General features: G+C 30.8%; 4 protein-coding genes and 1 pseudogene across 5 annotated transcripts in view; 2 read left to right on the top strand and 3 right to left on the bottom strand.

Annotated features, from left to right (window-relative positions):
* LOC129285796 (protein STICHEL-like 3) overlaps nt 1-6,818 on the bottom strand; it is an 8,443-nt gene extending 1,625 nt beyond the window's left edge. Inside the window, exons 1-6 of one of the 2 annotated variants that reach the window (XM_054921690.1) lie at nt 6,592-6,818; nt 6,402-6,487; nt 3,899-6,311; nt 2,383-2,602; nt 1,475-2,023; nt 475-940 (exon numbers count right to left, since the gene is read on the bottom strand). In XM_054921690.1, the coding sequence (XP_054777665.1) occupies nt 475-940; nt 1,475-2,023; nt 2,383-2,602; nt 3,899-5,944 (3,281 nt within the window). In that variant the 5' untranslated portion in view covers nt 5,945-6,311; nt 6,402-6,487; nt 6,592-6,818. Of the gene's footprint in view, nt 1-474; nt 941-1,474; nt 2,024-2,382; nt 2,603-3,898; nt 6,312-6,401; nt 6,488-6,560 lie in introns of both variants that reach the window. The other variant, XM_054921691.1, reaches the window with a different exon arrangement.
* A 14,012-nt stretch (nt 6,819-20,830) lies between these two features.
* Nucleotides 20,831-27,271, bottom strand: LOC129286206 (nucleolar complex-associated protein 2-like; annotated as a pseudogene).
* Nucleotides 27,272-35,927: 8,656 nt separating this feature from the next.
* Nucleotides 35,928-42,941, top strand: LOC129285416 (ER lumen protein-retaining receptor A). Its single transcript, XM_054921113.1, has 6 exons — nt 35,928-36,197; nt 36,643-36,908; nt 41,734-41,849; nt 42,262-42,335; nt 42,417-42,480; nt 42,571-42,941. Exons 1-6 carry the CDS (start codon nt 36,107-36,109, stop codon nt 42,605-42,607), a joined length of 648 nt encoding a protein of 215 aa, XP_054777088.1. The 5' UTR covers nt 35,928-36,106; the 3' UTR covers nt 42,608-42,941.
* A 9,798-nt stretch (nt 42,942-52,739) lies between these two features.
* On the top strand, nt 52,740-54,494 carry LOC129286943 (protein GRAVITROPIC IN THE LIGHT 1-like). Its single transcript, XM_054923050.1, has one exon. The coding sequence runs from the start codon at nt 52,867-52,869 to the stop codon at nt 54,274-54,276; it is 1,410 nt and encodes a 469-aa protein (XP_054779025.1). The 5' UTR covers nt 52,740-52,866; the 3' UTR covers nt 54,277-54,494.
* A 9,749-nt stretch (nt 54,495-64,243) lies between these two features.
* On the bottom strand, nt 64,244-69,053 carry LOC129285813 (FACT complex subunit SPT16-like). Its single transcript, XM_054921729.1, has 2 exons — nt 68,677-69,053; nt 64,244-67,729 (listed from the first exon to the last, which is right to left on the bottom strand). The coding sequence occupies exon 2, from the start codon at nt 67,702-67,704 to the stop codon at nt 64,504-64,506; it is 3,201 nt and encodes a 1,066-aa protein (XP_054777704.1). The 5' UTR covers nt 67,705-67,729; nt 68,677-69,053; the 3' UTR covers nt 64,244-64,503.
* Between the last annotated feature and the right edge of the window lie 3,036 nt (nt 69,054-72,089).

A 72,089-nucleotide genomic window follows, 5' to 3' on the forward strand; every position in this document is an offset into this window, starting at 1 on the left:
TTGTGTAATAATGGAGAAAGAATAACCATGATCTAACTTAATTATATGATAGCGCATGCTAACAACTCTCAGCTTGTATCCTTCTGCATTGATTCATTCCTTTTTTTAATTCACTCTTCCTTAATTGGATTCAAAATTTATCACCTCCAGAAACTCCGATTCATCCGCATGTGTGAGATGTTTTATTTTGGGTTTTATGGTCAAGATATCCTCACTTCCTCAGACCTTTTGCTACTAAAGCCAACTCCCAATGCAATGGGGGAAAAAAAAAAACCTTTTTCTCCAGCAGCATAATACTCCTTACTAATGACCCATGTCCAGGTAAAATCTGGAGACATGATAGGCATTTTGAGACCTCCAATTCTATCCTCCTATTATCCTAAAATCTCTATCTACGAACACTCTTTTATTCTACAACTAGCTATAAGATACAGTACCAGTTATAAGAGAAAAGGATAGAAAGACAATACGTACAGATTCTCTTGTTCAAGCTTTTCAGCAATGGAAACTGCTTTACGTTTTGACCACCCACTTCGCTGTGTATGTCCCTCTGCCTGCTGGATTACATGAGCAAGAGATACCTTACTTTTCACAATGCTTCGGCTCTGACCTTGTTCCCTAAGCTTCCTTCTTTCTAAATGTGAGGTCACAACTGGTTTTTTGTTCAGATCAGCTTTCTGCTCATTATTCTTGTGGTCCTTCGGAGAAACTGCTTCTTCTACAATCTCACTCATTTTCTTTTCCACAGAACCATCTTTAGTGGAAGGCAGTACAAGAGGGAGTTGAGACCCTGATCCTGCATCTCTATGTGATTCGCATCTAATTTCTAACGTTATGGAAGATCCAAGGACAGATTCAAGTGCCTGTAAAATATGCCCCCGGAACTTCTCGGTAGTAGATTTGGTCTGTTGGGAACTAGTCATTAGCCGCACAGTTGGAGCTGTAAAATAAAGCAACGCTCTGAATTAGATAAAACCGTAAACTTCATGACGGAAACAAAAATTTTACAACAACAATCAACAAATTAGAAAAGAAATTAGTAATGCCTTTTACTAATTACTCAGGATACAGAAGTTGGTATAGCACATTTCACACAACAACGCAGTCAAAACTCCACTTGTAATAGCAAATGAAAAGTTAAGCATTAAAGAGGAGTAATAACGAACTACAACTTTATGTTGAACACTGAAGCCCGAAGATAAAGCTAAGGTTGTGCGTGACCTTCTTCCTACTAGAAGTGAAATTCCAATGCAGAAAAATAAAAGGCCCCTTTTCATCAATACTGCTACATTTAGTTTGAATTTGCAGATTAGCTGTCCTCCAAATTTCCTCAATCTGATAGGCTTATTTGAAACATTTACACATTCTTTTAACATTGATAACAAAATTTTTGGTTGGGGGAGGAAGGTTTATATTACAGTGATGAATAACTTATTGCAGTGGTAGACAGGAAAGATATAGATTGAGCAGTTACCTGCACCAAAACTAACAGAGACCAGCTTCCCTTCTCTATATAAAAACTCTTTTAGACCATTAACCTGAATTCTGTCAAGCACCTCTAACCATATCTCTTCAATTCCTTTCCGGTTTTTACCCAGAGTCTGTCTGTCATTCATTCTAATCATATCAGTAACATGTGAAGACGTCTGTTGAGCAACAAAACCAGCCACAGCAAGTCTTTTATTATCTGAACTAAGACCCTTTGCCGCACCATCAGCTGAAGTACCAGCATGTATATTCTCTGTTCTAGAATCCATTGATAAACGCCTCTCTTTGCGAGGAATTTCAACACTAGTACTTGTTCTCCGGGCTGCTTCTCTCCCATCTGCATTATGTAGGGGCAAGGGACTATGATGGAAACTATTATCAGATGATGTAGGCAGCATATATTGCTGGTCAGGAGCAAGTTGAAGCAACGCAGCTGTTAGCCAGGTTAGTTTGTCATTGGACATCCTCAACTGCTTCTCAGCCTCAGATAAAGTTTTCAAAGCTTGGCGTAGCTTTTCCATGTCTTCTTTCAATACTGAGACAGAAATTAGCATCACTAAATTGTGAAGAATAATGATAGCAAAGACAAATTCAACACTGCGAAACCAAACAAGACACTCAAAGCCCTACAAGTGTAAAGTTTCAAGTAAGGCATGCTAAGAGAATTACTCCCATTTGAGATCCAACAATACTTAGATCCAAAAATATGTAGTTGTTACCCAAAAAAGTATCAAGGCTAGGCATTTTTCAGGAGGATCGCCAATGACACAGAAAGAAGGATGGAAAATGACAATAATAAGGCACTGAAAAATTAACTTGCCCATTCTGAGAAGCAACGTGATATCTATCACAGTTTACAATAAATTGAAAACTTAGAAAATTATGTTTACTTACATGGATGTCTACGGAAAAACTTCCTTCTCCTCCTTTCCCTTGTGAAATCATAAGTCCCAGCAAGTATGTCAGTAATTACAGTAGCAAGCTGTGACATTAAGGCTAACGGCTCAACACCAGTTTCCATTATCACCCTCAAATTCTTCACAGTGTTAACTGTGTCTGCGGATAGTGCCAAATCAAGCAGATCAACCAATTTCTCATCAGATATAAGCCCAACCTGAAGAATGGATTTAACTTTAGATCAAATTATACATAAGAATAATCACAACAGTTAACAATATAATCACTGACAGAATGGTACAATCAGAGTAGATCAAAACATACATAACAATTAGTACAACAGTTTAAAATATAACCAGTGACAGAATACACTGGATAAAAGTAGTCAATGACAAAGAAAGAAGGATGGAAGTACAAGGGCGTGTTAAAAGTAACATTTTGTGCCTTGACAAACCAGCCTAGTCCAGGTGCCATACAATAAATTACCATTCAAATTCTTAATTGTCTCAAAGGTTAATTTGAGATTGCAAAAGATCCAAAAGCCAGACAGAGGAAAAGTTCCCAAGAATACATGAATCTTAGAGCATGTCACTGAGCCAAAGTAAACAAAATAGGAAGTCTCTTAATTACTTGGTTACAAAGTTTGATATATTATACGTACAAGTGAATTTAAAACTCCTAACAGCAAAGTTTATACATTATTCTCGTCATTATTTTGCCCCATCATCAAACACCTAACAATTTTATCAAATGAGTAATTATCAAAAGACACCCATGTCAAATGTCAAAAGAGATGAGATTGAATCTATGAAGAAAGATCTCCATAAAGTGAATTGAATAAAATGCCTGGAGCTAGCACTCAGATCAGAGCCTACAATTTTATCTTATATATCAAGATGAAGATAAGCAAAATCCAACAACTCTGGAGAATGCTGGACATTAAAACAAGACCACAGACGTAGGTATCAACATAAAAGAGGATTAATAATAATAGATAAAAAAAACAGGCATTTTAGGCTTGAAAATGTGCTGGAATTGAGTCTGATTGAATATTGTAAAGGTTCTAGTCAGGCCCATCATGAATTTGCTAGTCAAGTCTTATATTTAATGCATTTCTTCTAATTAAAAATAAAGGTCTAGTCATGGTGGTACAAGCATATTGCAGTCAAAAAGTGATGTGAATGCCCAAAAATAGATAAATAAAATTTCCCATGTGAAACACCTATTCGGCTCTTGAAAATGCATGGCTTGAAATGGTTAGCAAGTCCTAAACTCGTAAGTACCACTTAAACTAACAATGTAAACAAATCAGGGTATTTTAGTTGCAAATTAAGGCAAACCTACAGCTTACCACAATGCAATTTAAGTTCCACAAGCCTGAGGAGTACCAATTTGACATAGATATGCAGTACCAAGAAAAAATTATCTTGAATGTGTACAAAAAATAAGCAAAGGCATGTAAGAGGCTTTAAGAACAGAAAGGCAAAAATACTCTGCTGGTAAAAAAACTTACTAATTCCTGGACAAGAGGAACTGATATTTTCCGCCCAAGCAAGCTAAGTTGTTCGAGGGTCATCTCAGCATCTCTTAATGATCCATCTGATCTTGATACAATAAGTTTCAAGGCATCCCTATCAATTTCTAGACCCTCTTTGGTTGCAATCCTCTGTAATGTATACATAATGTCTGAATCCTTCAGCTTTGGGAAGAAAAATTTCTGACACCTGGACATGATTATGTGAGGCAATCCATCAAGAGTCGAACTAACAAGTATAAAAACCACACGTCTAGGAGCTCGATCAATGACCTTTGATATGGCACTCCAGCATTCAGTTGACAGAGTATCACAATCATCAAAAATGAATACTCTGTATTGTGAAGCAAGCTGGGAAACAATCATGTTGTCAAGTAGATCCATGATACTCTCAAAGTCAAAATTACTGACTGGGCCAACTTCCCTTATATTTCTGCTCTTGCCCATATCATGTGCTGTGCAAGAATTGCAGAAGCCACATGGTTTCGGGTGTTCAGAAGAATGACAATTTAAAGCTCTGGCAAATATCCGAGCACAGGAAGTTTTTCCAGTGCCATGGGGTCCATAAAACACATACAGAAATCCAATTTTTCTTCTCATGACTGCATTTGAAAGAGCTTGTGCCACCAAATTCTGCCCAACCAAATCTCTGAAGGTTCGCGGCAGATATTTTTGTGTTAAGCTCTGATGCCTGCCATGGCGATTCCCTCTCATCTTATGCTGATCCCCAGATCTAGCTTCAGAAGCAAGGTCAGAATCAATGTCACGCTTCAATAAATTATCAGCAAAAATACCAAGCTCCCCAGAATAGTCATGCCCCCAACAACCATTCTCAGTACTTCCCTGAGATCCTGATGCCTCAACTAGTAGCGGTAGTGCCTCTCCATCAGACCTGGTAAATGAGCTTGATTGGTCAGATGCTATGGGCATGTCAGAAATATTTCTTCCATCAGCATCCAATGCCCCTTTCTTTAATCTTGAGTCAGATAAACCGCAAGATAAACTTCTTCCAGCCATGTCAAGGATTGTTTTACCCCTGTGATGAATTCTAGACCAATTCCAAGGAATACCACACCCATTTTTGGGTGCCCTGGTGACATTATCTTCTGCATACTCATCTTCCTCTTCCAAGTGATATTTATGGAGGGCTGAACCATGGGCAAATGAGTTAGAAGCAACAGACAGTTCATTCTCAGCTCCAGCATCTTTAGATGCCACAGAAGCCCGAGCTCTTCTTGCACTTCGAAATTTACGCCTTTTACCCCTATTCACTCCGTTTCCATGACCACGTGTGCTGGTTTCTGGTGCCTCAATAATTTTCTGCTGCCTAGGAAACCTTCCATGAACATTATTGTTTGAATATGCCAAATCATCACTTTCCTGTGGAACATCATTCAGTTGCTCAGAAAGGGTCTTAACCTGAACATCTCGAACATGCTTCCCCCTTTGTTTGCTCTTTCTCTCTTTAGATTCAGAATGCCTTGAAACAACATCTTCAACCAAATCTTTGCCAAGTCGACTGTGAAGTTGCTCTTCACTAAGACCCATATAATCAGGCCTGTCACTCTTCCGACCAGACTCTTCTCTTCCAACTTTCCGCCCATCCCCAATTCCACTCCTGCTACTGCGGTCTCTACTTGCTGACCCTCCATCATTGCCCCGGCTCTCCTCACCTGGGGCAACTTTTGACAGACCTAAACTTACCACAGGTGGTGAGGTTCCAGACAATTGCCTTCCTTCTTTCCGACGTTCAATTCCTACAGACCTTCTTCCCTCTTTGGAAAGAACCTCAATTATGGAAGGAGAATGCCATGAAGGAGGACTTGCTGAAGGGTCTCTCAGAGAGCGTGACCTCTGCAGCACAACAAGGTCCCTCATAAGCGACCTATCAGCAAGAATGGGGCTGTTCTTGTGCATATGGTTCTTCAAGTGAATGCAATTTGTTAAATGGATGTGGTTGCGTAGATGATCACTGATATCACCATTCGCATCCTTGAGTATCCTACTGCGCACAGCCCTTGTCATGATCAGCACATTAACAAGTCTGACGACAGAATATTTTCTAAATCAAGTAAACTAATCAGAAAATATCGCATTTTTTGCCTCTAATTTGTACCGAATTTTCGCAATTATGACAGTACAAAAAACTCATCCAATTAATAACCCCGGAACGCCATAATAATGCCAAAAAATCAACGCGTATGATGGTCCTCCACAAAAATGGAAAACAGCGACCCTCATAGTCAATTATCGCCAGTTTTCCCAATCGCAAAATACATTTCAAAACGAACCACCAATCTCCCAAACTTCCCGCCAGCTACTGCACATACGAAAGTAGAATCCCGGTATTTCAAAGACCCCATCGAATTAAGAAAGCAACATTTAAGCTCAACTGCACAAAAACACAGAAGCAGAAAAGCCAACGTGAGCTCGTGAGACTAATCATGCAAGCAGAGCAAAACAGAAGCAAAGAAGCCATTACCTTGAAGCTCTATCAAAAAGAATCACATGGTTAAGCAAATGGGAGCGAATCAATGAGGCAGAGGCAAAAAGAGCATGATGTAACATCTGGAAAAGGGTGAGAAGAGAGAGACAGAAAGAGAGAGGATGGGTAAAAGTAGAAGAGTAACACCAGAATCACCTGAATCAGAAAAAAAGGAAGCGAGGCGAACCGTTTCGATCATTAAATTCCAGATCTCTCAGCGAGCTTCACATGCACTTCACGAGGGTTTCTTTCGAAAGAAAACGATATTCCAACCCGTAGCTTGAAGAGAGAGAAAAAATGGAGCTTAGCTTAGCAACAAAGAGGCAGAGCAGAGCAGAGAGCATACAGTGTGGAAGAGAGAGAAAGAGAGAGAAGTGGGGTTGAATGGTATGGTATGTATGGGTGGTAAGATCCGTTGTAGACAGACTCAGACACAATTCTGGGAACACAGGACAGTAACACACAGCCAATAAAGCGGTGTGTCCGTTTCTAAGAGCATGCAAATATTGAAATAATTTATATTAGCGTTTTATAACCTTTTCTTTGAGGGAAAAAAATTGAATTTTTTTACTGTGGACTGAGAAAAGATTTGAAATTTTTGATAATTTGAATTGAAATAGTCCGATGGTACCTTTCCGTTGAAATTTACAGGGTTGTGTTTGTTAAAGATTGGGACATTTTTTCCTAATGCTTCGTGTTGGAGTAGACTTTTTGAGTTTTTTCCCATTTGGACTTTAGGAATTTGATTGTATTTAACAATTGTCCTTAGAATTTGAAACCTAATAGTAAAGCTGGTTGCAAAATTAGGTAGCCAAAACATGAAATATATCTTTTCAATCAACAAATATGTTGTGTCATGCTGGATATTGCTGACTAATTTAAATTTTAATATATTATAATGCTCGAAACAGGAAAATCTGAAATCTCATTTTTTTTATTAAAAAATATAAAGTATTTTTATTTAAATATCACTTTTTAATAAAAGTAATTACTTATTTTTAAATAAACATTATTTTTTTATATTTATCTTTATTTAACATGATGTTTACCCTAAAATAAATATAAAATAATTTATTTAATAAAATTATTTTTTAAACAAAGATAATGATTATATTTTAAAAGATTAAAAATATTTTTAAACATTTAATCTCTCAAAAATATCTCATATCTTTAAATGAAGAAAGTATATCTTTTTGAAAAGTTATCAAAGAGAAGCTAAGATAATAAAGATGAGGGAGGTGTGAGTGGATGTTAAAATTTTAAATTCTTTTTTAATAAAAGAAAAAAAGAAATCTATGAAAAAAAAAAACTCAATAAAAAATGGAGAGATAAGCAAGAATACAAGAATATTCACGTTTCATGTTGGAGTTGAGGTTTATAGTTCTCCTACATGTCACGTGTTGAAATAGATATTAAGAGGAAAAATTGAAGTAAATTGAATTAACAAGAGTTGTGTTTAGCAAAAGAATTAATCCCTCATAATATGACACACCGATATTCAAAAATATGTTGGGAGAAGCAACTTTTAATGGGAGAACACACATGGGAAAATAAAAAAAATTGAAGTCACCTTTGATCATGTATTTAAATAAGCAAACAAATACGTTAATATATTCAGATGCTAAATTATTCATGACAATTCCAATATCATTATTTATAATGAATCACCTATAGATTGCAGGATCATCTTAAATTTTAGTATGACTTGACTTCTACAACCCTCACATGGTTTTTACTGTAGATTTGTATCCAAAAAAATAAAATAAAAAAATTGAAGGAAACTAAAGATAAAAGATAAAACTAATAAACTATTAAAATGCGGACATAAATGGAATTAAAAATGTGGACATACATTTTTTTTCAAATAAATTGATTCAAAATGTAGGGATTTAGTACTTTCATAGTTATTTTTAAAAAATTATTCATATATTAATTAATGTGAGTACAAGAAATATAGTCTAATTAAATATTTTTTCTCACTCTTCATAACAAAAGAATTAAAAGCAAAAAAGAAAAAGATGTGTCATCCTTTATAAAAATAAAAATAACTATTTTATTAGCATATTAAATATAATTAAAAGTATCTTATAAATTAAATCAGATTGAGTGTGCACATTGTTTTGTGATCATGGGATAGAACCAGTGCTTTTAGCTAACTCTATAAAATCATCATTCACTATCTGAAAGAGTTGGCTATGGCTATCAAATTCAAATAGAGATATGAAATTTAAAACAAAGATATTGGCTCTTAAAAGTCAGGCCTATGTGTAATGGTTACCTGTAATCTCCAAATTGGCCAATCCCTTCACATGAATTTATTTGGTAGCTGCTCAACTTTGCTGACCTGCATTGATGGCCATTCAACCCCTGGCACTTCATCATTTGTCCCAAATTATTACATGATGTCATTCATATTTTTTCAAATTAAAATAACATAAATGAATAAATTAATATACTCCCTCACTTGCCACGTATAAAAGAAAATAATACATTCAAAGAAAATTAATTAAATATAATAATTATGTTTAAAATTAAAAAAATTAAATTAAAGTATCCATGTAATTAATAAAACAAATCTTTTTGGTGAAAACAATCATAGACTGTGGTAAGCTTGAGAAAAATGTGATAAATACTTTTGAAAATTTATAATTTTACTTATAAATGATACTAAAGAGATACACAATAGTTTTTCTTATATTCAAAAATGGAGGGAGTACATCCTTGTATCTAGGCATATTAACAATATATTGAATACTTCATCCATCTTTAAATATAAATCTTAATTTTTGTTTACTTTAATATTTAAATATAAATTAAGATACATATATTGTTGAAATAATTAATACTTGTTTTCAGCCAGTTGAAGTTTAGAATATTGTGACATTAAATAAAATTAACAATGAAAAAAAAAACTAATTTTTACATAATACATGAATTTTGATAGATCCATAAGTTGTGTTTTTCAATATTGAAATTTATATTTAGGGACAAGGAAATTACTATATTATAAAAGTACATTCCCAACACTTCACAAAAAATATGGGCACCTAATTGTAAATTTTCCCAGCACTCGTCGTGTTGTGCATAGGATGCTTTCTCTGCACATGTCACTTCTCACGTCCCGTTTAACCTTCATTATAAATTATATTTATTTATTTATTTTAATGTTCTTGCTTGAGTGAGAGACAGATGCGTGGAATGACTTAATATTTAATTTAACCTGCACACACGATTGAATCCAATGACAATATTTTGAATGCACTGAGCAGTAACCGTTATCATTAATAGCAATGAGTTTTTAACTTTATTTATATAAACCCCTTCTAAAAACAAAATATTCTAATATTTAATAATTTTTTTTAGTATTAATAGGGCAAAAGACTAAAAATAAATGCATAAATTATAGATATATCTTATAAACAGAACATAAATTCAAAAAAGTAAGATTAAAGGAATACTCGCCAAGCCAAGTCACAACTAATGCAAGGACCGACGTTAAAGAAAGAAACTACGTTAAAAATAGGTTGATATTTTTAAAACAATATAAAAATCTAACTTCATTTTACCCAATATTACAAGAAATCCTTTGTTACTATTGCTATTTTTAATAATGGTGTGATCCTATATTGGCCGCAAAATATGAAAAAAAAAAATAAAAAGCATGCTTCTTAATTAATGTGCTCGAGATCACGTGCCTGCCTCCAAGTCAATGCACCAAAATTTGCATTTTCCTCATTAATTAATTAATTGATCGATTATATTGAGGTTCAGGTCATAAAATATCTTAATTAAACCCTTCATATATAATAGCCGTCACGTTGCTTGATGACACTTAAACGACAACAATTTGCATTCTAGTTTGGTGGGTGTTTCAAATTCTACCATCCACTAATATATATATATATATATATATATATTATAAAGATGGTTGATTTAACGGAATGCTTGTGGAGCATGATGGCACAAGATATAAAAAATACAACATCACTATTTTACATTTGTTATATTGCATATCATATTCACATAACTGTAGAAAAATAATTTAAATGTATCATCATAAAACTATTCTTTTATCTCACTATTTCATTTATTTATAATTAAGTATGAATTTTTTAAGTAATTGATAAAATTTTTCATTTATAATGTGAATAGCTACATGGTCAAAAGATTTGGGACTTGCAGAATCTAGATCCTAAAAATTGTGTTATTCATACAAATAATGTGTATTTGGATTGAAAGACCACTCATTTTCACTTAATGAATATTTTAATTATAATTATTGAATTTTATCAACATTTAAAAATTATAAAAATATATTTTTTTTTTACAATTCAAAACAACTATCATAACCAAAACACTTTTCATATACGCTGTTGTTTTAGATATTATATGACAAAATTTTTAACAATTGTTCAATTAAATGAAATTATTTTTATTGTGTCACTTGGAATAGTGGTTGAATGAATAAATTTGTGCCACTCACTAGATCTAGATCTAACCTTACATGAATTCAAATAAATTTGTCAAAATGAACTGAATTTATAACAAGAGCACATGTTATCAAACAGAAGTAATTAAACTACAAAAATCGAATTACATAAATTAAAAATAATATGAAATATAGAATTGACAACCGATATAATAATGTATCGTACTGAAGTCCCAATAGCACGACTCATTATTCGTAAGGAGCGATATAATTAATGTTGTTAAATAGTAAATATGCTAAATAAATGTGGTATGCCTTTTTAAAAGAATTAAAAAAAAAAACTTGTCATAGATTTTATGCTGTTATGTATGTATATGTATGTCGGCATCGTTGAGTTGTGTATTTGAAACGCATCGCAGAGGAGCTGACCTGATGACGGATGAGGAGAGGGATGGGAGTGAAGTGAAGTTGCAGAAGCCGACAAACATGATTCTGATTCTCTTTTTGACTAACTTCCACAGACTTGTCCACCCATTACAATTTAAAATATAGTACTATTTATTTTATGGATTTTTAGTGTTAAATCATGAATGTTTGAACAAATATTCATGTATTTTCATAATCTGAGTGTTAAATACTTACACTTTGTCTTTAGAAATAAATAGTTTATGAATTTGGTCCCTGAATAATTTTTCCCAAAATATATCTCATGATGACATAGTTGTTGAGATTATGTTTCAAAATTTTTATAATTATTTTTATTAAAAATTATAGAGAAATTAGATGAAAATAATAAAAGATCAATGGAGAAATTTCTAATATGGGAGACAAAAAATCATGTGCAACAAGTAAAAAAAATATCATTGTAGAAATTAGGGGTTGTAATAATTGTCTCATCTCTATAAGGATAAAGGGACTAAATATGTATTCAGTTTTTTATCAGTTAAAAATATTAAATTTACTAATAAATAATATCTCATAAAATCTCAATTATAAATATAATAAAGAGGCATGATAGATTTTATGTTAAGATAATATATGAAAATAATTACAAATAATTATATTTGAATCATAATCTCAACAAAATTTTCTTTAATTTGACTCAAAATTTAGTAATACTCCCCATTGCCAAATAGCCTTAATGACAATTAAGCGTTACGAATATGTGCCAACTAAGCTCAATCAGTGCTTGAATTTAATTTTAGGGAGATGTTTGGTGAGCATATCTATGACATTTTAAGATGTGTGAATTTTCTTTACAATAATTTCACTAATCACAACATATTTCAGACATATCTGGTTTTCAAAACATAATTAATATGTTTTTCTTAAAAAAATTTCAATCAAGGGTATAAATAATAAAATTTTTTAAATTGAAACAAACTATTAAATAATGATTAACATATTAAAAATACGTAATTTAAAATATTATTAACTAACTTATTAGAAGTGCAAATAAATTAAAAGTGATTTTTATAATTGCAAAAAAAGTGAGTGATTATTTTGTGGGAAGCTAAACTGTTCAAAATTTAGAAACTGACACGTGGAACCTCTTTTGCCCACTGTTTTGTTGGGGACCATCAGAATTCTGAACTTGAAAATAAAAAAAGAGTGGACCCTTTGATTCACAAGTCACAACCACAAGGTTGAGTCTCAGTCTGACTTCCTCTCCTATTCAGTGTATGGCATTGATCCTATATATTAATATTAATTGAAACTCTAGTAAACGTACAGTAATGTTTTTATAAATAAGTTATACATTATAAGGAATTTGCCTTAATTGTATTGGAAAAAAGAAGTAAGATGATTATTGTATATGAATTTGGCAGTATTATCTGTAATTAAAAAAGAATGTGTTATGTGCTTTGATAATACCTTTGACAAGAACCAAAAAAATGTGCTGTGGGGTTGAGAGAGAGAGAGAGAGAGAGAGGCAGAATGGAAATAAAGGGAAAGAAGGCAGAGACATTCCATGGCACTGAGAAGGTACAAAATTAAATGATGGAAGAACTAAGAAGGAAGCCTTCACGTTTCAAAGTTCAAAGTTTTAAAGCAAGACTCAAACAAGAGGCCACAAAGTACCCTCCCCAAGTACTGGGTTTAGAGTTTGTATTTAAACACATGCTCTTATATATGTGTCACGTTTTGACTTCAACTTTGACCTTTTGTACTAATTCATGTTTGCACCTCCGTCATGGATCATGTATGTTAAAAATGAGGAACAACTGCTAAGAAAAAATGGATAATAAAGAGTAGAAGATATCATATCTTAATTCAATTACAATCTCAACTCTTTAAAACCCGAGTTTATGTAATCTTTTATTTTAGGAAAAATTAATTTGTAATTTTTTTAGTTTTCTTCAATTTTTAATTAAGTCATTGTAATTTATTTTAATTTAATTAAGCCTGTATAGTTTAATTAATTAAATATATTAGTCCTTACAGATTAAAATTATTAATGAATGATTAATTTTTTTCAAAACAAAAACACTTTTAAAATTTATAGAAAAATTGATTTAATATATTTTTTACACTTTTATTGATTTTTTAATAAAAATTCTATATATATGAAAGTTATTTAGAAAACATAAGTTAATTATATAAATTTTGAATTATAAAAATTATATGATTAATTCTAAAGTTATATACTCTTTTAATAAAAATATAAAAGTTCTTGATTTCATTTTTTGAAAGAAAAAATGCAAGGATTTTAATCCTTAGAGATTAACATATTTAATTGATTAAATTATAAAAGCTTAATTAAAACAAAATAAACTATAATGACTTAATTTAAAATTGAGAAAAATTAAAAGGACCTACATATTAATATTTTCTTTATTTTATGATATATTAATTAATTACGAAACTTAACTTGATTTAACATGAGACTTTCCATTTCAATTCAAATCTAGAATGTTTGAACAACCTAACATTGTATGCTACACATAAGTTGAAATATTAGTCGTAATTTGTTATAAATTTAATATTTTATATTATATTAATGTCTTTATACAGCAGTTGATTTGCTGGTCTCAATCATATTAATAGTGACGTGTTAAATAATAACTTACTTTTACAATTAAATCTATTGATTGTACACATTAACTTATCCATCCTTTAAATGAAGCAATTTACTATTTGTTTCGTACAATTATATACCTAGGACCTAATCTTAACATGTCAATTTTGAGAATTGTTGAGCTAATTCAGATTAACTCTTTTAATGTGATTCTTTTTTCCTTTTGAATTGACATGCTTTTTCTTTCAAAATTACAGTTTGGCAGAAGGTAGTAAGAAAAGATGGCACTTATGTCTCAAAAGATCAATTTATTGATCCAAGTCTTTAAAAAAATTATTAAAAGGAATTGCAAATATTGAGTCATATATAGTTGTAAATCTGGCATTTAGTTCTATCATCCTCAGGAATTTACAATTGAGCATATTATATTTTCAACTATTTAAATTAATATATCCTGCTTTTTTTTATAATTTTTTTTAGATGTGACTGCTGTTAAATTACACTTTTCTGAACCTAATTATCATTTCCTCAAATAACAAGTGTGATATTTTTGTTATAAAATAGTTTATATTAAACTTGCAAGTTTAAATAAATTCGTGATGAGAATGTAAAGTTGGGTTATAAATTCATAAAAGTTTACTTTTATTAATAAATAGCCATTAAAATTTAAAACTATATAATTAAATAATTAAAATATAAAATATGATTATAATTTAATTTAAATATGCTTTAAATATAAATCAATGAAATTAAATCAGTCTACAGTTCTAGAAAATCATACTCAATATAAAAATTTCAAAATATGATAACCAAGTTTTGATATTTCTTATTTTCTTTTGTATTAATATTAATTTTTTCTTTTTGAGTTTTATTTTTCTTTAAATCAAGAATTGCAGTTTTATTTTTTCTTTTTCAGTTTAAATTAATATATCTAACTTGCTTAATTTAGTAAAAAATCGATGGATTTAATAAGTTTAATAAAGTTTATATAGTCATCATTTATAAGTAAATTGATCTGATTTTACAAATTAAAAATATAAAAATGATAAACTAAAAGAATTAACTTGCTGATTTAATTGAGTTTAAATTTAATCTGAATTTATGAATAAATTAACATAATTTTATAAATTAAAAATGTAAAAATAATATATTTTAAAAGTTAACTCGACATGTTAACTTTTGTCAAAGAAAATAGTTTAAAAGTCAATCCAACCAGCTTTGGTCAAAGCAAAAAAGAAAATGATTTTGCTTGTTGGGTGTATTTAAATGGTTTAGTGTTTGTTTGGCAGAAATTCCTCGACAGTGATTTTCATCATAAATAATTCACAAAGATGTGAACTTTGCTAAGGTGGAATTTTAATTTATCATTCATATCACACAAAATATGCACCACTAGCTCGTACTATTTTAAATATAATAGCTAAGCATATAAAGTCAATTAATTGTGGTTGGGCACGTGTAATTACGAAAGGACTGAACAAAACGACATATCATAATCGCCTACTGCGAACTTCTTTATCATTTATGTCACCTGCCTCCCTGTGTACAGTATAATAAATTAAAAAAATTACATATAAGGACCCTAGAATGAAAAAAATTATAGATATAAACCTTATAATTATAGTAATTATTTTCAAAAGTATTAAAATTATTATAAATTTTCTCGGACTTGCTAATAAAGATTAATAACTTAACCAATGGCATTTAGTTCAACTGGTCGGTAGAACTAGATTAATTTATTTTAAAATCTCGAGCATAAGTTCCAAAATATAAAGTTATGTTAAATAAAAATATCTAAAATATTGTTAAAATATTCATAATAGCATGGTTGTTAATAACGATTCCCGTAATGGGAAACAAGATTCACAATCCAAGGGAGATATGCTCATGTAGGCAAATAATTTAAGAAAATATGAATTAATATGCGTGGAATTTACATAATTTCGAGCTCATTATATTTTTTTATCTAATGTTATATTCATTTATTAATTTCGCTAAATAAACAATCAAATGATTTTTTTTTTGCTTTTAAATATCAAATCACCGCATATATATAGATATTATATTGAACCTTGAATGGAGTCGAGAAAGAAAACAAGAATGATAAAGCTCTCCCAACCATTATTTACATGTCCAAAGCTTATTTAAACCATATGTTAATATTATATATATATATATATATATATTTATTTATTTATTTATTTATTTATTTATTTATTTGTTATGATAATTAAGTAATGCGGGGTTCAAAGGTGAGTGGGGCTAAGAATGATTTCCTTAAAAGTTGTGTAGTTGAAAGCGGTGGTATGTTATGTAAGTTATGACTGACATATCACAAAACAGTTTAAACAAGGCGTGAAAAGGGCTCTAGGTTGTTTTTCGGGGAAAATACTAAAAATAAAAACAACCTTGTTAGGATATATGTCGCTTAATACTTTTTCATGTAGGATATATGCTCTTTTTAATTTACATATTCACCCTTGTTAGGTTATGCTCTTTTCTTTTTTTTTTTCCTTGCCTGAATACCTTGGTAATGATGGATTGAAGCTCCATGAAGATGTGACTTGTCTTGCTCTGATGTCCAATGATCCATTACCCAAACAGTGTTACATTCTAGAGCTTGTGGATGTCGTCAATAGATGAGAAGGAGGTCAGAGTTCATGCTGATGACCCAATCAATTAGAGTTAGAAATGTGAATCGGTTTAGTCTATATTCTCAATTCTACAATCAATACATAGGTTAAGGATGTCATAATGTTATACTATTTTAAAAAAAAAGTCGGAATGACATTATGCCAATACTAAATGTTCCTGCATGAAACTTTTGAGGATAAATTTGTACATTAATCTTATTGATTATAATAAACAAATGATTTTGGACCTTTGTCTTAAATGCAATATTTTATAAGAAAATATTTTTTTTTTTTTGTATTTGGTCATATTTTAAAATCACTTGAAAATGCTATATATTCCTTCATTCTCATGAAATTCTATTTTCATTATCATGGGAAGAGTTAGAAATGTTAGATTAACATATTGTGGTAACCCTAAATAGATTCAATTTCTTTTAATAAGCTATTCGTTGTTTACAAGACATGTTAATTTACATTTTATATTAATATATTGATAATTATAAAAATATAATAGGCATATTAGTAGGAATATCAATATTATTGCACATGATATATGGAATTTATATATCACATGATTTATAAACAATGAATAGTATCATGAACTTTACATAATCATTATTTATTTTTTTTTCCATAAAGTTCATGCTTTTGATTGCATTTTTATTCTTTTAATATTTTCTCACATATTTAAACATGATCATTTGAATTTTAAAAATATAAATATTTTTTAAAGAAATAATTACAATCTCTTTTGACCGAATTTATCAAAGGACCCTAAATCTTATAGAAGAAGATGGAATCATTGCTCATCATGCCAACATATCTTTGATTACAGTTCTATGTTACACAAACTATATATTTATATATATAAAACCTCCAAAAGCCACTTTAGAGAAGTTCATGAAATGAAGTGAAAGTGTGATTGATTAAAAATTGAAATCTATATTATATATAAATATAAACTACTTTTTCCTCTGGTAGATGCGACAAAAGATAATGAACATCCTTTTCTCTTCATTCAGTTTGGAATCATCATGCTTCACCATACCCTCCCCGAAGAGAATGAGATTTATTGTTGGCGAAAACATAAAAATAAAAAAGAAAATGAGAAATACTATTTGCGTTTATTTATTGTACTATATAAAAGAATTATTTGTTTTAACACCTATTTTGCATTTGACCATATTAAGTAATATAAATTCAAATCTCCAATTATCTCTATACTAAATTTAAATTATTAGATTCTTCTATTGCATCTTAGAATTTTATTATTTTTCAGAGAATTTTATAGTTTAGATTTATATTATCTTAATGTCTACATATTATGCGTGTCCTTGAAATATTATTGTATTATGAACTATCATTTTTTTGGTCGTGCATAGGCATATTCTTAAATAGGAGATAATATTATTTAAAATATGGTCGAACACTAAATCTATAAGCCCTTATAATTTTACATGATTTTAATTACTTTATTTTATTTTAATCAAATCCTTATAATTTATTCAATTAAATACATTAGTCCTTATTGTTAAAATTATTTAATCTTTTCTTCTTAAGAATTAAAATTAAATTACTTCTATATGTTTATTAAAAGATTATATAATTTTAGAATTAATTTCAAAATTTTTATATTTCAAAATTTATATAAGGGTAAAAATATATTTTTGCTTTTAAAGTTTTTTTAAGGAGTACCCAACACCCTCAATTATTTTTTAGAGTAATTTTGACCTTAAAATAAAGTATTTTTACTATTGTCATCAAATTTTTAACTTTAATCATTAAAAATATTAACTGACACTTTAACGTTGACTGTTAGAGAATTTAATGAAAAGGGCAAAAATGTTCACTTTAACTAATAGTTTAACATAATGGTTACTCTTTGAAGAATATTTGAGGGGTAAAAATATACTTTTATCCTTTATATAATTAGGTTATATTTTTTAAATAATTTTTTATATGTAAATTTTTTATAAAAAATTAATAAAAATGTAAGCATTATATTAAATCAATTTTTTAGCTAAAGGTATTAAATCAAATTTTCTATAAACTTTTAAAATTTTTTATTTTAAAGAAGTCAATATATTAATAATTTTAAATTTTATGAACTTAATTTTAAATTAAAAAATTATACCCATGAATTAATTTTCCCTTCTATTTAATTAGGACGGAAAATATAACCTATACTCTGACCAATTTATTTTTCTTGAATAGAAACTGAATACCATTGACCAATTTATCAATGCCAAAAAAAAAAGGCTAAACGATTATGATTAAAACAACAAGGATTTAATCACACACACACACACAGACACACATTTAAATAGTATAATAAAAATATGCAATATAAAACAAAACAAATTATATCAATAAATAAAATATCAAATTCATAACCAAGTTATATTATTCACAAATAAATCTAATTAACATCACTTATTGGCTTACTCTTTACAATATGCAAGAGTCTCCTAGTTATAGTAACCAGAATCTTTTTTCCCGAAGCAATAACCAAAATTAAACGAAATTCCAGAAAACGATAATTGAAATCTGTTCATCAAGTGATACCTACGGAATCATTATCTGCATATAGCTAGTAAACATAAACAAACATACAAATTAAGAAATAGACAAACTAAAGCATATAGCTAGGTAGGTAGTTACAGAAAGTGGACTAGAATTGTTGTTAGCTATAATTACATATAGATTAGGCCAACGTAGGTGACTAATGAACATGTATAGTTGGAAGATTCTCAAACTCTGTTTCTAGGGTTTATATATTATATGAACTAGAGGTGGTGGTGGTGGAGGGAATCATGTAGAGGCACTGGAAAAGAGTGAGAGTGTCTAGTTCTGGAGAGACATGGACTTAGTTATGAGTTCCAAACTGAATAATCTATAATTAAACTCTCTATAATTATTCATTAATAATAATATTATTATCATTGATCACTAGTCTTGAGAAAGGTAATTCAAGTTCCTATGAAAACTTGGTGATCGAGCTTTTTCTTAGGTTTTGATGGTTTAGATTGTGTCACGAGAGGTAGCTAATTATTATGGGGTCAACATATCTACATGCACGCATTATGCAGATGCTTCCTCCACCTTTGCGGCGGCGGCGGCGGCGACCGCCGCTAGGCACTAGTGGGGCCTGAAACTCTTAGTTTGGTATGAAGTAGATGTGAGATTTAGTCATTTAGATTCTATATAATCATAGCCCATATCAATTGTAATATTTATATTCTTTGAACTTAATTCTGAGAAAGATACATATATATTTTAAATTTTGAATATAATTTTTTAAGGGACTTGTTTTTTTTTTAGCCAGTTTTAAACTGACGTGGTTCATAATTCAATTCAATCTAAATTAGTTAAAAGTTCAATTAATATACTTAACTTTTGATTATCGGCTGGTATATTTAAATACAACAATGAGACAATATTATAATAACTTGATAAGGTTTTATTTCCTCTGATTTCTATTAGAAAGTATCTTTAACTACCTCTCACTGGATTTAAGAAAGAGTAGTTATATCATTAATTTTGTTTTTTTTACCAAAATATCAATAATTTTGTTCAAAAAATAGAATAAACTTTTAGTTTTACCATTATTTAAAAAAATTCAAATTTACATTATATTTCCTCTCAATAGTTAACAAGTTTGAATGGAAATAATATTAAAAAATATAATTAATACTTCATCAAGTACCTTTTATTTAGGACCAAAGAATCTTTATTAGATTGTATTTAATACTTGATCATATCTCAAATTGGATTGTATCCAATAAGATGACACCTACAAAGAATCAAAAAGTTTTATCTATAAAGTCATTTTTTTAATTAAAATATCTTCTCAATTTAAAGGATTTAAGTTGTGGAAATGTATGTTTTATAATTATAGATGCTCTAATTAACATGTGAGAGAGAGAGAGAGAGAGAGAGATTTCATTGGAAGAATTACATCCAACTCCCTCTTAAGAGAATTAAACACAAATAAGGGTCAACAATAAATCCTGTTTGAAAAAAAATAAGTCATATTATCCAACTCCCTCTTAAGAGAATTAAACACAAATAAGGGTCAACAATAAATCCTGTTTGAAAAAAAAGAAGTCATATTCTCAATTTAAACCTATTCCACATTAGTCCTTATTTGTAATTAATTCTCTTGAGAAGGGGTTGGATGTGATTTTTTCTTTTTTATTTGTTAGAGAGAGCTGGAAAGTAGGGGGACGGATTAAAAATATACTACTATTTATTTAAGTGTGGTATTCCATTTTTTTAATATTTTATTCAATTAATTTTGAGATTAAACCAAGAATAATTTATAGAAAATCAAGACAAAAAGAACTTAAACTTACTGCAAATTCCTCTTATATGCTCTCTAGTAAACATAATGAACAACAGTCACACAAACTATGATATGATCAACGTGAATGAATTGAAGCGCATGATGAAATTTCTAAATTCTATGGGAAAACCTGTTTTATAGGAAGAAGTAAAAGCGATAGGTCCAAATGGCGTTAGGTCGCACTTTAATCCAAAAGAGAGCCTTTAAAAGTTGGGCCAAGCTTCTCCATTTTACTTTGGACATACTATAACAACCCAAATGTCAAGAGTCGAGACATTTATTTGCGTTAAAGGCTGCAAAAAAAAAATTGTTAAAGAATGTTATGGCAAAATAAAAAAGGTCTAAGACTGTTAAAATGGTTCGCCAAAAAAAAAAAACCGTTGACACTAAAAAGCTACATATATTTTCAAAATTAAAGTAACTGTGAGAAATTATAGTGAAATTGATCCATATTTTAGAAAATTTCATTCGTATTAAGTAATATTTAATATTATATATTTAGCTCTTTTATTGAAATAGATTGAATCTAATTGAACAGTGGCAATTTGACAAGTCACCACATTTTCTAACAAGCTGGTTCTTCCAGTTCCAGGGATATCAGAATGCTTCAAGTTAATTAATATAATTTACTTAAATTTTATTTTTCTTCATATACAGGTGAGATCCGTGATCCGAGAGGAGCATGAGGCTAATCACCAATGGTATAGTAAACAAGTTGAGATTTGCATTGAAGAGTTTCTTTCATTGCCTGTGAGAGTAATGAAAATCAAAATTTGTGAATGCAAGAAAATAGAAATCTAAAAGTGCATAGCTATTTGAAGGATGATTCCAATGCTAATTGGAAGACACGAATAACTAAGAATTTGAGTACAGGGATTGTTCTACACATTAAATTGTTAGACCGAAGTACAAGGTATCCAAAAATTCTTGAATTGTGTAAATGCTTGTGAATGCACGCCATGTTTATTAGTTAGAGAGTTGAGGCAAAAAATGGAGTCGTACTTGGAGCATTTTCCAGGTAAGCAGGACGAGCTGAAGACAGAAGCACCTTCCTCCTTCTTTCTTGCACCATCATCTTCATCACTTTCTGATATTTTACTCCAAAAAACAGAGGACTCTTCCCCAACAAGAACACTGGAAATTCTTATTATGTTAGGAAGCTCTTATAAACACAGTTACATGCTGAGTGACTGAACAGGACTGTAAACCTGGAATCTATCAATGAAGCATTCTTTTGCTGTGCTCTCCGTTGGAGAGTTACAACGTACTTTGATAGAGGGCTAACTGCAGCCTCCTTCTCATCCTAAGAGAATTTAAATTTTTTAATGCTTCAACACAGATTGCATTAAATTACCCGAAAAGTTGTATTACTTCAAGTACACTAAAATTGAGCGTTCAAAGAAAATGGTATGTAGGGTAATGACTGAGGCAGATGAGAATTTGCTAGATTTAAAAAGAGATCCATTTCATTTAGTTCATGCAATTTCAAGAGAACAGAATATAGAACACTGAACAATCACCAAGTGAACAACATTTATAAAGTAAATAAATTGATGAACTAAAGAGGTAAGAAAACACCCCTGAAGAAAACAAATGAAACTCAAGGGCCGCAAAAGCAAAGAAATGCAAATCTGAAGAAAGGATGCTGCTGCAGGGTCATTAGGTAAAAAGGAAACTGACATGCGCCTTCCATTCACAAAGTCAGAATTGGCCTCAATCTGGCTGTAGAGAAACGAAAAATTAGAGACACGTTACTCAGGCTTAGATGAATGCAGATTCATACATGTAAGCACATCTGTAAATTATCGTTGCATTTTATGACAAATTTCACATAGGTACCACATAGGTACCTGGCGAATAAGCAACCTCATTTCTTTCCAAAACCTCTCAACTTTTGTCAATTTGCAAAAACTACGATACCTCACAAGTGGAATAAAGGACAATTCCATGAATGCAGTGTTGTATGTGTGTCAAAGTGTGTGTGTGCCAAAGTCCTACATTGACTAAAAGAAAGACTCTCCTAGTGTATATATACTAAAGAATGAAGTAGATTAATAAAATGAGTTTGGAAAAGAAGTGGTCTCATGTATATGAAGTAGATTAACTCAAGACAATTGTAAATTGAAATTAATTAATTTTGGATTTAATTATTTTTGCCCTACCGGAGAAACTCAATTTTTGGTTGTCTGAAGTTTGAAATCAAACCAAGAACGTTTTTTGATCATTAATCAAATTAATTTTTTAAACGTTTTGTCTTCCCAACGTTTTAAATGCATTTTATGTTTGTGTAACCTCAATGTTTCCAGACAAGCTTTTAAATGATTTTTATGACAGTGTAATTGAGCCTTTAATTCGGTGGTAACCCCCCAACGTTCATGTCCAAGTCTCTTGAGTTCTCTCCTCCCTCTGTCACTTTGTCTGTGCTTACATTTAGTCTCTGGTGTTCTGTTCCCTCGTTCTACCGAGAAGGTGCTTGTTTAATCCTGAGGAATTGCCGGTTGTCTAAGGGCGTGCCGGAATAGTTCTTAAGGGCAGTGTCCTTCCGGGCACGACTCAAGCAATTCGTGCCTCGCCGTTTGAGTTTCTGCCGGTGCCGCCAACATGCAGCAGAATAACTCCACTGTGCTAAGTGTTCAGCAAGCTCTTCAACCACAGAAGAAACACATGCCTCTTGAAATGCTCCAGTCTTCAGGCTTGGCTTGCTAACCTGATACATGTAGAGATCTCGAAAGTTAGGTGAAGATGACAAGGATCAGACCCAGGGGGGAAATTGCTAAAGGAAAAAATAGTGCTTGTCAGTACCTTCAGCATACTTCGCAAGTCAACAGCTTTGCCAACACCTCCTGTCGGGGGTCTATTTAATTCTTTCATCTCCGGCATGTCCAAAAGAAGCATGGACACTGGGATAAAAGAATTTGTCGAAGCTGTAATGAGGTTTAGCATTCTGATTCATCTCAATCTAAGGGGAAAATGTCCGGCTGTGGGAACAAGAGGAGCTACTCCAGGTATTATTTGGGTCAGTGGATAAGCGAGTTGCTTTATTCAGACTCTGAGTTGTAGCCACAAATAGCACCAGTCCAGAGTTCAAGACAGTTCATAAATTTCCACTCATACACCTTGCGGAATGCTTCCTAAAGAATAAATTCAGGTGACATGCAAAATGAGCACTGCTAACATATCAAGGTAAAACATGTACTAGCATTTTGTTTACAAATTACTTATCAGAGTCAGTTACTCAACAAAAATTTGTGTGTTTTGATATTGAGAAATAGCAGAAGATTGCAGCCTTGACCCAAATTTCATTCAAGATTCAAGAACTAGAAGGTGCTGAAAGGAGTACTGCAGGCAATGTATGAAAAATGATACCGAGAAAGAGATCAGATGTCATTACTCAAAATCAAAAACTGACTACTTGGAAAAAATTCCAGAAATGAAGTATCATGAGACTCATCATACAGTGCCAAAGAAAAATAACTTGAAATAGGCTAATAAACGTTTACAGTACCTTAGTCTTTGTATTTAGGGCGTCTCTTAAAATTATAGCCAACTGCCGGATAAAAACAAAGGCAAGTTGATAAGCAGTTGCAAGGTCCACACCTAAAAGTTCAATGACACCGAGGAAAATGGACATGCTGAAATTTCAGTGCACTTACAAATTGGCAGTTCAAAACATAGGCTTTGTATATTCCTCTGAAGTAATCATCTATGCAATCAGATCCAATGCGGCTGCATAAATCCCTCAAGAATAGAAATGAAACAATTGGAAGGGCACTGGGGCCCCCAGCCCCCCAGAAATGAAGGGCTACCTGGTTGATCATCAGGAAAACAAGTCATTAAATTAATAATGGGTGAGAAATATTACATCAAATGCCCATGGCAAATAGTGTCACATTGTCAACACATGCACCTTAAGAGAATCATATATTTACAAGGAAAAGGGAATATATGTAACAGTGTATTCATGATTATAATATTATATTTTATCCTGTTTATGTAAAGAAACAATGTGCCATAAAATCCAAGGCAAATAACCCCCAAGCAAACTCATTGAAAATTACATGTGTAATCAAAAGGAAGGACTTTCTCTATTCAAATAATTAGGATCGGTTTAAGGTGTTGATTGCATGCATATGATGTATCTAATATAAGAGAATATTAATCATTTGGTAACAAAAATTCACTTTCTTCTCAGCATGGTCCTCCGAAGATAAAGCCAAATAGTCAAAAAAATTTCACCTCAATCAAAATGGTCCCTCTTTTGGAGCACATGTTGTCTTCAATTATTGACATGGACTTGCCCTAGTGTCTAGTGGCATTTCCCCCGAAGATGATTTCATTTAAGCAAATACTACAAAGTCAAACAGTCAAAAATGTGCCATTTTGGGAAGCAATTTTGCACAAACATTGCCATTTTAAGAGAAAATACCACTTCCAGAAGTCTAGCTCATGAGATAATAACTTGGGCTACTGTACATTAAGTGATTGCTTCATGAAGGGACCATTTTGATCAGGAGTAAATCCTTTGAGGACCAAATTGGAAGTAATCTTTGAGGGACACATGAGTAATTTACTTGACTCTATGATAATATCACTTACTTTGGAGCACCTAAGGGTACCACAATCAATTTGCATGTGCAAAACTTACACAATTTGACTTCACAGAACCATTGCAATAATATTGAATGGTTATTTGAAGAAAACAATAACAAACTGAATAAACAAGCAATGCTCAGTTCATACCTTAATGTATTTCCTTAAAATGATAGGGAAAGCAGCCGAAAACAAAGAAGAATATTTGAGCCGATGTAAAGTAAATGATATCATTTCTGTGTCAGTCATCTGGTTCAAAATATGGAGGGCATTTCCAAGGCAGGTCTTCACTAAATGGCTCTGGTTCTTCCATAGCTTTGTTGCCATTAGATCTTTTACAGTTTCTTTCTTTCCACCGGAAGAAGGAAGCTTCAACAAATTTCTGAGTATTCTATCCATTTCATTAAGTACTAGTAGCATCTTTTTGTTGAACACACTACTGGACATGATGCCAAATTTTGTTGCTGACTCTCCCCCTCCACCATCACCATAGTGGCATGCAGTATTAAAAGCTTTCATCAGAAATCGAACTGCACTTAAGCATCCATTGTCTTGGACCAATTTGCACCATGTATCAACCTCAGTGGTGGTTAAGGCTTTCTTCAAAAGTCCTTGCTCCTTTCCTGGAAAACCAAGATTGTTGGCTTTCTCATCTAGCTGTAGGTCCCATCTTCCAGGTCAGTATCAAATTCTTCCTGAAAAAATAAGGAAAATCTTGGTATAATTCCAACATTAAAACCACAGAAGAAATTAATATACAGCTGAAAATCATGTGATTAACAGCATTGGCAAATCGATCATGCCATTGTAGGCTTTTTTTTTTTTTTTTTTTATAATTTTAATGGTTTTTTATTTCTTGTATTTTCGGGCTTAGGTCTTTTAATAGAGCTCAGCTGTCCCAATTTCAAATGGTGAAGTTCCACTCCATATCATCAATTGGAATTATCTACCTAATTAATATGTATATTAAATTTCATGAGAGATTGACAAAGTTTTACGTTGGCGGTAAATGTGTATTAAATGGGCGTTTTAAAAATTAGTCATTCGCAGTAGGAATTACTCTCATTTGAATATTTATGCTGATGTGCAGTAACCAAATATGGTGCAATTCAACCAGTCACAATTTTTTTCAGGATGATCAGCTATTAATTTCTATAATTCAAATTTCATTACTGTTTGTTGCTTTAGTTGATATTTTTTTAAATTAATTAGTTGAATAAAGGAAAAAAATTAACTTTTAATATGAATAAGCATGCATTGAAATGCCATTTTTTACTCTGTTCTTGTCTAACTTTGAATTGTATTTTGAGTCAATATCTTCAATAGGTGTTCGCAGAGGTCCCTCCCTCTGTTCTTGGAAATCGCACTTTATGCATTCTGTTCTAATAGATTGTCAAGGTCCTCCTAGAACTATTATGGATTACTTTCAAGGTGGAAAATCCAAAGGGGAGAAAAAAAAACTAGAAAACATTAAACCTCAAGCATATAAAAAACACTTTTTTGGCCCAACATATAAAAAACATTACCACTCAGGTGTAGTAATAAACTAATAATTTTAAATTATAAAATATGTAACAGGCCCATATGCATTACAATTCATCATCAAATAGTAGAAGTTTCTTGCCATGCTCTTTCAAGAACTCATAAAATTCTGAGTGCTGTCATGAAAGCCTGGAGGCACCACATCAGCAGCAATAAGACGAAGAAACAGAAATTTCTAAACCCGTCAAATGTCCCAGTCTCAGTTCTACAACATAGACAATTTACAAAAATGAAAAGAAGTTAATTATGAATAAAATAGACAGGATCACACTCATATCCATACACAATGATTCTTTTCTTCTGATCCATTATATTTGTTTAGGCACGCTGCCTTTTATCTGATTTTATGCACATTTCTAAAGATTTATGTACGAGAGATTCGGGAACCCAAAAGAAAGATATATAACTATAAGAGATGTGTATATATTTTAAATCATTACAAAATAAAAAAAAATTAAAATTGAAGCAGAGGTGGGCTGTAATGCATAAATACTAATACGTATATCAAATATGATACGTATCCAATACTTGAATACTTTCATTTTTAAAAATATAGAATACGATATATTTTCAATACGTGTATATATATTTATAAAAGTTAATAAAAACATTAAAAAGATAATTTTAATTTAAAAAATATTCAAAATAGCATACATATATAATCCTGTAAAATAATATTATGCAAAATACAATTGTTATGTGTACTTTTATTCTATCTATATCCAATTGCCTATCGCTTAGTATATGCTAATAGTTCCCCACTTAGGATTTAAATGTGAAAAGATTATGCTCCTATGTTTTTATAATTAAAAAAGTATAATTTTTGTCTTTTTATTATATCTAAAACTTATTTTTTAAGAAAAATCTAATCTTTAATCTTGAAAGCAAATCATAAAAATATAATAAGAATTAAAAATATTAATATCAAAATATTTAAAAAAATTTAATTTCTTAAAAAATAGTCTTGAAGTATTTGCTTTAAAATACTAACTTATACTCTATAAGTATTGAATGTATTTAAAAAAAATATTAAAATTAAAAAAAAAGTGTTTCACATAGATACATATCAAAAAAAATTTTGATGAGTATTTAATATCCAACATAATATGTGAGATAATTTGAAATACAGGCGCTGGGCATAATTTAGTCATCATATTTTGAAATATTAGCAAAGATGAATAATTTGAATATATCATGTTTCTCGCTCAGTTGAGGGGACATGTACTTATAACATTTTTTGGGATGGGTGACAACAAAGGCACCAGTGGTCCGATGCGGAAGATGGTATTCGCATTGAGCGAATGGGACCAGGGTTCGATTCCCGACTGGCGTCCAAAGTTGGAGCCTTGGAGGGCAGTGATGTTATCCACAGCACAACGTGAGGCTGAGTGTGATGTGATTGATCCTCCCCTATGGGAGCGAACTCATTTCACACTCAGTCTCATCCTGATCCCACTCGGGTTCTTGTGTGATCTTTGGGCCAAGATCCCACTCTGAATCCGGTTGGATTCGAAGATCCACCGCTAAATAATCTGACTGAGCTCTCCTCTGTTATTCTTTTTGCCGGCTTTTCTTCCCTATGCTTGCTTCCATTGAAAGAACGTAAATTTAGATTTAATAAGGGAGGGACAGTTAACTTCCAACATAACTTAAGAACATGTCAATCAGAAAATGTAATCCATTTCGTAGCACTAACCAAAATATAAGACAAGTTAGAGTGAGACTGAGAAGTAAGCACAAACCTGTCTTGCATTTCTTAACGCTGCCATTGTCACTGGAGGCAGCTTCAGGCCGTCCTCTCTTGCAAAAAAGTGCGACAGTAACTGTAGATTGAGAAAGAGGAGGTCGGAGATTGGAGAGATGCTGGAGGAAGAAGAAGCCGCACCAGTTTGTTCTTTGCGAGGAAGCTCTTAAGAGGAAGTGATAATATCAGTTTTAATTTTTTCCCCCCCCAATGATTGTGACTTGTTGGATTGGTGGGTTCAATTTTTTTATTAATTTAATGTTCAAAGTTCTAAATTTGTCATAGTTGTTAATTTGATACTTTTGATATAAAAAGAGCTAACATTGTTAAACAATTATTTATGTTAGAAAAAATAAATTCGAAAATTAAAAAAAATAAAAATAAAATACGGCATTAGAGATTATATCAACAAAAATTAAACTAATTTTAAGACTAATTTGTTGTCATGATTGCATTTTACATATCAGTCATTAATCTATTAAATATTATATATTAATTTAAGAGTCAATTTATATTTTAAAATTTAAAGGAATAACATGATAATTAAAAAAAGTAAAACACTAAAATTAATAAAAATTAAGTTTAAAGAACTAAATCAATGACATGACGAATTATAGAACTAAAAGTACCATTATCAAGCTATGGAAAAAAATGGTATATGGATATTTTTTTAAGCTTTTATTTTTCTCATAAAAATTACTTAAGTTTTGAAAAAAAAATTCATAAGATTTATAATGTTTATTTAAATTTTTAAAATAATATAATCTAAAAAATATATTTTTATTATTTTGAGAAGCTATTTTATAAAAATAATCAAATACGTGAATGGGAGAAAATGCTAAAAATATGAAAAAATAGATGAAGATATCATAAAAAAGATTTATATAGATATCATAAAATTTTAAAATAACTAAATATATATAAAAAATTTTATGTCAATTATAAATAATTGCTTGATTATTTGGCTTTTTTCTCAATTAAACTAGGGGGAAAAGCTAAAGGTTAAAATGCATTACTAGTTACTTAGAGTATGTTTGATTTAAAAGTTACAAAATCATAGTCAGAATAAAATGAAGTTTACAAACTGAAGTTAGGATAAATATTTGTTATCGCAATATATTTATGTCTAGATGTATATTTTTTAAAAAAAATTAGTTTCACAAACAATAACTTATTTAAATGATGTAATTCAAGAGCTAGTTTAGATGTATACTGACAAAAAATGTATATACATTTTATAATATATATTTGTGTGATTAATTTGATTTTTTTAAAAAAATATATTAAAAGGTAGGCTGAACTTAAGGCCAGCCTAATTTTTATCTATTAGCACATGGGAGAACCAATTGTTCTTGCTTTAGTTTAAATGAGCTTTTATCCTCAGATCTCTTTGAAGAAATTTTTGAAACAATAAAACTTTTAATTCCTCAAATATATTTTAATTATTGATTTGGTTTTTCAAATTAATTTTTTACTGATTTGGCCCTCTACATTTTATTAAATGATTATATTAATTCTTTAAGTTTTAAACTATAAATTGACTCTCAAACCAATCTAAAATGTAAAATATATTGATGAATTAGCATGTGCGCGCGCACACACATATATATATAGTTAAATAACAATAAATTAATTTTCAAATTAATTTAATTTTTATTAATTTAATTCCTTACGCTGCATTTCATTCTTTTGTTTTGTTTTGTTTTTTAAATTCTTGTGTCTATTCTTTTCATACATAAATAATCATTCTTCTTTTAATTAATTTATGTGACTAGATATTCTATTATCTATGATAATAATTAAAGTAAATTTAAAAAATTAAATAAATAAAAATTAAACTTGAAGAACTTAATTAATTATTGAGGCAAATTTAATAAACTAAAAAATTTATTGTCCCAACATTTTTTATCCAGAAAAGATTTCTTTTGATCTTCCAATAAGTTTTTCACACCTCACCCAAATCTAAGTTGGGGTGCAAACAAAACACATCCTTACTAATTTTAAATTTGGATTAAAATATAAATTTACCCTCCAAGTTTCCAATCAAATGCACATCATATTCTAAAATATTTTTTAATACAATTTTATCCTAATGTTTTTCACTTTGATACAATGTTGCCTTAGGTTAACATTTTTAGACTTTGATCATTACTCTGACCTTCACTTCTTGTGCTAGCAACCACATGGCAATTGACACGTTGACATCTAAATTTTTTTAGGGAGAATTTCAATTAGGGTTATGAATGAGACTTAATTTTTAGTGGATTCCAAAAAAATTAAAATTTCAATTTAATTTAAGAGGATTGAAAAGAAAATAATTTTAACGATGAAAAAATCAAAGTAGCTTCACTTGTTATATAGAATTATTAGTTACTAATTTTTTTCTTCACTTATTAATTTGTCAATATAAGTTGTAAATTATATTCATTTGTTAGACAAACAACAATATCAATTGTTAATTTGATAAATTTATTTGTTAATTTATTAACATAAATTTTAATTTACAATAAATAATTATACATAACAAATTAAAGGTATTTTGGTACTTTTATCATTGAAATTATTTTCATTTTAATTATCCTAAATTGAACTAAAGTTTTAAACTTTTTAAGACCTATTAGTAATTTAAGTTCTATCTGTGATCCTTGATTGAAATTCTCTCTATTTTTTTTTAATCGTTGCCACATTTGATCTTTTTTTTTCTTCCTTCTACATAAACTATCTCTCTCTGCCATCTTCACTCTCAGAAGAAGAATCAATTACAAACCCCAACAAAATTATAAAAAAAACAAATCAAAACTCAAGAAGAACCCCCACCCCCGAATAAAAAAACCTATATTTAAGACAAATCATATTCAACAGTCTCATATCTACAATCAATACAGGCCATAAATAATCCACAACCCAAATAAAATTGAAACAAACACAAAGCGAATCACCAAGTAGATTAAGAAAGTTCAACACATCGATTTCAAAGGGAATGGAAGTGAGAAACAAGTCGTGTTGAAAAATCCCATATCAGAAATAATCGTCGTTTGGAAGTGAAAAATCCTGGACGAGATTTAGATCATAATAAACACTCCTAAGCTCACATGTGCCTTCACATTTAGTCCCAAAAAAGCTAATCTATTAAGGCATGCTATATAATTCGAATCCTCCTCAAATCCTTTTGATATGGGACTTAACAACTCTCCCGAATAATTTATAATGCCCTCGTCACGGGTGGTCCATCAGAAGGGACTATCAATTGGCCAAACTTGAATTTAACTTTGATACTACTTTATCATAAAATTATTACTCTCTTCTCAAAAAATTAACTCATTAAGACATACATACAGTACATCTACTTATATAGTTAAGACCCTTCTCAAATTCGTCCGAACCTAACACTAAGTGTGTGTTTGGATTAAAAAATTTACAACTGAAGTTAGGATTCAACTGAGATTAGCAAACTGAGGTTAGAAAAAAAGTTAGTTAATGTAATGCAGTTTATGTTTGGATACCTTTTTTTTCAAAAGTTAGTTAAATAAATTAAAATTTATTTGGATAATTTGATTTAAAAGTCAGTTGAGATGTTTAATGGCAAAAATAAGTATGAATTTTTTATTTTAAATATTAAATTTTAAATAAGCATGTTTATATTTTTTGACTAACTAATAAGTAAAAAATATTAAACTTAAAATCACAACTAATAAGTAAAATATCTTAAATATTCAATCATGAAAACCTAAAATAAATTAATATTCAATTGATATGATTTACAAATTGATATTTAATTATATCACGAATACACTGCATTTGTCTTGACGATTTGGGTAGATTTGACAAGAATGCCTCACCAATATTGGTATCTTCCTTATGGACATCTACACTTTTATCTTCAGATTGCATGAATTGCTCATTAGTAATTGAATTTCTCCTAATAAAGTTATGTATTTCCATTGTTACACAAACAATTTGAACTTGTATTTTATATCTAAATTTAGGCATTTTTCATATAATTGCAAACCGATTCTTCCACACTCCAAAATTTTTTTTTATAATGCATTTTAAACTTGAATGATAATACTTCCACACTCCAAAAATAAATGTAATGGCTAGGAAATTTAGGAATTTTAAAAAATGTGATAAATAATTTTTTTAGCAAAAAAAATTAAAATAAATGATCGATTGTTCTTGTTGGTATTTTGACTTAAATGTTAGTGAAATTCATAATATATTATATATGGACATGCAATGTTTAGAAAATAATTATGATATTAAAATTATTAATAACATGTTTTGATGATATTTTTATAACTTTATAATTTTAAAATAGATGCAACAAGAAGTTATTGGCTCGATGGAGTCTGTACTTGTCGCCTACATATTGTTGAGTCTCCGCAGTGGTAAGGGAGAAATTTTATTATGCTCTAAACACTACAAAATTACCAAAATACTCTTTTTAGAAAAAAATCAGATTTTCTCCCCTATTTCCCATTTCATTCGTGTTCTGCATATAAAAAAAACAGGGAGTAGGAGACAGCTTCCAAAAAACCCTTGGGAGTGATTTTCCAACCATTCTTCCTCCTCCATCATCCTCTATCTCCTTTGTTCTTCTTGTTCGTTTTGTCGACGAGTGCGTGCGCAGAGGAGTTTAGTTTGTAAGTTCATGGATTCTTCTTCTTTCTCCGTCATATTCTGTAGCTGATTCCTCCTAGCTTTTTTTTAAAACTAGTCGACGCTGCTATGTGTGTGGGTGTGTGCACAAAGTTTCCATTATTCTTCGTTCGCATCGCAAATCATCCACCGTAGCTGGTCTCTGTCTGGTTGGTATTTTTTTTTCCTATTCTCTCATCCTAGATATGCTAAAGGCAGAGCTCGAGTAGATAAAAGATAAGAGAGAGAAAGCATAAAAATTTAGAACGCATTTAATGCTTCCAACAGGCAGCAACGCTAACGCTGAGAACCAAAAGCCAGGTTAGTGAGCTTCTTGAATAACGCTCGTTTGCATGCTAATTGAGGTTGAAAATTTATGATGATCCAAACAAGATTTTTTTAACATTTTGCATTCTAACGTCAGTTTAACCCACTATTAGAGTGACAATCCAAACATGCTCTAAGTTGTTTCTCTTCAAAATCATGTTGAATCCCTGAGCGTTAAATCGCATTGAATCCCTGTGCTTGTGCTGTGTTTGCGACTTGCGCCGTCTTCGCATTGAATCCCCACCCTCAGATATCAGCCTAATCTCACCTGCACCGTGTTCACGAGCCATAGCTCAGCCTAAGCTCACCTATGTCTCTTTCTTTGCGACCCAGAACACGAAAATTGAGATTTGGGTTTCAGTTCCTTTGAGATTTTCGTTTGAATGGAAGAAGAGGGAAAAAGATATGGGTGGGGAAGAGGAAGGAGGAAGGGAGGGAGGGAGAAGGGAGGAAGCGAGAGAAGGGATGAAGATGGCCGAGAGAGAGAGAGAGAGAGAGAGAGAGAGAGATGCCTCAGGATGAAGAAAAAGAAGATCAAATGTGGCAATGCCCACGTGGCTCTGGACGTTGGAACAAAGCAAGGAAGACAATAAATTAAAAAAAATGACAAGGACTTACACGTGGCAGCTAATAAGTATTTAACGGTCAACTTAATGGTTAAAGTTTGAATATGAGCATTCAAAATCGATCCAAATAAAAATTACATGCCTAAGCCGAAAGAGACCAACTAAAATTGAATAGCAATCAAATCTACTTTGGTTTAAGTTTTGATTTTGAGTATTAAAAATCTAACCAAACTGAATCAAATCTAATTAAAAAATATTATTTATTTATTTATTTATAAAATATATAATTATTTATTTATAAAAAATATTTTTTATCAAAATCTATAAGAAGCATTTTGTTTTAAATTTTTTATAATAATAAATAAACATTTTTAAAAGATTTGAACGGAAATGCATAATATTAAATAATTATAATAATCATACTATGACTATCATTTAATTATTTACAACTTGAAAGCCTCACCCTCACTTATTCAATTTATCTATAAGAAGTATTTTATTTTAAATTTTATATAATAAGTTTTTTATTATTTATTAAAATATAGATACATAAATAAATATTTTTAAAATATTTGAATGAAAATGTATAATATTAAATAATTTTAATCTTAGAAACTTATATCAATTTTTATGATTAATTATTATCAGCACATTAAAATTTTATTATATTTTTATACCTTTATTTATGAAAAAAATCAAAAAAAATAGATTTAATTTTAATGCATAACACTATTATGAAAATGAAAAAGAAAAAAAATCAAATAAATGCATTAAAGCCTGATCTAGTCCTCAACCAAACCAAACTAAATTAAAAATAAAATCAAATTAAACTAAACTTTATAAAAATTGATCAGGTCTCAATTCTGAATAAACCAAAATGATTTAGTTTGATTTGATTTTTGTCCAAAATCAAACTAAATTGAGTCTTTGAACACCTTTACTCAAGACAATATTGTATCAAATTAGCAAACCTTAAGGGTGAAATTGCACTATAAAATACTTTTAGACTCTGAGGTGCATTTGACTGAAAATTTCAAAGTTGGATTAGCACCATAACCCTTTAAATTTTAGTACAATTCAAACCTCGAAGGTGTTGCGGAGTATAAGAAACACTTTGTAATTGCCAGGTCAGCACCCTCCATCCACGCTTTAACAAAATGAAAATTAAGCAAAATTGACAAAAAGAGAAAACAAAGGAAAATATTAAACTACTTGAAAATTAAAAATTTACTTTCGCTCATATTAAGATAGGTGGATGTTTCTTTTGGTTAAAAAATACGCGTATGTTTTATCTAGAACACTATATCTTTTAATCAATTGTTATTGTTATTATTGATTTAAAATTTAAAATCCACTTATCCTAATTTTTTTTTGGGTTTTTTTATCGGAAACTTATCCTAATTCTATTTACGCTTATGTTTCATCTATAGTCCCTTTTTTTTATTAGAAATTTATCCTAATTCTATTTACGCGTATGTTTCATCTATAACACTATATCTTTTATTCAATTGTTATGGTTATTGTTATTTATTAATTTAAAATCCACTTATCTTTTTTTTTTTCCTTGTTTTTTATCAGAAACTTATTCTAATTATATTCTTTTATCCTATTTCCATTAGGAAAAAAAAAAAAAACGGTCTATATAAGTTAACGTAATTACTTCAGTTCTCCCACGTTACGAAAAATCGAACTTTCTTCTCAAGTTTTCCTTTTCAGGTTCCGCAACAATTCGCTCACCACGACACACCACCGATTCCTACCTCGGGTTATTTTGGCTGCTCCTTCTACCTCCCGCACTCTCTCTCTTTCTGTCTCTCGGTGGTTTCGCTCTAATCGACGTCATAGCCTTCAGCATTTGGAGTCGAAGCCATGAATATCTTCAGGCTTGCCGGGGACATGACCCATCTGCTCAGCATTTTGGTGCTGTTGCTCAAAATCTACGCAACTAAATCATGCGCAGGTAACTCTCCCCCCCTCCCAAGTCCTACACTTTGATCTACCCCTTGGTTTTTACCTCCACGGTAATCGTCTCAAGAATTGAAGTAACTGAGCCTATATCGAGAACTTCGTATACAACTTTTTGCCGCTCTCTTGATTGTTGTACCGGCAAATTAAGTGTGGAAGCAACGGTTTTTAATGTCAATACATACTATTTCTTAGTAGTTTTTGACCTTTTTGCAGTTTAGTGACTTTCTGTCGGAAATTTTGGATGCATAGTTCTAGTAGATTTTTGAGTCGTGGGCAAATAGGGGTAAACAAAAGAGCGAAAATTGGGGGTTTAATTCTTTCCACCTTATAGCGGCTGAGTTTGAAAACAAAGAACCAGAAATAATAATGCATTAATTGGGTTTTGAACAAGTTTGCTGATTTAGGGAAATTTTTTTGTTGTGTACTTTTAACTGCAGGGATTTCTCTTAAAACCCAGGAGCTCTATGCAGTTGTATTTCTGGCTCGTTACTTGGATCTGTTCACAGATTTCATCTCAGTTTATAACACTATCATGAAGATTGTCTTTATCGCAAGCTCTTTAGCGATCGTGTGGTGCATGCGAATGCACCCAGTGGTTAAGAGAAGTTATGATAAAGAACTCGACACTTTCCGCCATTATTTTCTTATTCTGGCGAGCTTTGTCTTGGCGCTTGTGTTGCATGAGAAGTTCACATTCCAAGAGGTATCTGATTGTTGACTTCCCTCTATTTTATTCAATACGTTTTATAGCCTTTATGCTGTATCCTAATAATTGTTGATATGTATGTTTCTCAAATTTCTGCTACGTGATAGAGAGTTTGATGCTAAATATAATTTCTTTGCATGCTTTGGCATTTTGATTATGCTTTGTGTCTGTAGTACTGAAAGATGAATGCTTTGACATTTCGATAAAATGGTTCTTTAATTATTTACTTCTTATTGTATTTCTGTTTTTCTTACTACTCATTTTATATTTCTGCAAACATCTTACTTCCATGATGATTAATGCTACTTTTCAACATGTCTCCAAACATCTTATTTTGTTCCGGTGGCTGCAGTTGCAACAAACATTTTTGCTGTTCCATTGTGACCACTAGGAATTTGGAAATCTAGTATTCCTCCTAAACCAATTTGTGACAATTTGTTGTCACATGCACTTTCGTTTTGGTGCCATAGATACTTATTTTCTCAAAATTCCTTTTTCCTACTGGGTATTAAAATGCTATTAATCCTTTTCCTTTTACCCTTTCCCTTTGCCCTTGTTGATAATTTTCTGTGTCATGGTGCCTGATTATTTTGATCCTTTACTGCATGGTTAAAGCTTCAACTTTTTTGCTTTGACCTCAAAACTTGGACGGAAGAATTTGAAAATTTGGATCATTGTAGTGCTTTTTCCCTGTAAATCTTATTCTCAGTTTCTCACTCTCTTGAAGCAGTGATAAATTCTTTCCTAAGAAATTTATTTGCAAACTCAGAACCCCTTCAAGGCCACGTTTTACCTGACAATACTACTCAATAATATTAGTATTATTGATATGCTGATTCATACATAATAACACTTAATCTCCTTAAAGGGGTTGGATATGTTGCTTTAATTCATAAGCATCTGTTACTTACAGCAGTAAGTTATATTTGCTTTTGGCATGTTACAGTGTTTGGTGAAATTTGAATATCTCATATTTGTATAGCATTTTCCAATAATTAAGTTCGAAGGCTTTGGCACAAGAGGTCAAAGTTTTATAATAGTGGGTTTCATGTATGTTGTTTTTTAGTGTCCTTGATTGGAATTAAGTGCTCAGGTTTTTGAAGGAAAATCTATTTCACTAGTCATGTTTTGGTTTTAGTCTGCTTATCTTTTTTATTATCTTTGGTTCTCTGTGGTGTTCTGTAACTGGTCATTTCAGAGCATCCTTGGTCGATTTATAAAGGAATTGTAGAGCTCATAGTACTAAAACTTTCTTGGCAGTGGTTATGCTTTGTTTCTTTTGGTTGCTGGCTTTCATATTTGTTTTGTTAGAAGAGCAATAATCTTAAAAGTTAAAACTGGATCAACGTGACCAGTCAGTTTAACGCTGTTGTGATGTGAAACGGGGTGGGGAAAAAGGGAAGAGAGAGAATGAGAAAGGAGGGGGAAGGCCAAACTCCTTGGAGACTCTATTCAATAATAATCAAAAGTTGAATATAACTGAAGAACCTTAGGGGCTATTCATAGAGTCTTATAAATATGAAAATAATAAAAATCAAATCTTAATCTAATCCTAAAAGATAACAAGGATAATCTAGATTTATATATCTAGGTATCCTATTTTATTGAAAATAAATAAAATCTAAAATAATTCTAAGAAAGATACTGATAAGAAAATCCTAAATAATCTGTAGATTTTCTAAATATTCTTATTTAAATGATCCTAATAAAATAATCCTAAATATCTAAAATAAACTAATTACATCTATATTCTATCATGGTATTAATTCACATCGGTCTAAACTAGAAGCCAGTGAACCCACTGTTCTGTCCAAACTAGTTAATTGAGGTGGTTTGCAGGGTTGACTGGGTTTCTATTTGATGATGTGGCAGTTTCTCAAGCTGCCGCATCATTAGCTTCACATGAAACTTGCACAAAATGCCTTAGGGAAGATTCAAACCCAGACCTCCATAGTTTATAGGAGGAGAGGTGCTCCCATTGGTCTAGAGCTCCTCTTCTAAATAATCTTTTATAATTTGTTTATGATACCTCTGCATTCCTTTTTATTTACTTTAACCTTTAAGATTTTAAGATTGCCAACACTTGTTTCAAGAAGAGAGATGAGCATCTCATCACCTACAAAAGTGGAACCTCAAGGTCGCAGATTGATTTTCTTTTGGTTAGGAACACAGATAGAAAACTTTGTAAAAATTGTAAGGTGATCCCTGGAGATGCTGTAACGACACAACATAGGGTCCTAGTCCTTGATGTGTGTATTATGAGTAAAATCCAAAAACGTCGACAAGTAGTAACACCAAGGATTAGGTGGTGGCAATTAAAAGGTGAGAAGCAAGATATTTTCAAGCGAAATCTTTTGGATAAAGGAATTTGGGATTCTCAGGGAAGTGCTAACATCATATGGGAGGATATGGCTAAAAAGATACGGGAGGTTGCAAAAGTAGTTTTGGGAGAATCGAAAGGTCCTGGTCCGAGAGATAAGGAGTCTTGGTGGTGGAATAATAGTGTACAGGACAAAATCAAGTATAAGAAGAACTGTTTTAAAGCCATACATTTGTGTAACAATGAGGAAAATTGGGAGAGGTACCGTATGGCTAAGAAGGAAACTAAGAGAGCTGTGGGTGAAGCTCGTTCTAAAGCTTTTGAAGAATTTTATAAGAACCTTGAGACGAAGGAAGGAGAGCAAAATATTTATAAGATTGCCAAGAGTAGGGAAAGAAAATCAAGAGATCTAGAACAGGTAAGGTGTATTAAGGATGAAGAGGGAAGAATTTTAGTTACAGATGATGAAATTAAAAATAGATGGGAGACTTATTTTTCTAAACTTTTCAATGATGGAGAGGATTCATCTAGTAACTTGGAGGATTTAGTAACTGGTGAAGGAGAACAAAATTTGTCATTCTATCGAAAAATACGTGATAAGGAGGTAAAGGAAGCTCTTAAGAAAATGGCAAATGGTAGAGCTAACGGACCTGATTGTATATCTATCGAAGCGTGGAAATGTTTAGGTGAAGAAGGGGTGAGATGGTTAACTAAGTTATTTAATGTGATTTTACGGTCCAAGAAAATGCCTGATGAGTGGAGGAGAAGTACATTAATTCCTATTTATAAAAATAAAGGAGATATTCAGAATTGTACTAACTATAGAGGGATTAAACTCATGAGCCACACAATGAAATTGTGGGAGAAAGTAATTGAGCACAGGTTGAGATTGGAGACAAGTATTTCTGAGAATCAATTTGGTTTTATGCCAGGTAGATCAACTACAGAGGCGATTTATCTACTAAGGGGATTAATGGAAAAGTATCGTTGTAAAGATAAAGATCTACACATGGTTTTTATTGATTTGGAAAAAGCTTATGACCGTATACCAAGAGAAGTGCTTTGGAAAGCGTTGGAAAAAAAGGGAGTACGGATTGCTTATATTAAAGCCATACAAGATATGTATGAGGGGGTAAAAACTAGTATAAGAACGCCTAGTGGTCAAACAAAGGATTTTCCTATAAAGATTGGGCTACATCAGGGATCATCTCTGAGTCCTTATTTGTTCAACTTGATTTTAAATGTTTTGACGGAACATATTCAAGAGGAAATCCCGAAATGTATGCTCTTCGCGGATGATATAGTTCTTATAGCAGAGACAAGAGAAGAAGTTAATTGCAAACTTGAGTTATGGAGGAGGACATTGGAGTCGAAAGGTTTTCGTCTGAGTAGAAGTAAGACGGAATATTTATATTGTAAATTTGATAAAGGACTATTCGAAAATAATTTGGAAGTGAAATTGGGAGATCAAATTATACCTCAAGTGGAAAAGTTTAGATATTTGGGAGCCATTATCCAAAATGATGGCGAAATCAGTGGAGATATTTCACATAGAATTCAAGCTGGGTGGTTTAATTGGAGAAAAGCTAAAGGAGTTATTTGTGACCGTAAGGTGCCTAATAAACTTAAAGGAAAGTTTTATCGTACTGCTATCAGACCGGCAATGTTATATAGTAGTGAATGCTGGGCTCTAACGGGACAGCAAGAGCATAAAGTTGGAGTAGCAGAGATGAGAATGTTACGATGGATGTGCGGACATACACGTAAAGATAAAATTCGAAATGAGCACATACGTGAAAAAGTGAGGGTGGCACCTATTGAGGAAAAAATGGTAGAAAATCGGTTGAGATGGTTTGGGCATGTACAAAGAAGACCAAGGGAGGCACCAGTGAGAAGAGTGGAACATATAACTTTGAGTCCGATTAAGAGAGGTAGAGGAAGGCCTAAGAGAACACTCTTGGAAGTTGTTGAACGTGATCTCTTAATTAATAATATTTCTAAAAGCTTAATAAATGATAGAGCACAATGGCGTCTTGCAATCCATGTAGCCGACCCCACCTAGTGGGATAAAGGCTTGTTGTTGTTGTTGTTGTAATGTTTTTGGTCCTGAGGATGGCTGTATGTTGCATGATTCTACATTTCGAAAATTTTTGCGGAACTTTTCTGATAGTATGATAAGAATTGATATATGAGTAGCTGACTAGCTGTGAAAGGCAGAAAGCCATAAACTAATGAGAGGTCGGCCATTATAATCATAGTATCTGATAACAGCACTGGGAATACAATAGTTACTTCATTAAAGAATCTTCTGCGTAATTGCTCTCTATTATTTGTCCAGTTTGGTATTGAAAACTTGCTTGATTCCATGAGTCCTTTTAGTCTATAAACACAATGCTTGTCCTTTTTTTATTTATTCTTGACATGAACGGTTTAGTTTGTATTTCCTGGAAGCTTTGTAAAATCATGAATATGCATATTAACTTTGATGTAAATCTACTGCAGATTTTGTGGGCATTTTCAATATACTTGGAGGCAGTTGCAATACTACCCCAGTTGGTTTTGTTGCAACGAAGTGGCAATGTGGACAATTTGACTGGCCAATATGTATTCTTTCTTGGGTATGTGCTTTCTTTTGTTGATATTATTTTCTCATCTAAGATCCTTCAAACAATATTAAACTTTCTTTGGTCTGCTGATCATTAGTTGATAATGTTTTGACCTGTTGGGAAATCTTTTAAAGGTGACAGTGCATCAAAACAAAATTGTACTTGCTAGATATGTAATGGAATATACCTCTACTAAAATTGACAACGATTCACCTACACTGTCACAGATTTTCCAGCTTTACCAAATTCTTACTTCTTTTTTATTGGGCTGGTTTAAAAGTTTCTGCGCATGTATTTTCTATCTTGACTCTAGTTTTTGATATGATATCTCAATACTTGCATGATTACGGCCAGTATCAGTAGATTTATGGAGATTTGTCAAACTAAAGATCTCATATTATAATTGCTGATTATGAAACTGCAGGGCATATCGGGCATTTTACATTATGAATTGGATATACCGATATCTGACTGAGCCGCGCTTTAGTCGATGGATTGGTAAGAAATGCTTTGGAATTTAAATAAGAATTTCTTTTACACTCTAGTAAAGACTCTTTAACTTATTTCCTGTTGTTTCAGCTTGCTTCTCCGGTATTGTTCAGACGGCCCTATATGCAGATTTCTTCTATTACTACTTCATCAGGTAAAGAAAATTTTTCTGTTAAATGCTTTGCAATTAAAATTTTCCTTATTGATGTATCAGATGAGTTACATCAGTTTTGTTTTTTTCCAGCTGGAAGAACAATTCAAAACTAAAGCTTCCTGCTTGAGCAAACCCATAATTGTTTTGGAATGAAAGTCGCTACTGGATTCTAATGGCGCGGGATATGGTTTGATGTTAGTGACTTGCAGAGAGGAACACGAGTGGCACCCCAATTCATCAGTAGGGATAATTGGGTTTTAACTTTAAAAGAATATTCCATTATCATTGGTAATTTAGGATGAGGTTGAGACAAATGTTTATATATTGAAGATAGTTTTTTTTTCGGAGTTTCATGTCTTCATTGCACATCAGTGTAGTTAGTGGGGCAAAGTTGCTATATTGGTTATATTATAAAGTTTTTTCTTTGGAAAATGAAAATATTCGGTCAGATTTCTCTCTTTCGTTCTTAACCCCTTTTGAGTTAATTAGTTTTATTTGTACCTTTCATCAAGAAAAATTGACTATTTAATAATCTGCAGTTCCCATATTAAAGAAGGAAAAAAAAAAAAATCTGCATTGCATTAAGTCAATCTTTCAGACTAGCAGATTCATTGGGTTAACTGGCTAACATCCAAAAGAAATAGAGTTATTATTACTACTTTTTTTTTTAAGTTGATTTCTAGATATTGATTCTAGAAGAAAACTAGACTTGCGGCTAGAGGTAGATTTCTAGAGATATAGCTTGTTTATATAAAATGGATTAAAGGGGCGAAATTGCCCTTTTATCCGAAAATATTTTTTTTAAAAATGTTTTCTTTTAGAATTTGTTGCTCATTTAAATATGAACAACTTTTTTTTTTTCTAGTTTACTTTTATTTTTCGGGATAAACTTATCATAGTTTATCTTGTAGATATTAAAAGACTATAAACAATGTTTATTTTTCAATTTTTTATTCTTGTACATATTTAATATATAAATAACTTATTTTGGACGTGTAATTACTAAAAAGTACATTAGTTTTATAATATTGAAAAAATATACTTATTTTTTTTTTGCAAGCAATTCACCTTTTATTATTTGTTCTTGATATTTTCTTTGGGTAAAAGGTTGATCTTATTAAAATTAAATTTTTCTCTGTGAAATTGTGAGGTCACCATTAGTAATGACAGTCTCACAGCTTTAAAAGGGACATGACAATACTCCTAGGTATCTCAGCATACTGAATAGAACACAAATAGATTTTTATAAGAAAAACAAAAAACAAAAAATAAAGATTTACTCATTGTGTATTTTCAAATTTGCCATGAAAATGTGTAAAATAAAGTTCAGTTAGAATTATTTCTCAAGTTCATACCCCAAGTGTACAACAACGATTAAATTATTTGCCTAAAAGAGGTGCATGCAAATGCTAACTAAATTATTTTGGGTCAACGATCTGGAATTTCATAAATCAAGCAAAAAATAATAAATTATTTGTTTGTTAACAAGCAGTAGTCTTAGTAAAAGGGATTAGGACCACTTAAGCAAAGGTTCTTGAATTTGAATTTGTGTAATACGAAAAAATAAAAAGTCTTTGAGAAAGCTATCTTTAATTAAACTTATAATACTGAAATCTAATAAATAGTTGTATAAAAAATATATCTTTGTTTTAAACATTAAAAGAATACAATATTGAAAAGTTCAGTATATTGAATTCTGCGACTCTATGCTTCTTTCTTTTTCCTTTTTAATGTCTATTTTTAATTAATATTTAATAATTTTAGATTTATTAATATTTTTAATATTAAAAAATGTTTTGTGCATGGTTGTTGCGTTAGAAACTCAGATTTTATAATTATAATAGAGGTAAGGATCATTTTAACCCCTTAACTCAAATATTTTATAATAAAAAAATATTAAAAAATGTAATATAAAATTTACTGATGATTAATTAATGGTGAGAAAATGATCACAGGGTGACAAAGGATGAAATATTTAAGTTGAGAAATATAATTGATTCATAATTGAGTTTAAAGTCTTCAGTAACCTTTCGGGTTAAGATGAGGGATAAAAATGACCTTTAACCCATAATCTCTTGTTTACATGCCAGCTTTAAATATATATATATATATATATTAAGAGAATTATGTTAAAGTCTCATATAAAAAAATTAATTACCACAGTACTCTTTAACAACTAAACTAATATCATTGATAACACAATGTGTATGACTCATTGACAACATAAATACATCATGACTTTAGTTTAGTCATTAATAAATATTGTAATAATTAATTTTTTGTGTGTGTGGGATTTATACATAATTCTCCCATTTTTCTTAATTAGTTTTGGTGTACATGTACACGTATACAACACCTATTGTGTATAACAATCTTACGCTTGTTAATGAAAAGGTGAAGCAGGATTAAGTATACGATGGAATAATTTATCACCAAAAAAAAAAAACTATAAAACTTACATGCAATGAAACTTCACTTTGAAATATTTTGTTTCCAAACAAATGTGAGCCCCAATGTGCTTGAATATTCATCATGAGTCCATGTCATAATGAGCAACAACAAGCATTTTCCGAAGATATGTGTATTATGTAATGATTTTTTCCTGATGAAAAACTTTTCGTGTTTAAAGAATTAATATTTAATTTTGGGTTTTATTGTCGCTCGTGCAAATAATGTATGATTATGATGGAATGAATCCTATCACACAATTGAAGGCATGGCATTTCAATCATCATGAGGTTCTTATAAAACCTTCGTGGGATAAAACATAAAGCTGCATGCCACCTCCACTCCCAAAAATCTGGCAAAAAAATTAAGAAAAAATAATTTTTTGGTATGTATAAGTTTACGTGAGTTTGGTTATTAGATCTCACCAGAGCTAGTGTATGCTTTCATGCTCAAAAATTTAAAAAGGTATCAGCAGTTGAATTTAAACCCATGACCTTTTGGATTATGTGCAAAATCCTTTACTAACTTTGACTAATCCTTGTTGATAAAAATAAATAAAAAATGAAAAATGAGCATTTGGCTCAATTAGTTGAACATTTGTACTAAAACTTTTTGTTAATTGTTTACAAATAGCAGAGAGTAGCCTTCTTTAAGGTATTATAACAATAAAATGTTTTTTTTTTTAAACCAAGTTTTCTAAGCACGTAGAAATACCAAACTCATAATCACTTACTTAAATAATAAAAATCTTACCACATATAACAATTTAAGTTGGTAAGTTTATATACTCTTGTATATAATATGAGTAGCTTCAACATTATTGAACAATGGTGTCAAAAGATTATATTATATTAATATTTTATAACTGCATATTGATTAATATATCAATAATATATACAATACAATTCGCATTAATTCGTATCATCATTGGTTGCACATCATGCTTGTCCTAATAATACGACTTAATATAAAATTTTATTGTATATATTGGTGAATTTATTACTAATTAAGTGTAAGATAAAAATATAATTAATTCTTTTGACAAGTTTATTTGTTTAAACACAATTATGTTGTTGGAAGAAAAAACATAATCATGGTCAAATTGTTTAGATCAAATACAACTGTATAGTATCAACATGTATTGGTTCTAAACTTCTAATAGAAAAGGCTATGGTTAGTTAAACATGAGATCTTGAATTGGCATTCATGTGAATACATAAATTGTCTTTAAAAATTATTTTTAATTGGATTTGATAATACTCAAATCTAACCCATATGTATGATCAAATAATCGACTCATCTTCATGACAAGTTCACAAAAAGATATGTTTTTTAAATTGACAAAAATTGCATACTTATTCTTAACATTTAATTTTCCAATCGTATACATAAAGTTCTTATGGTGGTAAGTTTTATGGCTGATTATCCTGCCAACATGGAGAAATATTTAAGTAGACTAGATAGTATATCATTTGTAATTTATCCAATTAAAATATTTTAAGTAATCTAAATAAAATTTTGTATCACATTTTTTAATTAATTTTATTTTTATAACAAAATGTACGTTTGATTTTTTTTTCTTTTTTTCTCTCTATTATTATTAATATTAGAATTAATTTAAATTTAATATTATCTAAATATTATATTTTTATTACACAGATTACAAATGATATGGTGCACTTGCTCTGCTTAAGTATTTTTTACCAAGATGATGTTTATAAATTACAAGATCAAAGTATAAATATAGTAATAAAATCATTTATGTTTATAAAACAAAATCAAAATGTAAAATATATATTGAGGAAGTTGTTCGAAAGTACCAAAACTAATTGTACATTCAATACCAAAAAGAGCTCGACCCCCTTAACTTTTTTTTTTTTGGGTAAAAAGGAGTTAAACGTTTTTTACCCTCGCTCGAGCTTGAAATATATTAATATTTGGTATTGATAATATTTAACTTCACCCAATTAGTAAATGTACAATGATATTAGGAAAGGAAATAATTGTTTTTCCCCTAGAAAATGAATACTAAACATAAGATCTATTTTCTATAACAATTAAAAGTCATTTGTATTGATATATTTACTACTGTCATGAATTATCAATTGAATGAATAAAATAATAAATTCAACAAATAACAAAGCTTTTTAAATTGAATGAATAAAATAATAAATTCAACAAGTAACAAAGCTTTTTAAATTGAATAGGTACCTATTTGAATTCTAAAAGTACATTTAAATCATTAAATGCTAACAACATATACAATCTTGTTGAGAAATTTTACTCTTAAACTTTTTCTAACCAAGAAAAAAATTTGTTGTAATGTAAAGTATAGCATTATCAGCTTGATATGTCCAAGATACTAAGTTTTAGAACTTAATTAATATGAGTGAATTATGTTAAATTTTTGTAGAGGTTGAAAAGTCTAATTTTTTTTATTGATAATTTTCATGTCATAAAAAATCATTGAGCAAGACTTCAAAAAAAAATGCATATTGGTTATTATATTTATAAAATTCAATATGAATATGTTGATGAAATATTATTCATGTATTGTTATATATATATATGTATAATTTTTCTTTCATTATTGTACATATTTTGTAATATCGGCCCTTTTAATTAAAACTTGTGGTTCTGCCCTGAAAATAATTATTATAACAAAAAGGAATAAAACTAATGTACTTGACTAGTTTGTGTGATTGAAAACAATAGCCAAGGAAGATAGCAATTAGAATTCAAATTAATTCTTAATAATAATCAAAATAAGAAATGACTTACGGTGATTATGCCCGGAACCAGAAGGGTTGTGGCTCAAATATTTGATTATTAATTGTATTATAAAAACAAAAAAAAAAAAAGTGGAAGTGCCTGACAGCGCATGCAGCCCCCGTGAACCAGGCTTCAAGAAGAGAGAGTTGTGCAGTGCTGCACAAAAAACTAGATGGCAAGGTACGTTGAATCGAACCGGTCATGATATTGAATCACAGGTTAGTGGTTCAATCGAGATTGAATCGAGGTTTGAATCGATGGCAAACCGGTCATAATTAAAATAATATAATTTAAATAAAAAGACATTAATTATAAAAACATTCAATCAAATCCAACTACTCAAAAGTCTAACAATAATAAAATACTATATTTTTAGACTTATCATACTCTGCCTCTAATTTTTCATTTTTTAACTTCAATTTTATTTTTTTTGTTATCTTATTTTCGAACTCAGAGCTCTGAAAAAATTAAAAACAAAAAAATAAAAAATGACGTCGTTTTAGGGGTAAAAGTCTGAAAAAATAATAACCCGGTTAACCCGATCAACCTACTGGGTTATCCGGGTTATACTGGGTTGAACTCGGGTTGACTGAGTTACACCGGTTCACTCCCTCACAGGGTTAAGAGTAAACCTAGACCGGATAAGGGATCGGGTCACCGGTTTTGGGTTGACCCGGCCAATCCAGTTCGATTTTCAATACTATGCTAGATGGGATTAGATTTTAATCTAATCCAAAATTTGATCTCTTTTATGAAATGATTGAGTTAGGTAACTTATAGTCTGGTTTGATCTAATGATAACTCAAAGATTAATAAAATCGGATTTGACTCATAGGATTGTGAGATTGATCGTGTTAGTTTAATACTCACTAAGTTTTTTTTTTCTTTACGAGAGACAATAATACATTTCAACTTAATAAATTTAATTAAAATAATTAAAAAATTTATAATTATAATAAATTCATAATAATTTTTAACAACAAAAAAAATATTTTAATTACATTCTAAGTAATATAGATTACTAAATTATTAGTCTACGTATGCCACTATGCAGGAACCATATTTATTAAACTATTATTAGCCTTAACTTATTATTATAAATAATTAATAAATTACTTATAATCATGTTAAACAAATTTAATAAGATTTAAATATTTAGTTTTTATCTAATTTACAGTTTGATTTTTTTAATTTTTTCAATCCTCAATCCTAAAAGAACTAATTTTTAATAGGATTGGATACAGCTTTCTCACGAATAGAATTGAAAAGCTTCTGCACAGCCCTAGAGTCTTGCTCGTGTTTGACGTTTGAGCCACAATGACAGTTTTGGCTGCGTCTCTTTCTCACGATTTCGCGCTAATTTCCGGCCTATTGCTTCCTCCCATCCTATCCTATTTTGCCTTCTTAATTCTTATCCTTCACAAATTAATAAATTCCGAATTACTCCCTCCCATTTTTTTGGGTAATATACTCCCTCCCATTTATAGGAGCTAATCAGAAAGATTTGGTTTATTCTTAAATATAAGATCTCAATATACTTTATCTTTTAAATGTATATATTTTTAAATTATCTTTATTAATTGCACATATTGTATGGGAGTTTTGCTGTAGTTTCTAATGTAAATAATTAAAGGGGATATTTTAGAAAAATAAACACATTTTTTTACAAATGACTAGTTCAATGATTTCTTTTAATCTTTGTAAATTAGTTATCTAGATCTTCTATTTAGAAGTAGAAGGAGAATTTGTTTTTATTAACATTTTGAGTTATAAAGCAGGGTTAATGAAATGAATCATCTAGTTATAAAATTTATATCATATATTGTGAAAGTAGATATTTCAAACGTGACACGTACACACAAAATAAAATGCAATAGATGTAATGTGAACGAAAGGAAAAAGTTGAAGTTGGTTTTCAACACTTTCTGCTGTAGCCAGCTGCTCATGCTTATCCTATCTACATGCTCATGGCCATCAATGCAACTTCTTGAAAAGCTCAACATATAATAATATTTACTAATTTCAGTTATTATTATTATTTACTTAATCATAAAATCACTTGTTTATTTTTTGACTTCTTATTTGTTGAGTTCACATTCCCGCTGGGAGTCCCCTGTCTAATTGGCATTTTATATAACAGAAGATATGAACAATCACGTGACCAAGGTCTTAATATCAATATTTAATATTATCAATATATCATATGAAAAAGTAAATGCACGATTGATAAATTATTTAGTGAGATAAAGGTCAAAATAGGGGGGGGGGATGAATTATTTACATAAATTTAGAGTTTAAGAAAATGTATTGTCAAGTTTTAAAAGTCATTGCATAATCGAAAATTAAAAGGATTTTGACCTTTGTTAATGCTGCAACTGCAACTATTGGGTAGTATTTCCTAAAGACTTAACGTTTGCTAGAGGAAAAGATTTAATAAAGTTAACATGTACTTCATTCAGTATAATTCCACAGAAAACCACCTATTGTCAGATACTTTCTTTAATTTTATTTATAAAATAAAATAAAATAATTTTTTATTATATTTATAAGTCACGTCATTAAATTTTTATAATAATTTTTTTTATCTTTCATTAAATATTGAGGAGAGAAAATATGTTAGTAAAGTATGTATACTTAATAGGGATAAATTTAAAAATTTATTAAATTTTAAAATAAAGTTAATGAGTTTTAAGATTTTTCTTGATACTGATAAAATATGTTGGAAGTAACTTATAAATAAGATCAAAGGAGTATTTTTAAAAAAAAATCAAAGATGATCTTATTATAAGAGATTGAATGATTATTTTTAACTATATATTTAAAAAGTAAATAATTATATAGATTGGCTAGGTCGCCAATTTTCGATGATCTATCCATGGGTGCAAATCTCTCATGGCATCTATTGTAACTTGATTGTAATAGTTTTTGTACAATTTTTTGCCATGATCTTTTTATTAAAAGAAAAGAGGTTGGTATAAATAAATGAAAAAAAATAATAATTAAGTCTCAAAATATTAAATTAATAAAGTTTAAGTTTCTATTTTTAAAAAATAAATTAAAAATATCAATTCAAATAATTATAAATTACGTTCAAAAATTTTAATTATAAATATATATTTAAATACTAAAAATAACTCTTGTAACAAAAAATTTTATTTATAACTATTTGAATTAATATTTATAATTTATTTTTTAAATTTTTTTATTAAAAATTTAATTATTATTAATTTAATCTTTTAAAATCTAATTGCCGCCCCCCTAAAATGAGCTGCGCCAAAGACGCGGATTTACAGAAATCGTGGAAGACAAGGGGGGTCCATGTATGATCATTTCTCCCGGCAACACTGCAACTATACATCCGCTGATACACACACATGCATGCATATATAATTATTAGGAAGAAAAAAATAATACTTTGGAGTTCGGATCAAATAAAAACAAAAACAAAAAAACAACAATTTCAGATCTTAAATTTGATTTGTTCAACTATAGACTTGAATCTTTTAATGATATTTAATTCTGAAAACTAAATTGAAAAACTTGAAAGCTGATCAATGGGGATGATTTTCACTTAAAGCAATATTTTATGTTCATTCTTCAATTTTTGAAAATGTCAAAAATTAAGTTGGAAAAATAATAAGCACAATTAAAAATGTTAAAGAATCAATATGAAAAATTGCTTAATTAAAAATTTTTAAGCAAGTTTCTAATTCTGACATTTATGTACAATTTCTATTTTGGTACAAGTTTATTTAAAATTTTTAATTTCTCTACAAATAAGAACATTTCGACCAATTCACTTAATGTTTTTTTATCCAAACTTAATTTTTTGAAATTGAACTACTAAATTCCACAATTGATATTTTGAAATCCTAGGATCTTAAAATATTAGCCTGCTTTTTATTTGGTTTGACGGCATTTACATTTATTATTATTTATTCTCAAAGAGCAGGATAAAGAAAAAATAGGAAAAGAAAAAGAAAAAGAAAAAGAAAAATCTTGGAGCAGATACGGAAGACTTCAGCTTCAAGTACTTGTCATGTCCTCCGCAGAAACCTCAACAAATCTTTTCCTTTCCCGCGCTTTATGCGCCCTTGCTCTGTACTGTTTGTTTTCCGTTTATTCTCCAACTTCCATGTAATATAAGAAATTCGTGTAATTAAAAGTGATAATAAAACTTTCATTTAAAAAAAAAAGGCTTTAGTCCTTCAAATTTATGTTAATTATTTATTAATTCTTAAAATTTAATTTTTGACTTGTATATTAATAGAAACCAGCCACACTTTCAAATATTATTTAAAAAATTGGTCTATATTTGTTGGGTGCAAGAATTTTTTTTAGGTTAGTAGGGCAATTTATCATTAATTTAATCATTTAAATTTAATTTAATTATTATTTTAGTCCTCATTATTTAAATATGAGATTACGTTGTTAAAATTAGCATGGATCATAATTCATAAATGTATATATATTTATTTTAGTGCAAACATTACAATTGAAATACTCACACACACACATTCATTTCGTTAAAAAATATAAAATATTTATAATCAAAATTTATTTTTAATAAATTAATTAATTATCTTTTAGCTAACATTATTTTTTATTTAATAAAGGGTTTCATTTAAAAAAATAAAATAATTGATTTATAACGAACATTTTTGAATAAGACAAATTACTTGTACATTGAAATATTAAAATTATCTTATATGTTTAACATTCAATTTCTTAAAAAGTCTTACATTTTTAATTGAAGGAGTGTATATATAGTTCTATATGAGGTCTATTATCTTTCTATCTCTTTAATTTTTCAATTGGGAGTTGGATAATTTTTTTTTGAAATTTAAATTGCTTGTATTTTTTTGCATCTAAACAATGAAAGGCTAAAGAATAACAAGCCAACTTTGATTTGATAATTTATTATGTTATCCAACAACCTTAGCTCTCTATGCCAAGGTCCACATTGATAGTGTTATAGTCAAACATTTGCGTCTGCTTTTCCCCCCATAATAATCATAATTAATAACACTCTCATTCACTGCTCAAAACACAAACTCTTTCCCATCTCAAGTCCATACACTTTCTTTCCCTTTCCTAGATTTTCCTTCCATTTTACTCTGATCGAATTCTTATGCTCCAAACGAACCTCTAATAATTCTCTTCCCAATGGAAACCATTAAACCCAAATCAGCAATCAAAAATCGCAGCAGCAGTAAATTAGCCAAGACATTCCACAAAGTCATCAGCTTCCGAGCTGCTGCGAAAATCATTGCTTCTTCTTCCTCCAACAATGGCATCTGCTTGCTCTCCTCACATCCCTTCGCCATTAAATCCCATCATTCTAGTGCCAAGCACGAAGAAGCCAAAGCTCGAAACAGAGCAATCATGGAGGCTCTCATTGCCAGGCTCTTCGCTGGTGTTACCGCCATTAAAGCTGCTTACGCAGAGCTTCAAATGGCTCAGAAACCCTACAATAATGAAGCCATTCAAGCAGCTGATCAAGCTGTGGTTGATGAGCTCAGAGCTATTTCGGAGCTCAAGAGGAAGTTCGTGAAGAAAGAGCTTGATATTTCTCCCCAGGTGACTCTGATGCTTGCTGAGATTCAGGAGCAGCAGAGCTTGATGAAGACCTATGAACTCACCATCAAGAAGCTCGAATCAGAAGTTGAACTCAAGGAATCTGAGAGTTCCTCGCTGAAGAAACAGCTAGATGAGTGTATCAGCTTCAATAAATCACTTGAAAAGAGGCTAAACTCAAGTGGGTCGCTGTCAATGTTCGATAATCTTCAACTTTCCAAGTTGAATCCGACCCATTTCGTTCAGTTTCTTGACCATACCTTGAGATCAATCCAGAGCTTTGTGAAGTTGATGATCAGAGAAATGGAATCTGCTCATTGGGATCTTCAAACAGCCGTGAAATTCATTCACCCCCATGCTGTTTTTGCCAAACCTAGTCACATATACTTCGCATTCGAATCATTCGTATGTTTGACAATGTTTGAAGGTTTCAATTTCCCGAACTTTACAGTTCCGAATGAGCCCAGTGAGAGAAAACTCCACAAGCATAACCAGAACCTCTACTTCGAGAAATTCAAAAAGCTCAAATCTTTGAACCCGAGACAATACCTGATCCAAAATCCAACCTCATCCTTCGCAAAATTCTTGAAATCCAAGTACATTCAACTTGTTCATGCCAAGATGGAGTGTTCCTTGTTTGGGAATTTGAACCAGAGGAAGCAAGTGAACTCTGGGGGGTTCCCAGATTCTGCTTTCTTCACTTTGTTCGCTGAGATGGCGAAGCGCGTGTGGGATCTGCATTTTCTGGCAATGTCGTTTGATGAAGAAGTGAGCATTTTTCAGGTGAAGAAGAACAGTAGATTCTCTGAGGTGTACATGGAATGTGTCGTCGCCGAATCGGAAACAGTTTCAGAGTCCGGGAGTGAAGAAGCTGGTGGCTCCAGTGGCGCCGGCGAGTTTCGGGTGGGTTTCACGATTGTGCCCGGTTTCAAGATGGATAAAACGGTGGTGCAGAGTCAGGTTTATCTGTCGCCGCCGGCGGGCTTACCGGCGACTTGATAACGTATTTGTATTTTTTAGGTTGAGCTGTATATGTATACGTTATATTATTATTGGGAATGGGAAGCAGAGGATCTCCACGAACTCTCAATTATTTCCCATTATAGTAATATACTTCGTATATGTTGTTTTGAGTATTAGCTTGAAAAGGCAATTGTTGGAATGTCTTTTCTTTTTCTTCCCTTCAAATTTCAATCAATTTTAAAGGCATTTGACAATGAGTTAGTAGTATGGCTTCAAATTAGAAACTAATTACTGTTTTTGGAACCGCTAACATGAATTATGGTGTTATAACGTAAATATAAAATATAAATATAAGATTGATATTAAGAGAGAGACATATGCAATACTTCTTCCGTTTTAAATTATAAAATATTTTTAAATAAAATCTCACATATTAATAAAACTCATTAAATACATTTTATAATTTTATTTTTTTAAGACAAAAATATAAATTTTTAAAAATATCTTTCATTTAATTCTTCATTAATAAAAGAATATTGAAGAGAGAGAATACATGGGAAGAATAATATTAAAAAAAATTATTAATGAAACCTTACTTTTATCAAAATGTTTTATATTTTAGAACACTGAATTTTTTCTAAAAGTGTCTTATAATTTGGAACGAGGAAGTATTTTAATATTTAAATTTAATTTGTTATAAATCTACGTGCAACTTGGAAGAGTGAAAATGACGAATTTTCTTTATATATATAATCCACTTATATGAAATCATGTTTGTTAGTCATTGATTGACATATACATACATGCATGCATAAAATTTATCAAGTAGTATCATTTTCAAATTATGGATATTATAATTTCTTCTATATCATTTTAGTATAATATAAGATATAAAATTTATTGCAAATTATAAGTTGTAGATAGTAAAATTTAAATCAAATTTCGCATAATGTATGGTGATCTTTGGTTAGATAGTTTTAATTATTCCTTCCAATAATTTATATTGGATATTTAAAAAAAAGAAATGGGTGCAAATTTGGAAAATTATTTCGTTGATTGATAAGATTAATAATTTAACTTCCTTTCCACAATTCAATTGAGGTGATTAAAGATAACTTGTATATAAAAAGAAAAAAAAATCGTAACATATCATACTCTTTACAAGCTATAACTATTGTGATTAGTCAATATTATATACTATTCATTCATGATAAATAAGACATGTTTAGCTTAGTTACATTAGTAGGGTTTAAATTTTGAATATTTTTTCACGATTTATTCTTAACTATTTGATCAAGTCTTGTGTGACAACAGATGGCAATACCTTAGAGCGCACTTAATTATATTATATTAAAGGGATGACGTAGAGAAACTTTGTCAAGGATGTTGGGTCCAATAAAGAGCTAGGCACCATATGTTTGAATTTAATGTGAAGCTTATTTGAAATTAGGGAATGATAAGATGTGGAGCATGAGGAGTGATCAATTGAATGGCCCCTGGGGAGGATGATGAAGTGTTAAAGTGGGGAAGTAAAAGACATAAATATGATTAGCAATGTGGAGCGTGCTTTCTTCCTTTCTTTGTTTTTTTATGTTATAGGGTCTATTGCTTTTAATGTTTTTCTTTCGCCGCCATTGATTATGATGTTCTTGGAGGGATACAATTAATAATCACCAACAATATTGTTTTTAGGGGATGAAAAAAAAAATCCTTAAAACATGCAAGTGGCAATTAATTATTGATAATTATTCTTTTTAAAATTGAGAAAAAATTACAAATACCAATAAAATTTAATAATGACACTTTTTAAATTTATTATTTTAAAATAAAAGTATAAATTTTCAAAAATTTTCTACCCTCTAATTATTACACTATAATCATTTTGATTATCTATTTTTACTTAGATAAAACGACATATTTGCCTCGGTGACTTTTATGCTTTGGGAAATGTTTTCATTGATTGGATTATTGACTAAAATGAAACAAAATAATAATTATTATTTTTTTAAATTTTGTTTATCAATCAAGTGTAAATATTAAAAATTAGAAATTATTATTTGTTACTCCCTCCGTTTAAAAATATAAATATTTTTAATCAAATTTTATTTTTCAATAAATTAGTTATCTACTTTCAAACTAACCATATCTTTTCATATTTACTCTTATTAATCACCCTATAATAAATATAAAGTCATTATTAATAGAGGCACTTTTGAAAAAAAGACAATGATTATATTTTGAAAGACTAAAAATGTCTTACATTTTTTAATATCTAACTCTTTAAAAAATATCTTATATTTTTAAATGGAGGGAGTATAAAATAATTATTCTTGTTGGTCTATTGATTAAAATGAAATAGAAAATGATTAATTCCTTTTTGCAAATTTGTGATTTATAAATAGAATAAAAAATGACTATTTTCTTTATGAAAATGACTACTTTAATTGATTGATTGATAAACAAATTTATAGAAAGAAAGTAGTTATTTTTTATTCAGTTTTGGTAAATAACTCAACCGAAGTAGTGATTTCCCAATGTATATTAGTCATTAAGGGCAAATATGTCATTTTGTCAAGAATTAAAATGTTAGACAAGTTTCTATGGACTAAATAATAAGTATATCATTTTACAGTGCTTAATTATCATTTACTCCCTCCGTTTAAAAATATAATGTATTTTTTGAGAAGTTGAATGTTAAAAAATATAATACATTTTTAATCTTATGAGGTGTAATCATTACTTTTTTTTAAAGTGTCCCTATTGATAATGACTTTATATTTATTGTAAGGTGTTTAATAGGATAAATATGGAAAGATAGGGTTAATTAAAAAGTAGTAATTATTTCATTGGGGGTGAGATTCGATTAAAAATGCTTTATATTTTTGTCAGAGAGAGTATATATTTTGGAGTGTTTTTTTGTTATTTTCTCATTTTTTTTACTTTTCATATTCATCCATTAATATAAGAGGAAATGGCACATAATTTATGCTTCCTCAATTTAAAAATATAAGAAATTTTTTTAGGTTAAATGTTAAAAAAATATAAGTTCTTTTTTATTTTTTAATGTATAATTAATAAATTTTGTTAAAAAATTACCATTAATAAAAAATTATTCAACCTTTTACTTCTAAGTGAGACATCCCATTAAATTAGGACAAACATGAAAAATTATGTTAATTTAAAAATAATTACCTAACTTATTGATTGTGTAATTTTGTTAATAAATGGAGGAGTATTTTTCTATTCCATATTATAAGATATTTTTTTAAAAAATATCATGTTAATATATATATATATATATATATATTTATATATAGTATTTTTGGTCTTTCAAAGTATAAATAATAAATTCTTTTCAAAAATATTCTTTATTAGAGGATGTAATTAATAATGTTTTCTAATTGAAACACTTATTAAACAAGAATCAATATGAAAAAGACATGTAATTTTAAAGACAATGAACTAATTGGTAGTGTAATTTAATTAAAAATATCTTATGAATACTAAATAGAGGGTTTAAAAGTTAAATCTAATGTAAAAAATTTTACTCAAAAATTACTTGCAAATTTCAATCTACATAATTGTAAATATAAAAGTTTCAATCCTAAGTCAGACAAAAAAATTTGATTACTCTCAATAATTTGCATCCGAGACTCATATTTGTGACCTTTTAGTCAGTACTGACAACTCATATTTCAACAAAAAAATTTTGATTCCTAATCGTTATTAAATTAAATTTTTGGGATCTCATCATTCTCCATTAATATAAAAAAAAATTAGATATGAATAATCTTTTATATAATTATTTCTTAAATATGTCCACATATTGGATAGTGGAGATTATTTACTGATGTTACGTATAAATACAATACGATATCATCTTCCAAAAGAGAAATTTGGGGTGATTTTCTTTTCTAAGTAAAGGGATTGAATAGGCTATTTTATTCTTAGCTTGATCCGTACTCCTAATGCAAACTTTTGGGGTAAATCCTACTACTAACAACTTACCACTTGAAAGAGAAAAATATTATGTCTAAAGACAAAAATTTGATAAAATTATGTTAAAAGATCTCAAGAATTATAATTAATTACTGCCACAAAACTTTTGGGATTTAATATAAAATTTTAGAAATTACGCCAATGTCTACAAAAATTATAATTTTTATAAAAATATTATTGTAATGATGCTTTAATTTGATGGAATTTTTTGTGGTTTAAAATTTATCATTTTTTTATTCATGGGATTAATTATAACGTTGAGGATACTTTAATGCAATATTTGTTGAGTTGGGGGCCTTAGATATAATTTCAACCGTTAGAAAAGCTAAGACTTCGATCATAGCTTTCATAAGGGAACGATCAATGTTGATTTCAATTTGTCATGAATGACCAAAGTAGATTCTACAAGGTACGAAAGTTGCCAAAAGAAAAACATGAATAAAGTAAGTTGGGATCTGGGAATGAGACAAGCTTGTTCTCTTTTGTGTTTCTTAAGATCTTAATGTTCAACATATCATTCAAATCACATTTATGTGCTGTTTAAGTGGCCCTCACACTTTAGGTAAAATATGATAAATGGTTCGTGTTACAAAGTTTATTGCCAATAAATATCAAACTTAGTGGAATGGACTATGATTGCTTAAATACCAAATTTGTATGAATATAAGAACTACAAAGTTTATTGAATTTGTATGAATGCAAGAAATGTCTTTTGATGAATTATCTTTAATTAGGTTTGACAATGCTTAAATTTAATTCAATTAGAGAGCTATATAAAAAAAATAGCAAAATTTATATTTATGATGATGACATTAATTGATATTACCCTATCCATTACTCTCTGTAAGAGAGACAATTTTTTTAATCATATTTATAAATCACATTATTAAATTTTTATCACAAACTTTTCTTTTTAAATTTTATTGAATGTTAAAGAGTGAAATATATTATTAAAGTATGTATATTTAATAAGAATAAAGTTAAAATTTGTTAAATTTTTAGACAATATTATGAGTTTTAAAGTTGTCCCTGATTGTCGTGAAATGTGTTGAAAATGATTTACAAATAAGATTAGATGAGCCCATATTATAAATTATCTTTAACAACCCACATAAATATAGAAATAATAGAGCTAAATAATTAGTGTGTCTGAAAAAATCTATAATTTTCTTTTGGGACCAAGAGATACTTGTCATTGACAATCAAGCAACAAAAAGTTTACAAACTGAAAACATAACAAACAAGAAAAGAGAGGAAACGGCAGGGAGATGCTAACATCAGGTGCCAACAAATCTGCAGAGCCATTCTAATGATTCTATCATTCTAATATCCATGGTCTCCATGTAATGTAATCTGTGAAAGCCAAGGACCATAATAGCTTACTACACCAAAACATTGTGTTCCACCACTCTCAAGCATGCCTAGACCATGATTGTTCTCTCTCAGACCAATAACTTCTAACACGAGTGAATCACCAGTGATATTTTTTTAAGGAAAAATGGCAATTAAGGACCAAATAAGATCATTAATTACAATTAAGACTTGAATTATTGAAATCCCAATAATGAATCATAATCCTTACTTAGAATTAAAAATATATATGAGTTTACAAAATTGCCCACGATGAACATAGAAAACAACTGATCAGTATTATTTAAAAATAAAAAAGTTACAATGAAATTACTATTATGGTTTAGGATTGTGGTTAATCTCAGTTGAAAAATCAGGATCCACATTTAAAATGAGATTAACATAGTTTCAACCCATAACAGTGATTTCAATAGTCTTAACCCATAACACTTGGGATCATTATTTTCTCAACTGAGATTAATAATAGTCTCAATCCATGATAACATTTCATTAGTATCTTTTCTTAACTTTTCAAGTAATTTACTATATATTGACAATCATAAAAAATCACAAGTGGTTGGCTTCATATTCACAAGTGGCTTTGGTAAATTTTTAAGTGACTATCTTATATTCACAAGTGCCTTTCAAAAGTTTTACAAGAAATTATAGTTTCACACTAAAAACAATCCATTCTCAAGTGTGAATCCTAGTTTTTTTCAATTAAAAGTAATAATAGTTTTAACTCCAATGCTAATTTTAGTAGTGTCTTTTCTCAATTTTTCAAGTGAGACTCAAGGGAATTTTATAACTCATATATATTTTTAATTTCAATAAGACCATAATTCATTATTGAATTTCAATAGCTCAAAATCTCTAATTGTAATTAATGATTTTATAAGGTCCTTAATTGTCATTTCATCCTCCTTATTTTTTAATGTCATTCTCTGTGACTACTTCGGAGATTTAACGGAGTTGATGATTATTTTAATAGTAACACCATTTTGTTATTCTTTTAAGTTGAAATTTTATATTTATAAAACATAGCATATCTAACATACTCCCTCCATTAAAAATATAAGACATTTTTAACCAAATCTCACTTCTCAATAAAGTAGTTACTTACTTTTAACTAACTATATTTTTATATTAACCCCTATCAAACACCCTATAATAAATACAAAGTATTATTAATAGGGATACTTTAAAAAAAAAAGCAATGATTACATCTCGAAAGACTAAAAATGTCTTATACATCTAACTTCTCAAAAAATGCCTTATATTTTTGAATGGAGGGAGTATCTAAAGAGAGATCAAATAAGTAAAAATCGATTTACAAAATTTAAAGTTATTTGTAAATCAATTTGTAAAATTTGAATAACTAAATCCAATGCAAGAATTTTGAAAATTCGCTTGTAAATTTAAAAAGTTTAAAACATAAATCTAAAATGTTAACTTGTAAATATAAAAGTAATATATTCTAATAAAAATATTTGAAAACTATGTCAAATGTTTGGTCAAAGTTTTGTTAGTGGGCAATTTGGTCTTTTCATGAATGTCAAATACAACACTCAAGAATCTTAAAACTTCACTATTATTTAACAAATTCTCCAGAATTATAAATAAATCCTTAATTTGAGTACTATTTGTAATTTTTTTCATTACTAATAAATAAATTATTTAACTTTATATAAAGTTTTATTTTAGTTTCTTAATTTTATAAAGGATTAAGGGTCATTTTTACTCCTGAAGTATATGTAAAAGTAAATAAATGATCCTAAACTTAACTATAAGTCACTTATATCTCTTGACTTTAAAAATTTAATTGTTCATGCCCCTATTTTGTTAAGTGGGTCTCACATTTAAATTTTTTAATATTTTTTATATTATAAAATAATTAATAGTGAGTCCCACAATTATTTTTTTACAATACAAAAAAAATTACTCTCTCTCCTCCCTCTTTCCTACTCTCCCTCTCTCCTCTTTCTATTTCCTTCATTCCCTCTCTCTTCGGATGGAATTGCATCTTTGTGTCGCATCATCACTACCAGAGATGATTAAGTTGTACGACAAGTTGCTGAATCTAGGCATTAAGATGGTGCTTATCTAGAAGACCTCTCAATCAAGAGAAAGTCACTGCTTTGAACCTTAAGAACATTGGTTACCACACTTGGTTCAAGTTGATCCTCAAATAAGTAATTCATACGTGTGTGTACTGTGTAGCTTTTACTACTGCTATGTATGTGATATTAGGTCTAAGTTCGAGGTCCAAGGCGTTGACAATTGCAAGGGTAGGATGAAGCTGCATCGGCAAGTTAGCAAGGTGGAGAACCTAATGCTCCCTTTGGTTCTGTATGTTGCTGTTCTGGAACCCAAAGAAGGCGCCAAGCATCTTGCCCTCTCAATAGCTCTTCGTCAAACATGCATGTATGCACCACCTACTCGCTCACCCTTGTTCTTTAAGTAAAAAAGTGGTGAGGTTCTGGTTCAAATGGTGTGATGTTGATGGTGGGTGCCAATAATGAGGAGACGCAGAGGTTGTTGCCATAAGGTTGAGGATGGAGGCGCATGAAGAAGGGCAAACTTATTTAGGTTCGGAGATGGTGAGAGATGATGATTAAACATATTGAATAGATTCAACAATGGTTCAACGATGGCGCATGATGAACAGATTCAGGTAGAGTTGTTTTGCTATTTCCTCCAAAACTTTGACCTCCGTGTCCTCAGTCTTCGCAACAACTCCCTCTCTGGTTTGAGACCAAGCTGCCTTACCAGGGAAGGCCAAACTCCAGTTGACTCAACTCTTAAGCACCGTCACCTTCACACAATAGCTCAATTAGGCTAATCTTGGGGTGGCTCGTCCTAGGAGGTGGAGGGCAAAGGGGCAATTGAAGTCAAAATTGGAGTTAAGTTGGAGCTCGAAGAGGTGGAAGAAGAGGAGGTCTTGGTTGGACAATGGAGAGAGAAAGGAGGGGGAGAGAGAAGGTGGAAGAGAGAGAAGAATTTTTTAAATCATTAAAAAATATAAAAATACATTGGTGGAACCCAGAATGCAATATTTTATAATGAATAAATGTTAAAAAAATTCACATGTGGACCCAACAAATAGAAAAAAATTGCAGGAAAAATAGCAAGATGGCAAATTTAAAAATATTAGTGGTTAAAGAATATAAGTGCCTGTTTGGTTCACTGAATCATAGGAAATGGAATATAATATAATGATGATTACACATGTTTGTTTGGTATGTTATAAGATGTATATATTTTTTTAAGAAAAAAATACTAAAAGAATGATGAAATGTCCTTTCTACCCCTCACCACAAAAACAATTCCATCTATCTTCCTCCTTTTCCCGATGATGGCTATTCGGCAATATCACCCTCAATCTAGAAAATCGATACCTTATGTCAGTACAGACCACACAAAGTAACATAATCAAAATCCAAAACCCACCATCTAGAAAATTAACTCAAAAATAATGAGGAATGGAGGAAGACGCAAATGAGGAGATGAGATTTGAGAATGGTGGCATGAGAGGGTGGCGGGGAAGTGGGCTTCGGACTGGCAACAGCGAGGTGGGCTTGGGATAGATGATCTATCTTTGGCGCAGCAACCGTTAACGGCGGCGGGCCTAGGTCCTAGCAGAAATGATGAGGTGATGCAATCTGAAGGTGGACGATGGTAGCAATGTGGATGATCAGGAAGGTCTTGCTGGTGGTGAAGGAAAGGAGCGTGGCGGCATATCTGATGGTAGATGATAGCGACCAAGGTTTCTTCTTCCTCTTGCTTCTTGTTTGAGAAGTTTATTCAGCAAAAGGAGATGGTGAGCAATGTGCATTTTTTAAGGGCAATAGTGTCTTTTCTTCATCCTATAATCCTCATTCATATGGCCAGCGATGCAATCCAGATGCTGTCATTTAAGAGAATCAGGATTACATGATGTAATCCCCTTTACATTACCAAGTCCAACCAAACATTTGGAATAGGCTAGCTGCATCATGATGACATGTAATTGAGATAAATGGGATTGAACCAAACGAGCCATAAATGACAAATAATTGAATTTAAAGTCATTTATGCGCTTTCAAATCATGGGCAAAATTAACCCTTAACTCTTTTATAAAATGTGTTTTCAATACTATTAGTAATTTTTCCATTAATAAATGAATTATTCTTTTTCCTTTGGATACATCCATTATTACTAGGCCCTTTTAGAGCATTACCAGGCTCAATTAGGAGCCAGTCTCCTAAAGACATTGTATGCGTTCACACAAATTTAATGTCAGGACCTTGCATTCATGTACTCATGCAGTAGACCTTCTGCACCTTCCACTAGAAGGTCTACTGGTAATGAATTGTCCTTCTAAATCAAAAAGAATTTTAAAATTCTTAGTCAAACAGAATTTTCACATCCAAACATAGCGACTCAAGCCAGGACCAGGATGATATGTAGAACCAGTCTGGCAAATAGGTACACGGCATTCTGGAACAACAAAAAGCAGAGGGAGAGATTGATAATCTCTGTTACAAATTGTGTTCTAGAATATCTGCAGGCTGTTCAGGTGGACTTCGTATCAGATTCTAGTAAAGTGAACTAGCCGCATCAACACAAATTGCATATGATAAGAATTTTAATCACACATGAGACGACCACAGGTTAACTAACAGCTGATCATTGACAGGGAAAAACCAAGCAAGAAACACGGCTGATAAAATTGAAGCCATGTAACAATTTTAATCAAGAAAGTTGCATTCAAGAATCCCATCAAGTGCCTACAGATATTTATAATGGATAGAAAAACCTAAGTTACAGTGATATATGAACTCCAAGCTTGAGCACTGCTTAAGGCAGCTACAGCGTGGTTGGAGCTGCACTAAACAACAAAATGACCAGAAATCAAGTACAAATATTACAGTCTACCTTAGCTTGGTTCTCTTTGGCATGCTACTACCTAGACTGGCTCGTGACTTACCAAAGGCTTTCATCTTCCTTCTTTTCCTATCTTCTTCGCTGTCAGACTCATTGCCTTTCTCCCTATCTGCATTGCTGGCTTCCCTCTCCAACTCCTCCCACGTCTTTCCCTTCTCTTCTTCTGAGTCGTCCCCAGAGTCCTCCTCCTCCTCATCCTCGGACTCCACTAGAGATTCACTATCAGAATCATCGTCATCTGAGTCAGACTCGGGTTCAACATCTGATGGCTCATAACCTTTGTCTGACTCCTCTGAATTCTCTGATTCTGAATCAGTAGCTTCCAAATTCAAAAATTCCCAACCCCCACCTTCTATAAAGCTCTGTGGGTCATCGGTGATTGTCTTGAGTATCTGGCGCCAATTCAGATTTAGCCTACTCTCATAATACTTAATGTCCGTAGTGTCAAGCCATTCCTTGATTCCATCAAGTGAAGTGGAAGGGATGGAATCAATCCTGAGAACATCCCGCTTGAAGTCCTTAAATACTATTGTCATATCAAAGTTCTTCTGCCCAAGACCAACTCTCTCTAAATTCACAATCTCAATCTCACTTAGAGTAACAACAAGGAACGGTGTTTCAATCAGCTCAACAAGACAGGCTGAAGTAGGAACAATGAATACAGAGGACTTATGAGGGACCCCAGTAAAGCCAAGTTCTCTCAAAGGTTGATCAAACTCCAAGTCAAGGCCACTAAATTGCGGCTGTCCCCAGAGATCATTGACTCGATTAACAAAGCTCTGAAATTCCACATTGATTTTGTTCTTCCTATCTCTCTCCCGTTGTTCTTCTTCAAGCTCATCAGGGTCATAGGCAGATCTCTTTCCACCACCTACATTCTGGACCATCTCCATTACTTCAACGTAAAATTGCACATCCTTGGTTTTCTTGTTTCCCACCATAATATGGTTGTGCAAATGGAAATGCAGGAGCGTAATCATTTCATTTTCAGCTGGCTGAAAAAACGCATGCTTAATGTTGGCAAACATTACATCTACACGTTCATCTTGCCTAGTGGTTGAGTAACGAAATCCATTCACATGAGCCTCAAGTGTGCCAGGTATCTTCCTTCCACGTCCACCAAAAGGGGGCCGAATCCAAAGGTCAGGCAACCGAATTGGCTTAAATCTATTATTGGCAAGTTGCAGTTTCTCCTGAGTAACCAAAGTTGCTCTCTCAGCTCTCTCAGACTCCCTAGCTACAACTTGTCGCCTAAGTGTTTTAATGGACTGCACCACCTCACTAATGTGCCTTGGATCCTTGGAACGGAAAGAAGCCTCCTTCAGATATATAGAACCAGGGTACTTCATTGTGTTTGCATCCTGAGAACTAAAAGGGGTCCCAGGAACATTAAAAATAATTCTGATGTAGCAGTTCCGATTGGTGTCCTGCTGGCTGGAAACAGTTCGTATGAAAGCCACATGAAAAGGCACCATACTTCCATTTATAGGCAAGAGAACTGCCTCATGCTTCTGATCAATCTGAATCATCATATCCCTGGGAGGGGGGAGGTCATTTATGTTCTTGTAGGCAACCAGGTCAGCCGAAGTCCTTACAGAAGCACGGTTGTCTCCTGTCTCACTTCCTCCTCCAGCCAGCCGCCTTGCAGTTTCTTCATTTTTCTGACGTGCAAGTTCTGCTTGATGCTGCCTTCGGAGTTCCTCCTTTGATATCTCATGATTGTCTGACCTTAGAGTGGTCTTAGACATGACAGGCTCAGCACCATTGACCTTGGCTTTCTTTCTTGGCAGCTCCTCTTCTTCTTCCTCATTGAATGAGTAGGCCACATCCTTAAGAGCTTTAGAGCTCAGAGAAGTAACAACTTCTGTCTTATCTTTGTTGATTATGACCGTGTCAGCAAGAAGCATAGAGAACTTCTGGTTCTTTGACTTATGGCTCTCGCTCTGAAGGTTCTGGAATCCAAGTGTAACATTAAAGACCATGCCTTCTTTTACTATCTGCTCATTTTTAGCATTAAGATTTAAACCTGACTCACGAAACTCTATGCCAATGCCTGTCCCAGCAGATTTTGTCAAATTAGAAACCAACTCAGGAGCATCCTTTTCTACAACAGAAAGTGCAGCCATGTATGCAGCACTCATCTTGCTCCCCGGCTTCAAGGAACCAATGACAGCTTCATGGGCCTTCAGAAGAACTTCATAAGCCTTACTCTGAAGGGGCTCTGCATCAATCAAAAAGGTCCTAGCTATGTTTGAGCAGTAGCTTTTATATCGAGCTCCAACTGCACATATTATCACACTGGCAGAATCATAATGAAGTAACTCATCATTGCTGACAGCACTAGGTCTGAGATCAAACTCTCCCCCACTCTGAAAAATTGGGGGATAACAAATATCAACATTCTCTGCCTTTAGTTTACAATTGACTTTTGAAGGTTCCAGTACAACTTTCTCAGTCTCCTCCATCAATGTAGAATGAGAAACTTTCTTCTCATCATCAATTACATTCTCAAGCTTTGGAACAACAAAGTTTTTCATCACACTTGTTGTCAGGTATGCTGCTCTCTTAATTGATGTTAATTCCTCGCTATTCTTAACAGCAAACAAACTCGACAATCCATTACCCACATCAACAAGTTGGAAATTTGTATTTTTCAGTTTATCAGCCCATGTTTCTAGGAATTTTCCTTCAGGAGCTTCTCTTGATATGTAACCAACAGTGGGAACATCAGAACCATCTACCTTTGAATGAGCACGGATGGCACGGAATATAGCATCCATTTGAGCAACCCCATCATCATTTTTGGCCTTGATATGCATAACAATGTCAGCACCAACAGCCTCTTTGGAAGGTTTCTTTATGGCCTCAAGAATGGAGCCCTTCTTTTGGCTACATAACAAGTGAATCTGCTTCTTCGTGAAGACCATAATTGTATCTGGGAACTCAAAACCAAGAAGCCATAAATTCAGAGCAGTAGATTTTAAGTATCGGAGATCATCTGAAGGTGGAGGACATGCTATGACAATTGCATCTGAAGAACCCCACAGATTTGTTTTGTGTTCATCCCAATGAGAATAAAATGATTTCAACCTAAATTGAAATGTATTTAGATCAATAGAATAAGCACTTCCTGCTACACTGGACTTTCCATTGGGAGGTTGGACATTTCCATTTCGATGGTCAGCCATTTGCACAGAATAGTCTACTCAGTTTCTGAAAAACAAAAGATACAGTAAAAACTTTCAATCTAATTTTATCTTTCATTTATGACGAATTTAAAACTTTCAATCTTCGTTTTCAAATATTTTATGTATTCATATAATCCATACTTGACTGATTATTACAAAGTGGGACTCCATTTTACCTTCTTGGTTACAATCTAATAAACACTTCTCTTTCCTATAGGTCCTTTTAAACAAAGAGGTAACTCTAACACAATTCTTTTCAATATTCATTCAACTAAAAAATTATGCAGAACAACAGACATGGCAGCTACTTCGCAACCTCACAAAAATTAAAAATAATAAAAGGGAAGTGAAAGTAAATAAGAAAGCCAAGACTACAGAACACAATTATCCCTGGAATGAAGTTTCAGGCCAAATTAAAATGAATAATACGACGGCTTCAATGTTTTAAAGGAGGCAGCTCTATGTTAAAAAAAAAAAAACAGAAGATGAGGCATTCTTTAGCAAGATTCAAATCCAAACTCTCGAAACTTATGCGTCTAAACAACAGAAAGACTAAAAAAAGTACAGGAATAGAAACGCTAAGAAGTTCATATGGTTTTGGTGTCCTGACCTAGAGTGGCTTGATGAACAAGAAGGTCCAGCAAAACGAAGAAATGGCTATCTAAAATCCAAACATTGTTAAGAAATGGTCGACTACTTCGTAAACTCTTGCAATCGAAATATAGTCAACAAAGCCGCACAATAAAGCTTAACCAGTATTCGTCTTTTCATTATTTAGATTCTACGACTTCTCGATTATAAAAGAATCAGAATGGCGTGTAACAGCGAAATGACCAATTCTACAAGAGCCCCCATTGACATGGGAATTAAGTCCGAACTAAAAGACTCCACGAAGGTGAAGGAACAACACCAAAAGAAAAAATTCAGGCCATTTCCCAGTACCCTAAGAAATTCACAACTTCGTAAAAATACCTGTTCAGGCTCAGGGATTGCCCATTCACGGACCCTATCTCGACGTTGATGGCAAGCTTCGCGAACCAGGATTTTCGATTTTTTTTTTTCAATCCTTACTTTCCTTCGGTTTTCTTCGATTTCGTCTCTATTTTCTTTCCCTCTCCTTCTATTCTGTTATCACCTACCCTTTCTCGCCCTTTTCGTTCTTATTCAGCTGAGTCCAGATATCCTCACCCTCTCTCCCTCTCTCTCCCTCTGTTCTCTCTCCGACTCCCTCCGTTTCTTCCAGATTTCTCCTCGCTTCACTGTTCTCGCGCTGCCGTGCGCTACCCTGCGAAGAGGGAAAAGGGGAGAGATGGAACGCAAGAAACCCTGCGTTTCATCCCTTCATTTTGTTTGACCATTATTTTCCTTTGGGAAATCGCAATGAAGCACCGCTCAAAGTATTTTGAATTTGGTCATAAATTTCCTTACATGACATGTAACGCATCTGACCAAAAAATAATAATAATAATAATAAAATAGAAAAGATAAAAATGACTTCTTAAAAATTTCACCCGGTAGAAAAATTACAACTAACAACAACAGTTCAACATACATGATGAAAAATACGAAGTATAACCAAAGACTTTTGGGTTTAGTGGCACTATGTTGTGAGTTTATACACTGGGTTTTGGGTTCAATCCCATAACTTTTCAGACAAAGTGTCTACCCTTCAAATTTACAAGGAAAAAATATCAAGCATAATATTTTAACAAATATAAGAATGAAAGATAACAAGTAACTGTAATCTTTTCATGAACATATATAAAAAAAAATGAACAATAACCATAATGTTTTAACGAGCACAAGTGTGAAAAATAAAGAATGTAATGTTCTAACAAGTATGATGGTAGAAAATGATAAATTAGATCATATTGATTTTACTAGCATGTGTGTAAAAAATGACAAGTAATTATAATATTTTAATAAACACAAAAGTAGGAACTATCAAGTGTAATATCCTAATAAGCATGATGGTTAAAAAAATGACAAGTGAGAGTATTATTTTGATAAGTATGCTATATGTACATAGAAAATGACAAATAATGATAAGATTGAGAGTATTATTTTGATAAGTATGCTATATGTGGATAGAAAATGGCAAATAATGATAAGATTTTAACAAGCAGAGTGTAGAAAATATCATGAAAAATGACAGGCATGGTTATTTCCGACCTTTCAACTTTAATCTTTTATTAGATCATTAGATGTCACCTCAGAGAATATAGAGCAAATTCAAACTGTTTTGGTCCTCAGGTATGATGGTCCTTCAAGGAAACTTTTCCTTTTCTTGTGGGGACTTCTTAAAAACTTTTTTATGTTTTTATATTTTTTAAAAGTTTCTAGGCCAAAAATAAAATTTGATTCACATGGAAACTTGAAATGAAATTATTCCATTCTTGTTGGATTATCCATTCTTTGTGGTTGAGCCCAAATAAATAAGCCCTTGGGGATTCATTATAATAAAGAGAAGTCTGAGTCAATGAGAGTAATAAAATTGGTTCTCTTTATGCAATATTCCCCTTGCTCAAAATTGAACTTTGACAGTCAATGATGAGGTAGTGCAGGAAAGAAAAAAGGAGAAGAAAATTGAACTTTGGTTGTAACAATTTTTTAACTTCTCCACGCATGTCTAAGATGGATTTATGGAGAGTGTAGTATGTGTATCTCATTCTTTAGAAAAGCTCTCTAGTTCTTTCCTTCTCTTGGCTCTCTTTTCTCAATGCATTTGTTGTGTTATTGTGTACTCCTAAACCAAGTTCTTATCATGATTTCGTTCCCACATATGTTCCTATATCAGTGCAACTCATCTCATTTAGGTATGTTTTCCTCCTCCAAATTAAAACCTCACAATTTATGTAAAAAATTTGTGAAAATTAATAGAAGATATGTTATAAATATTATATTTGTTGTGTAGATGTTCATGAATTTTTCCAATTCTTGACCATTCATGTCCCACATTCTATAACCTTTTTAATGAAGGGTTTTATGAGTTTTTCTCATATTTAATACTTATAAATTCAAAGGTTACATCTTGTATATTGTCATTCAATCTATTTTAACTCTTGAATAGGGTTAGAGCTTATAAATAAAGGCCGTGTATCACATATTTGTGATGCTCATGAGAATGAATATTGCTCCTCATTCATCTTCAAGAATTCTCATGTAGTATATTTTAGTGAGCCATATACATAGCCTATAAGAAAAATTAATAGATGCATAGTTTGTTTCCATTTGCTGCCAAACTAATAATATATAAAAAAATTATTGCATTCACCGCAAAATAATATACCTGCTGATCATTACCATCATTAGAACTTCGTAAAACAAAAAAAATCTTATTTTCATATGTATATTTATGTAATTAGATGGCCAGAAACCACATTACTTTTGATCATAGTCTTTTGTAATGACCACTTTGTTGTTCAAATCAAATAAATATTATGAAAAAAAATTGTTGTTACAAGTACTGTGATGGTTAATGATTCAATAATTTCATGGCACCAAAAAACTTTGATAGTATTGAAAAATATTTTTTGCTATAGTCTTGAAGATTAAATAGTCCCGAAGACTAATAAAAAAATCATATAACCAAAAAATTAATAACCCTAAAGATTAATTGACATATTTATTTTGTTATGACCACAAGACCAATGCCCAAATTGAGAATTAAAAGCAATAATATTTTGCTATATTAAATAATGATATTTTGCCATGGTTATAAGCTATTTAACCATACAGATATTAATTTTATTGAAAGTAAAAGCTAAAGTGGTTATAGAGCCAAAAAGAATTATGATATATTGAAGAAAATATCAACACAGTATGAAATTAAATAGACCAAAAGACAATTATTGGTCACATTATGATTTAATATATTGTTCCAATTTATTTCCAAATTTAAAAATACAAAAATTAAATGATAATTTTATGAATTTTAAACATTTGTTATGACAGTATACATATATATTGCAATTAAGTTTGTTGTATGTGATGTTTGAGGAAACAAGATTATATATTTGAATCACATTTAAATTGGGAGAACGAGAAATTGTTTAATTTCATGAGAAGATTTATTATGAGTAGTTGATAATTGATGTTGATAGGAAAAATCGTTTTTGTGATATTTTAAAACTATATTTGTATATTGCAAATTAAATTCATGAATGCTTAAATAGCGTAGAAAATTAGAATTATTACGTTACAATGTTTATGATATGTTGGATCTTATACTTTGTTTTTACATTCTTCTCAATTCTTCTTCATTTTACTTTAACTTTTACACAACATAAATTAATTGTAAATTATTTGAACTTTGATCTTTATATATATATATATATATATTCCTTCCATTAAAAAATATAAAGCATTTTATAATTATTATGTTT

The sequence above is a fragment of the Prosopis cineraria genome, unplaced genomic scaffold, assembly GCF_029017545.1.
Source record: "Prosopis cineraria cultivar Desert tree isolate PC_DT_omini unplaced genomic scaffold, ASM2901754v1 PC11, whole genome shotgun sequence".
Lineage (NCBI taxonomy): Eukaryota > Viridiplantae > Streptophyta > Magnoliopsida > Fabales > Fabaceae > Prosopis > Prosopis cineraria.

Coding starts and splice junctions, on each gene's coding strand:
- LOC129285813 (XM_054921729.1), bottom strand. CDS start 67,704: ATGGCTGACCATCGAAATGGAAATGTCCAACCTCCCAATGGAAAGTCC.
- LOC129286943 (XM_054923050.1), top strand. CDS start 52,867: ATGGAAACCATTAAACCCAAATCAGCAATCAAAAATCGCAGCAGCAGT.
- LOC129285416 (XM_054921113.1), top strand. CDS start 36,107: ATGAATATCTTCAGGCTTGCCGGGGACATGACCCATCTGCTCAGCATT. Junction 36,909..41,733: donor AGAAGTTCACATTCCAAGAG/GTATCTGATTGT, acceptor AATCTACTGCAG/ATTTTGTGGGCATTTTCAAT. Junction 42,336..42,416: donor GCGCTTTAGTCGATGGATTG/GTAAGAAATGCT, acceptor CTGTTGTTTCAG/CTTGCTTCTCCGGTATTGTT.